The following is a 72089-nucleotide window of genomic DNA, read 5'->3' on the forward strand; positions in this document are numbered from 1 at the left end:
ATCCTCCATCAAGCACCCGAGGTTGTCAGGCCTCACCACCCCCTGCTGGATAGAGACAGAGAACAGTGGCCTGGCTGAGCAGATACAGATACAAACTTCCTTGTGATTCAGGCAGGTTCAAACACCTGGAGTATCTGCTCATTGGAGGGAACTGGGCCACAGCCCTGTGGGACTATCAGTGACTGGGTGTGAAAGAGGTGCAAGGTGGGAAGGAGGGATCAACCTTCCCAGACTAATCTATTTGCTGGGTGGGTCCTCATGACTTCATGAAGCACTGGAGCAAGTCATATTTGAGTTGTCAGCAGACACCTGCGATCCAGTTGCCTGAGACCTTTTAAACTCTCCCACCTGAGACAGGTGCTGAATGAAACAATTCATTTGGACCTTTTGAACTGAGCCAATTGCCTGAGGACTATCCAAGTGGTGCCCTGGGTGTGAGGTTGTAGGAAGGTTTGATTTTCCTTTTCCAATTGTTGTCTGTAGGGGGTGGGGTGACTTAATTGCTGGTATTTCTCCACAGCTGAGACTTCAACCCAGAGTACTAGTTTCACTAGGGTCCGACCGAGACCAGCTGAAAACCAGACAGAATCACTTAGCCCCACCACACAAAACAGGTCCCCAGTTTCACAGGCTATAGCACTGTATGGGTCCTTGACAAAGCTCCAAGGGAAAAGTCAAATGGTGTAAAATAATCATGGGGCAGAATCAGTGGAAAAACTCTGGTAACATGAATAACCAGAATAGATCAACCCCCACAAGGAAAGATATGGCAGATGTAACTGAAGATGACATTCATAAACGGCTGTCCAAGATGTCAGAAATCGAATTCAGAGTTTGGATCGCAAAACAAGATTATTAGAATGGAGGAAAATTTGGAATTAGAAATTCGAGGAGCAATTCAAAAGTCGGAATTAGAAATTCAAGGAGAAATTCAAAAGTTGTCTCAAGAATTTAATGAATTTAAAGACTAAACCACCAAAGATTTTGACGCACTGAAGCAAGAATTTCCAGCCCTCAAGAATCTGAAAAATACAGTAGAACCCCTCACTAACAGAGTGGAGCAGGCAGAAGAAAGGATTTCTGACATTGAAGACAAAGCCTTTGAATGCTCCCAAACTCCTAAAGAGGAAGAGAAATGGAGAGCAAAAACAGATCATTCTCTCAGAGGGCTCTGGGATAATTCGAAGAAGGCTAATATCTGCCTCATTGGAATCCCTGAAAGTGATGAAGTGGGTCGCAAGGCAGTGAGGCCCTTCTCCATGAAATTATGAAAGATAATTTTCCAGACATGCCAAGAGATTCTGAAATTCAGATAGCAGACAGTTTCAGAATCCCAGCACGACTCAATCTGAATAAGACATCCCCCAGGCACATCATAATTAACTTCACTAAAGTTAATATGAAGGAGAAAATTCTGAAAGCAGCCAGACATAAGAAATCCATTACCTACAAAGAGAAGAATATTAGAATGACTGCAGATCTCTCTGCTGAAACTTTTCAAGCCAGAAGACGGTGGTCATTGACTTTTAATCCCCTAAAACAAAATAACTTTCAACCCAGGATCCTGTATCAAGCTAAACTGAGTTTCATTTATGATGGAGAAATTAAATACTTTAATGACATTCATATGTTGAAGAAATTTGCCATAACCAAACCAGCTTTTCAGAATATTCTCAGACCTATCCACCATAATGACCAGCCCAATCTTCTACCACAAAAGTCAACTCACTCAGAACCTCCAACTTCCTCAGTGGTGAAAGGATTAAAAATGTCCACTTGACTTTCAAAAACCTCAATACCCAAAATTTTACCAGACTTATCAATATTACCCATTAGTGTGAACAGCTTAAACTGTCCTCTAAAGAGGCACAGGTTAGCTGACTGGATACAAAAACTCAGGCCGGATATTTGCTACATACAAGAGTCACATCTTACCTTAAAAGATAAATAAAGACTCAGGGTGAAAGGATGGTCATCCATATTTCAAGCAAATGGTAATCAGAAAAAAGCAGGTGTTGCAATTCTATTTGCAGATACAATAGGCTTTAAACCAACAAAAGTAAGGAAGGATAAGAATGGTCACTTCATATTTGTTAGGGGTAATACTCAATATGATGATATTTCAATTATTAATATTTATGCACCCAACCAGAATGTGTCTCAATTTATGAGAGAAACTCTAACAGACATGAGCAACTTGATTTCCTCCAGCTCCATAATAGTCAGAGATTTCAACACTCCTTTGGCAGTGTTGGATAGATCCTCCAAGAAGAAGCTGAGCAAAGAAATTTAAACCTAACCATCCAACATTTGGATTTAGCAGACATCAACAGAAAATTTCATCCCCAAAAAGCTGAATACATCAGCCCACGGAACATACTCCAAAATTGATCACATCTTTGGTCACAAGTCTAAACTCAGTAAATTTAAAGTAATAGAAATGATTCCTTGCGTCTTCTCAGACCACCATGGAATAAAAGTTGAACTCAGTAACAACAGGAATCTGCATACTCATACAAAAACATGTCAAATAACCTTATGCTGAATGATAGCTGGGTCATAGATGAGATTAAGAAGGGAATTGCCAAATTTTTGGAAAAAAATGACAATGAAGACACAAATGGTCAGAACCTCTGGGATACCACAAAGGCAGTCCTAAGAGGGAAATTTATAGCACTGCAAGCCTTCTTCAAGAGAATGAAAAGAGAGGAAATTAACAACTTAATGGGACATCTCAAGCAACTGAAAAAGGAAGAACATTCCAACCCCAAACGCAATAGAAGAAAAGAAATAACTAAAATTAGAGCAGAATTAAATGAAATTGAAAACAAAAGAATTATACAACAGATCAATAAATCAAAAAGTTGGTTTTTTGAAAAGGTCAACAAAATAGATAAACCATTGGCTAACATAACCAGGAAAAAAAGACTAAAATCTCTAATGTAATCAATCAGAAACGACAAAGACGAAATAACAACAGACTCCTCAGAAATTCAAAAAATCCTTAATGAGTATTAAAAGAAACTTTATTCTGAGAAATATGAAAATCTGAAGGAAATTGACCAATACTTGGAAGCACGTCACCTTCCAAGACTTAGCCAGAATCAAGTGGAAATGTTGAACAGGCCCATATCAAGTTCTGAAATAGCATCAACCATACGAAAGCTCCCTAAAAATAAAAGCCCGGGACCAAATGGCTTCACATCAGAATTCTACCAAACCTTTAAAGAAGAATCAGTACCTATATTATTCAACCTGTTCCAAAATATAGAAAAAGAAGGAAGACTACCCAACACGTTCTATGAAGTAAACATCACCCTGATCCCCAAACCAGGAAAAGACCCAACAAGAAAAGAAAATGATAGACCAATATTAGTAATGAATATATATGCAAAAATATTCAAGAAGATCTTAATAAACAGAATCCGGCAACACGTCAAACAAATTATACATTATGACCAAGTGGGTTTTATCCCAGGGTCTCAAGGCTGGTTCAATATATGTAAATCTACAAGTATAATTCAGCACATAAACAAGTTAAAAAACAAAGACCATATGATTCTCTCAATTGATGCAGAAAAAGCTTTTGATAATATCCAGCATCCCTTCATGATCAGAACACTTAAGAAAATTGGTATAGAAGGGACATTTCTTAAACTGATAGAGGCCATCTATAGCAAACCCACAGCCAATATCATATTGAATGGAGTTAAATTGAAATAATTTCCACTCAGATCAGGAACTAGACAAGGCTGCCCATTGTCTCCACTGCTCTTTAACATTGTAATGGAAGTTTTAGCCATCGTGATTCGAGAAGAAAACCCGATCAAGGGTATCCATATAGAGTCAGAAGAAATCAAACTTTCGCTCTTTGCAGATGATATGATTGTATGTCTGGAAAACACCAGGGACTCTACTACGAAACTCTTAGAAGTGATCAAGGAATGCAGCACTGTTTCAGGTTACAAAATCAACATTCAGAAATAGGTAGCATTTATATATACCAACAATAGTCAATCTGAAAAAACAGTTAAGGACTCTATTCCATTCACAGTAGTGCCAAAGAAGACAAAATATTTGGGAGTTTATCTAACAAAGGATGTGAAAGATCTCTATAAAGAGAACTATGAAACTCTAAGAAAAGAAATAGCTGAAAATGTTAACAAATGGAAAAACATACCATACTCATGGCTGGGAAGAATCAATATTTTTAAAATGTCCAACTACCCAAAGCAACATACAATTTTAATTGAATCCCTAAAGCTCCACTGTCATCTTTTAAAGATCTTGAAAAAATAATACTTCGTTTTATATGGAATCAGAAAAAACCTCGAATAGCCAAGACATTACTCAGAAATAAAAACAAAGCAGGAGGAATCACGCTACTGAACCTCAGACTGTACTATAAATCGATAGTGATCAAAACAGCATGGTACTGGCACAAAAACAGAGAGGTAGATGTATGGAATAGAATAGAGAACCAGGAGATTAACCCATCTACTTACCATTATTTGATCTTTGACAAGCCAATTAAAAACATCCAGTGGGGAAAAGATTTTGATTGGTGAACTGGCTGGCAACCTGTAGAAGTCTGAAACTGGACCCACACGTTTTGCCATTAACTAAGATAGACTCTCACTGGATTAAAGATTTAAACTTAAGACATGAAACTATAAAAATACTAGAAGAGAGTGCAGGGAAAACCCTTGAAGAAATCGGTCTGGGCGAGTATTTTATGAGGAGGACCCCTCAGGCAATTGAAGCAGCTTCAAAAATATACTTCTGGGACCTGATCAAACCAGAAAGCTTCTGCACAGCCAAGAACACAGTAGGTAAAGCAAGCAAACAGCCCTCAGAATGGGAGAAGGTATTTGCAGGTTATGTCTCCGACAAAGGTTTAATAACCAGAATCCACAGAGAACTCAAACGTATAAGCAAGAAAAGAACAAGTGATCCCATTGCAGGCTGGGCAAGGGACTTAAAGAGAAACTTCTCTGAAGAAGACAGGCGCATGGCCTACAGACATATGAAAAAATGCTCATCATCCTTAATCATCAGAGAAATGCAAATCAAAACTATTTGAGATGTCACCTAACCCCAGTAAACGTAGCACACATAACAAAATCCCAAAACCGGAGATGTTGGCACGGATGTGGAGGAAAGGGCACACTTCTACACTGTTTGTGGGAATGCACACTAATATGTTCCTTCTGGAAGGATGTTTGGAGAATACTTAGAGACCTACAAATAGACCTGCCATTCCATCCTATAATTCCTTTACTAGGTTTATACCCAGAAGACTAAAAATTACAATATAACAAAGACATCTGTACCAGAATGTTTTTTGCAGCCCAATTCATAATTACTAAGTCATGGAAGAAGCCCAAGTGCCCATTGACCCACGAATGGACTAGCAAATTGTGGTACATATATACCATGGAATATTATGCAGCCTTAAAGAAAGATGGAGACTTTACCTCTTTCATGTTTACGTGGATGGAGCTGGAACATATTCTTCTTAGTAAAGTATCTCAGGAATGGAAGAAAAAGTATCCAATGCACTCAGCCCTACTATGAAGTTAATTATAGCTTTCACATGAAAGCTATAACCCAACTATAGCACAAGACTATGAGGAAAGGGCCAAGTAAGGGGAAGGGAGCGGGGAGGTTATGGTGGGGGAGGTTAGGGTGGAGGGAGGGGGGAGGTTATGGTGGAGGGAGGGTTATGTGGGTGGGGCCACACCTACGGTGCATCTTAGAATGGGTACAGGCAAAACTTACTAAAGGCAGAATACAAATGTCTACATACAATAACTAAGAAAATCCCATGAAGGCTATGTTGAACAGTTTGATGAGAATATTTCAGATTGTATATGAAACCAGCACATTGTACCCTTGATTGCACTAACGTACATAGCTATGATTTAACAAAAAAAAAGAAAGATGGAGACTTTACCTCTTTCATGTTTACATGGATGGAGCTGGAACATATTCTTCTTAGTAAAGTATCTCAAGAATGGAAGAAAAAGTATCCGATGTACTCAGCCCTAATATGAAACGAATTTATGGCTTTCATATGAAAGCTATAATGCAGTTATAACCTAAGAATATAGGGAAGGGGGAGAGGGAGTGGAGGGAGGGGGAGGATGGGCGGAGGAAGGGCGATTGGTGGGATTACATCTGCGGTGCATCTTACAAGTGTTCACGTGAAACTTAGTAAATGTGGAATATAAATGTCTTAACACAATAACTAAGAAAATGCCAGGAAGGCTATGTTAACCAGTGTGATGAAAATGTGTCAAACGGTCTATAAAACCAGTGTATAGTGCCCCATGATTGCATTGATGTACACAGCTATGATTTAATAAAAAAGAAAAAAAAAAGAGAGAAAGTCAATTTCCAAAGTAACAGTATTAGGAGGTGGGACCTACTGGGACATGTTTACGTCACAAAGGCTCCAGCCTCATGAATGAATTAATGCCAATTATAAAAGGGCTTGAGGCTGCAAGTTCAATGTCACGTGATGCCTTCAGTCATGTTGTGATGCAGCAAGAAGGCCCTCAACAGATGTGAGCAGGTTTTAGCATCATGCCCTTGGACCTCTCATCCTCTAGAATCATGAGCCAAATGTCTTAGTCTGGTTTGTGTTGACATAACATACCATAAATTACCACAGACCAGGTAATTTATAAAGAAAAAAGATTTATTTCCCTCAGATCTGGAAGCTCTGAAGTCCAACTTTGAGGGCCCACCTCTAATGAGGGTCTTCATATGGCATCATCCATCATGTGGCAGAAAATGAGAGGGTAAGAGAAGGGAGAGAGACATGAAAGGAGGCTAAACTCATCCCTTTACCAAGAATCCACTTGAAAGACAACTAGCCTTTTCCTGAGATAACAGTATTAATCCATTCATGAGAGGAGAGCCCTCATGACCTAATCATCTATTAAAATTCCCATCTCTCAACACAGTTGCACTGGGGATTAAGTTTCCAACACATGAACTCTAGGGAATATATTCCAACTCTAGCACTAAATAAATTTTTTTCCTTTACAAATTGTCCAAATCTATGGTATTCTGTTGTAGCTGTGCAAATGGAATAAGACATTTGGAGTGTCCAGTCCTAGAGAGAAACAGGGGGAAGGCATGTTCTGGGTCACCCCACCTCTGGCCTCCTGTCCTTCCACCTTTCATAGGGATTTGCAAACTGGCAGACCAGGGGCTGAATCTAGCTTTTGAAGAGTTTTTGCTTTGCCATAAGTGTTTTTATTTTTATTTATTTATTTATTTATTTTTGTAGAGACAGAGTCTCACTGTACCGCCCTCGGGTAGAGTGCCGTGGCGTCACACGGCTCACAGCAACGTCTTAACTCTTGGGCTTACGTGATTCTCTTGCCTCAGCCTCCCGAGCAGCTGGGACTACAGGCGCCCGCCACAACACCCGGCTATTTTTTGGTTGCAGTTTGGCCAGGGCTGGGTTTGAACCCGCCAACCTTGGCATATGGGGCTGGCGTCCTACTCACTGAGCCACAGGCGTTAAATTAAGAGGTTTTTTTACACAAAAATCTATCCATTCATATTTGCATTCCCCAGCTTGCCACAGTATCCACCAGTTCCTGAGGTCTTATTTCTGGTGGCTACATTTGTTCACATTTTGTCTCCGTTGCAAAATAACATCTTTCTCCCATTTGTCTTCTCCTATAAACCATGAGCTCCATGAGAATGCTTGCCTTCTTTCAGTCATCTGTGTCCTCCTGAGCCCAGCAGTGGGCCTGGAAAAATCCACTCAATTGCTGGTTCATGGTTATTACATGGCACATTCCTGGGTAGGATCACTGCAGAACAGTGGGCAGCAATGCCCTAGAAGGACGGCTGCTGAAGTGAGGTCAGGAGAATCTATGCTAGAACTTGAGAATCTGAGAAGGAAACTTTTGTAAAATCACTATAGTTCATAGTCATCCAAAGACAAATCCTTTCTTCAGAGTAAGCTGTTAGGAAATCCCTCTCCTCTTTGACTCAAACATTATGTAGTATTCCATGGAAATGTGCCATGTTACATCAAGTAGCTGATTTCTTAATAAGCTAATTCATCTCCTTTTCTAATGTAGCATTCTCTCACTTTCACTCACCATCTGTCCTTTGGAGTATGTATTAGTGGATCCCTTCCAAGACATTCACAGGTTCTGATGTGGGATAAATCTGGGCTAAGATTCTCTATTGCCAGGAAGACAGTTCTGTTCCCCACCCGCACTGATGCCAATAAAGAGGTTCTTCCCTGTTCTCTGCTTGTCAGAAGTGTGCGCATTTGTGACTCATCGATGCAACACTGAAATTGACTTCTTAAGGGAATATTGTGTGCTTTCTAAAAGGACACTATCAATAAAGCTGGCTGACAGTGATTGATGTTGCAAAAACCAAAGCCTCCATATTTTCCACTTGTCAATTTGATTTTGGAATACAGTTTTGACAAATAAAGATCTGACATTTTTAGTTACTAATAACTAAGTTCAAAAAACCATATCTCTATTTAATATAATGATCATTTTAGTTCACTTGAGCGAATCACGTAAGTGCATTTTATATTCTTGCAACTCTTTTATCTACCGGGAAAAAATTAGAGACAGGTTATCTGTTCTGAGATGAGAACTGATAAACCTTCTGCTTTTAAACACTCAGATCTTCCCTGAGCCTTAAACACAACTGTGAATTTTTCTCATTTCTGTCTCTCATTCTCCTTTCTGCTCTATCTCTCACTCTTTCCTTTCTCTCTTAGGTATATTTTGCTAAGCTGTAAGCTTTGTATTTGGTGACATTTGTGCCATTTAGTTCTGTTCTTTTCAAAGTCCTTCTGCTGTGACTATGCAATAATTCTAAATGCCAGTGACTTAATCACCACTGTTCCCTGCCTCCACTGGCTCCTCTCAAGAGCCTCACTCTACTGACCAGTATTTTCTTACTCTTACTCAGACTTGTTTAAATAGATATATAAAGGAATGTGTTGTCTCCATAAGTGATGAATTATGCTAATTCCTTCGAAGAGGATAGGTACTTTCGAACAATAATAATGATGTACAAGCCCTATTTTCAGTGTATCTCAGATTTGTTCTGGAGCTATGGTTTTAAATTTCATAAGCTAATTTAATAGGAACAATAATCTGAAATAAGTAAGTTTTTAACAGCACAATTCTAAGAAATCTGAATAATTTCATAATCACTTATTTTACTATTTCTTAAGGATGTGGGCTTTTTGTTTGCTATTACTCTGCCTTTCCAGTTAATCATCACTGTTGTCATCATCTTTATGATGTAGGGCTCTTTAGAGTTTCTAAGTGGCTTTATCTCACTGAATCCTCCCAAGCACCCTGTGAACAGGTGCTATTATTTCCATTTCACAAGGAAGAAAACTTTGGGCCAGTTACTTTACCTCCCTCAGCCTTAGTTGTCTCTTCTGTAAATGGAAATAATAATAGCTACATCATAGAGTCCTAAGGATAAAATCAGTGAGCACACACGAAGCAGGGAAATACCACACATTTCCTTTCCTGTGAATCCAGTAAGCCACCTCTCATGGGTACTGTCAGCAAGTACTCTGAAAGTCAGTGGCCGCACCAGAAAATCATGTGATGTTATAAGGGTGAGGGAGTGGTCCATATCTAAATGACTAAGAGAAAAAAAAAAAACAAAACTCATCAGTGATTCTGGATATCAGCTTTTTTTTGCTCCCTTCAAAATGACACCCAGGCTAGAAGTAGCAGTGGTTGAGGATTTAACATTGAAAAAGGTAAGGAGGGTATTCTGTCACTAGTTTACGGAAGTAGCTTCCAAATGGAAGAGCATCCATTACTGCGCTCTTATCACTTGCAAGGCTAAGAAGCTCTCAGCCTCACCCAGTCTCATTATTAGTCACAAATAAAAAGCAACAAGGGCTTACATTTCCACTTCAATCTTCCCCCACACAAAAAATTTCAATCTGATAAGGCAAAATGCTAACATATTTCAAAGCTCCCATTACGTAATTCAAAGAGAGTTTAGAAGATTTATTTATTTTTCATAAATGATTCATAACAGAAATATTTAAAATATTGAAACTCTTTTCTCTAGGAGTCAAAGGAGAATGGTGATAGCATGCTCTCTGTGAGTGGATGAAAGAGACAGGACCAATGCTGGGGCGAAGAGGAGTGTCCGAGGCTGGCATGGGAGTAGCCTCCCCAGGGAATCTTCAAAAGTGTGCATTCTACCTTCACTGCTTTCTAGAACTAGTAATGTTTTCTTTTTGAGATCAAGGTTTAACCAAATGGTATTTATTTTCTCAAATGTTGTTCTCCAGGAAGAGCCTTTAACGAAACACAAGCAAAGATGTGAAGAAGTGGAAATGTCCTCCTGCAGTAAATGAAAAGTCGCTCATTAGCAAAACACCACCGGGGTGCTACTATCTAGACACTAGTGCAGCTGGCACCAATTCCGAGAACAGAATGATTCATTACCATGGTTACTGATGCCAGAAATATTACCTTCTGCAATCAGCACATACTAAGATCCTTTAAAGAGACTGTAAAAATTAGACCACTATAAACAATTGGTGAAAATTGCCAACAGCATGGAAGCTGAACTTACACAATGTTGGTTTCTGGGCATAAAAACAGGGAGGCCCCATTGCTGCACTAGTAAATCTCGAAAAGCAGCACTCCTGCTCAGAGAGTAAGCTGAAGCCAACCCCCAAACATTTCTGTGAAGGTTTGTTCCTTGTCCAATGGACAATGTAGAGCAAGATCCATCTGATATTTGCATGACCAAGTTTTGATTCATTCAGTTCAAAGTCAGCTTTGCAAAAGGACTTGGAAAATGCAGTATATTATAGTAATATATTATTACAGTCCAAGGCTGTTACTTCTTTGGGAATAAGATAGGAATAAAGACGTGCTCACATGAGAGAAAAACCCAATTAAATTCAAGAAGTGGGAGGGTTGGCTGTAAATACAGATGAAGCTTCACTCACTTGACCACCACTCACCTCCTACTGTGTGACCTGGTTTCTAACAGGCCACAGACTGGCATCAGGCCATAGATCAGGACAAGTCTGCAGCCCTGGTGTTGGGGACCATGGTTTTCTTGGATTCCAAAGTGAAGAAGTCGAGAAATGCTATAGAAATTATATCAAAGAACTCTGCAGGACACGGGCTGATGGAGGTGCTGGTCTCTCCTAGGGCCTGTCCCATGTTCCACAGAGTGAGGCTGATAGGACTTGGCTGGTGTAGACTGCATAAGGACACTTATTCCTCTACCTCAACAGGCAAATATTTACTTCTGTCCAGCAAAGAGGCAGAGAAATTTGCCAGTCCTTCTGTTTTCCCAGTCGGCAGTTTGGTGGAAGAGGTAAGAGCTCTGGCTTGTAGCCCATGACAGGTGGGCTTTGATCTCTGTTCTGCTACCTACCAGCTCTTTGATCTTGGGAAAGTTGCACAACTTTCCTGAGCTTCAGGTCCTGGCACTATAAAATGGCAGAAGCAATTGTCTACCTTGTGAGTTGTCAGGGGAACTGGTTTTGGTGAGCATGGAGGACTCTGGTGACTCTGCTCTCCCTCTTCTCTTATGATCCTCAAAACAACCTGAAGAGGCCAGCTCCACTTGGGCCACCTCTGTTCACTCCCTGAGCCCACCTTGAGCTGGCCTTAGTACCCATCTCCGGTGTCTCACCCAACGCCATGATTTCATGAGGATTCCGTAGAGCAGACTCACCGCACCTGACATAACTCCTCACAACAGTAGAAATAAAACCACCCTTACAGACTAATGAAGGGTGCAAGGCAAGAACTAGAGTAAGGACTCCAGAAAACCTAGAAAGACACAGGCTTAGCTAAAAATAATGATAATAATCAGCGAATGCCCCCTTGTTCGCTTGATAATAATTAGTCACTGTCTCCTTGTTTGCTTCTCTATAGTTACTGCTCTGGAGCCACATAGCTGTTGTAAAGATTCTTAACTTTCTCCACATAATTGTTAGTTATAAAGATCCTTAACTTTTCTTCATAGATAACATTGCTGTTTGGAACCCTAAAGGTAGCTTCTAAGATGTCTTCCAGGTCCCACAGTCCAGTGGGTTAGCTGACCCACCCAGACCAGCCACCCAGACCAAGGCAACCCACCCATCTGGAATCATAGCCCCAGGAGCTGTAGCCCTGTAATGATGTCCACAAGCCTATAATTTTGCCCCAAACTTAGCCAATTAGTGAACTTGATGACTTAATCCCCTACCTGTCAAACTATCCTTAAAGACCCTCTGTCCTCAATTCTCCTGTATCCACACTTAGTGCTCTGTGGAGTGAACTCTGTCGCGCAGCCCCAACTGTCTCAGTGCTCTGTCTGGCTCTTCTCTTCTCAGAAACAACAAAATTCCCCATTAAACACTCAGGTCTGGGTGGGTGGTGCCTGTGGCTCAAAGGAGTAGGGTGCCGGCTCCATATGCCAGAGGTGGAGGGCTCAAACCCAGCCCCTGCAAAAAAAAAAAAAAGAAAAAAAACCCACTCAGTTCTTTCTTCCGAAGTTTTCCCACCTGTTATCAACTCCTTACCTCTCCTCCTCTTTCCACAATACAGAATCTGAAGATCTTGTTAGATGCCCTGAGCAGAGCAGTGCACCAACAGAACACGGGGCTGGGAACACCCATCTCACCCAGCTGCTGGGGAGACTCTGAAGCTCCACCACCATGGCCTAATTACATCGCCTCTCTCTGAGGTTCTCCTCATCCCTGTCCTCAGGAAAAGGAACATGACGAGTCGACTCCACTGTGAGAAATGACAGTTTTCATGCATTTACAGTATTTTTTGGGACTTCTCCAGTGTGCGTGGAGGGTAGGGGTTGGAGAGCTCTGACTCCAAAGACCTTACCCTGTTTAGTTCTCCACTGCACTTTCCTGGGCCTTAAGCACATAAAAGGCGTTTCTGTTCTGTTCTGCCTTGATGAAGTTTAACAAGAATATTGGACATGGCCCGATTAACTCTCTCCATCAGTCATCATATAAAGTGAACTGAAACACAAGGACCTTTCCATTCTTTGAGGAATCAGACAAAAGGTGTGGTTTTTTGGTGGAATAGACCCTCCCCCAGCACCCTTTCTTCCCAAGGGTGGGAATAGACCCTCCTCCAGCACCCTTTCTTCCCAAGGATGGATGGGCAGCATAACTTTCTTTCCCCCACTGAAGGCCTAGGGCACACATCACACCTCTCTGTGTGGTGATAAGAGGTTTGATTATCAGCTTCACCATCCTATTGCTTGGAAGTGAATCTTGGATTCCCTGGCTTACTAGTGGCCTCAGTTTCTCCATCTGTAAAACAAAGATAATCTAACCTTTCTCAGAGGATCCTGGCTAAGATCTAGGGTCTTACACAACTCACATTCCCAAAAGAGTCTTTTTGGTTCGTTTGCTTTTGATTCTGGCAGAGCTGGGTGTGGGATGCCTGTGTCCACCTGAGTGGACTCCGGCATGCCTTCTTTGCAGGAGACTTCCCTGCCACTTGGAGCCCCATTATTCCTTCCTGCCTGGACCGTGGGATTTCAGTATCATCACTTATTTTCCTTAGATAAGAAAAAATAGACCAGTGGTCCTTAAATGAGGTAATTTTGCCAAGCCTCCCACCTCCACAGGACATCTGGTAATGCCTGAAAACATTTCTGGCTGTCACAACTAGAGTAGGGGTTGCTTCTGGCACCTAGTTGGGAGAGACTAAGGATGCTGCTGACCGTCTTGCAGTGCACAGGACACCCCACAACAGAGAGTAATCCAGCCCAAGATGCTGACAAAATGTTCAGGTGGAAAACCCTGAACTAGATCAAATGGATCATTTGGTTTCATTTGTTTCCCGAATACATATTGTTCCAGGTAGAATGGACTTTGTTATTAAGTGGAGAGAAAAAGTCATTGGTGGCAACCATATAAAAAGTATATTGGTTTGGCACCTGTGGCTCAAGCGGCTAAGGTGCCAGCCACATCCACCAGGGCTGATGGGTTCGAATCCAGCCCGGGGCCTGCCAAACAACAATGACTGCTGTAACCAAAAAATAGCTGGGCGTTATGGTGGGCACCTGTAGTCCCAGCTACTTGGGAGGTGGAGGCAGGAGAATCACTTGAGCCCAGGAGTTGGAGGTTGCTGTGAGCTGTGGTGCCACAGCTCTCTATCCAGGGTGACAGCTTGAGGCTCTGTCTCAAATAAAATAAGAATAAAATAAAAAAGTATATTCATGTGCAAAATCTGTAAACAGAAAAAGCAAATTGTTATCAGGAGAGTGAAAGCTCAGATGATTTTTCTTTTTGTATTTTAAGTCTTCCCATAATGTTATTAGGGCAACAAATAAAGAAAAAGAAATGAATTGTTCTAGAATGCGGCACAAGATCCAGGTGGTCATTTTAACAAACAAGGCAGCACATGGAAACTCAGTGACCTTCAAACTCTCTCCACTCACCTAATGGCACTATTTGTCCATTCTCAGTGCCATTTTAAAGTGCATAAGATAGAATCAAACTAAGCAAAACCAACTTCTCAAGGGATAAGAAAAATCTATCCATGTGAAAATAATTTAGCGTTTGTCCATTCACCTAATTTTTACTTCATTGTTTATTAAAATGGAAAATGACAGCAATTGCCAGGACTGATTAGGTCAGTTGAGACAAAAAAAAAAAAAAATCTACTTCAACTGAGTTTTTCTTTTAAAAAAAATTATTTTTTGCCAGAAATTATTTTGATTTGCCAAGTCATTAAAAATTGCCAAAACAATCTGTGTATATAAATAGAGCCAAAGCAGAACAGTGGGGCAGAGGAGAAAAAGTAGGCACTTTAAAGACCTTCAACATTATAGAATATAGCTTCCATAATAACAAAAGGTTATTTATTTATTATGAAGGGAAGAGACCAAATAACAAAAGGTTATTTATTTATTATGAAGGGAAGAGACCAAACATCAGAAGACACAATTAAAATGAGGCAGAAAAAGATTCCAACACATAACATAAAGGTTCATCAGGGCAAATGCTTAAAAGTCCTATTCATTTGAGGCCAGAGAATGGCTTAGATCCTAAAATATTGTACTATTAAAGACCTAGTTACTCCCCACATTTCTTGTGAGCTGAGCATGTAGGATATAATAAATGCTTTTAGTCACTGTCAGCACAGTGGGGATAATTTGCATATTATTTACATATATTCTTTTCACAGGCAGATTATGTTGTTCACAAATCTGATCTTTTTTTTTTTTTTTTCCAAAGAGAAGGATCTATTAACTAATGGATTTCTTTCAGATATGTTAGAGTTTTATCAGCTTTTGTTATTCATGCCTCTAACCACTGAATATTAGCAAGCTCATAAATTGTCCTTTTGATTTATATATTAACACTCTGATCAAGATAAGGAAGCATGACAATCTAATCTTTGAAATTGTTCTCTAGTGTGGGGTTGAGCTTAGTTTTCTGTAGAAAAATGCCAAAGTTATAAAATTATAAACTACATTATTTATGAAAGAGAAATGTGTCTTAACAGAAATTAGCTTAAAGGCAAAATTCTGCAATGGATAAAGCTTATTTGATCTGCCCATATTACCCTGTCTAGATTTGCTGTAATAAGCTCCTTATTTACTCATTGATTTATTTATGCTGCAGTCCACAAATGATTCTAAGATGCACATACATACAACACACACACACAAAAGAATACACATACACACACAGAATAGCTGAGATAATAAAGCTGAAGACAAAGAATTAAGCCAGGGAGAGATTATCACACAAAATACCAGCCACACAGAGCTATAGTTTCCAGAGTGAACTACAAATTTGGTACTCTGCTTTTTAGCAGTCAAAGCAAAAAGTGCACTCTATTTATTACAAGGATCACAGAACAAAAGTTGTTTAGAAGTAGAATATTTCTCCACTGTGAAACTTGAGAGAGTTGCATCTTGTGACGAAAAATTCTCCAGGGAATTGTTAAATGACAGTAAAATTTGTGGTTTTTGTTTCATTACTTTCTGCATTTGCCTGCATTGTTTTGGGACTATATTAATAGAACACTATTTTGAAAAAACACCACCTCATACAAATTCACATATGTGCACAGGGGTGCATGCATAAAGCTTATCAATAGAAGATAAGTAATTGCTTATCAATAGAAGAATGAATAAATTCTGATATATCTATACATTAGAACATATAATTACAGCAGGTTAAAATAAATGAATTCGATTTACATAATTAACATGGATAAATCATACGAACATTAAATAAAAAGAACAAATTAGACTATGATAGATACAATATGGTTTGATTGATATAAAGTTTAAATCTCCTTGAATAATAATAATAACCAATAAAAATCAAGTCCAAGGAGGAGGTCACGGGAACCCTAATATTTAGCTGATTGTTTAGAAGCACAAATCTCAACCTGGGACTTATGATTGGCATCTGAAGTCGGGGGGAGGTCTTGTGGGACTGAGCCCTTAACCTATGGAACCCTATACTGCCACCAGGAGATAGTATCAGAATTGAATTGAATTAGAGGACACCCAGCTGGTGACTGCTGGGGAATTGCTTAGTGTGTGGGGAAAAAAACCCACACATCTGATGTCAGAAGTACAGTGTCGAGTAGTTTGGGAAATTAGGAGAAAACACTGGTTGGTTGTTTCTTGTTTTACTTTTCTCTCTTTAAAAGTATCTGTAAGACTCTTTAAACAATATGAAGCAAACAGGGCAAACCAATTAACCATCTAATCTTGGTGTGGACCCTTGGATGTCAATCATATTCTTCTCTGAACTTTTCAGCGTATTGAAATATTTAATGTAGAAACATAATAAAATAATGAAGGAGAAATATTTAATAATTCTGGGCATCTTCTGGGCATCTACCCAGAAGGAGAAATAATTTAATATTTAATAATGAAGGAGAAATATTTGATGTAGAAATATAATAAATTAAAATAATGAGGACAGATTTCGAAGGACCTAGAAGATCATAAAGATTTGAGCTTTTTTCTTTAGGCAGTCAGAGTATTTGATCAAGGTGCAGCCTTCTTAGAGTTTTGCTGTAGAAAGGTGACTCTCTCAGCCACACGGCCAGATATGAAGAAGGATCGGAGACTGTGGGAAAAGAATTTTCAGAATAACCCTGACCAGAGTGCAGCCATTTTAGAAAATCAGGTTAGAAACCAGCAATCTTCTCCCCAGATTCCTGGAGTGCCTCAAGGCCAGAGTTCCTGGAAACACCCTACTCATAATCCTGACCCTCGGGATATACCCATAATCCTGACACACTAGAGAAGAACCTGAGGTGGTACTCTGGGCCCACTTCCATATTTCAGCTAAAGGGATAAAGCTAAGAAAAGCCTTTGAAACAGTGTGGGAGCTGAACTGACACCTAATCAGTCCCCATTCACCTTTCCCTTGCTTTTACAATCTTTCCAGGCCCTTGGACTGGCCTCCTCTTTGTTCTTACAGACCCTCACCCTGGTTCTATGCCAGAACCTCTTAGGGACAAAGAAATGTGTTAGGAAGTTGTGATATGCCTACTATAAGAAATACGGTACAACATATATTAATTAGGAAAATATACATATATTTGCTTAAAATAACAAGCAAATCTTTTGCTTTGCAATTCCTGTGATACATAATCATCTCCCACTCTATATGTGAAGGTTCTATTCTCAAAAGTCATCCCATAGAGATTACTGAAGTCCACACTGTCCCATCTCACAACCAGGCTCAACCTTCCTTCTGATTCAACTTTAGATTTGTGGTAGAGAACATTCTAGTTACTGCAGAGAGTGAATGAGAGAAATTTAGGATGAGAGTGGAGAGGAGATCAGGAATCAAGAAAGATTATTGCTGCTATTAAGAATCCCCCAAGGGGAAAGACTCCCTACTCAATAAATGGTGCTGGGAGAACTGGATATCCACATGTAAACGACTGAAACTAGACCCACACCTTTCTCCGCTCACAAAAATAGATTCAAGGTGGATAAAAGACTTAAATTTAAGGCATCCTCAAAGAAAGCATAGGAAAAACACTGGAAGATATTGGCCTGGGGAAAGACTTCATGAAGAAGACTGCCACGGCAATTGCAACAACAACAAAAATAAACAAATGGGACTTCATTAAACTGAAAAGCTTCTGTACAGCTAAGGAGACAACAACCAAAGCAAATAGACAACCTACATAATGGGAAAGGATATTTGCATATTTTGAATCAGACAAAAGCTTGATAACTAGGATTTATAGAGAACTCAAATTAATCCACATGAAAAAAGCCAACAATCCCATATATCAATGGGCAAGAGACATGAATAGAACCTTCTCTAAAGAAGACAGACGAATGGCTAATAAACATATGAAAAAATGGTCATCATCCCTAATTATTAGAGAAATGCAAATCAAACCACCCTGAGATACCATGTAACCCCAGTGAGAATGGCCCACATCACAAAATCTCAAAACTGCAGATGCTGGCGTGGATGTTGAAGGGAACACTTTTACACTGCTGGTGGGACTGCAAACCAATGCAACCTTTTTGGAAGGAAATATGGAGAAATCTCAAAGAACTCAGTCTAGACCTCCCATTTGATCCTGCAATCCCATTACTGGGAATCTACCCAGAAGTAAAAAAATCCTTTTATCATAAGGACCCTTACACTACACTGTTTATTGCAGCTCAATTTACAATCGCCAAAATGTGGAAATAGCCTAAATGCCCACCAACCCAGGAATGGATTAACAAGCTGTGGTATATGTACACCATGGACTACTATTTAGCCATTAAAAAAAAAATGGAGACTTTACATCTTTTGTATTAACCTGGATGGAAGTGGAACACATTATTCTTAGAATTCTCCACAAGAATGGAGAAGCATGAATCCTATGTACTCAATTTTGATATGAGGACAATTAAGGACACTTGGGGGTGGGGGAAGGGGAGAGCAGTGAGAGAAAGAAGGAGGGAGGGGTGGGGAAAGGTAGAGCAGAAAGAGGGAAGGAGGGAGGGGTGGGGCCTTGGTGTGTGCTACAGCTTTGGGAGGCAAGACATGATTGTAAGAGGAACTTTACCTAACAAATGCAATCAGTGTAACCTGGTTTCTTGTACCCTCAATGAATCCTCAACAACAACAACAACAACAACAACAACAAAAAAAAATGGAAAAAAGAATCCCCCAACAGTAGCAACATAAAATTAAAACTGAAAGTATATTTTGTGCACATCACATGCCAATTCACTGACCCATCTATTTTAGGTACTGGCTTGGTTATATGTGATTAACACAAACACGTTAAATCCAAGAAGGCACACAACTCACAGCCCTCAGAGCACTGCATTGGGACCTATTTGGGGATTGTTCCAAAGTATGTTTGTTGCATTTCTCCTCCCCCGCCCCCCAAGAGTAAATTTGCCCGCAGGAGAAGCTGGAGATGTTGCCTTAGTTGCAAACTTGCCACAGGCTCTTTGTATTTCTCAAACAAGCGCCTTCAGGATAGTCAGGGTTTCCCACAAATCATAACACTGTGATGATACAGAACACTTTCAACTCCGGCTATAACTCCCTCTGCAGTGGGTTTATTCCTACTGACATTTTTGCTTCCTCTCCCTGCCCTCCCAGGGTTGGCTACCAAGTGCTGCTAAAAAAATTTTTTTTTAAATCTCAAAACTGTGCTGACTTGGCTATGCATTCATGCAATCTAACCTCAGTGGGCTCCCTCACTGTGTTTTATTCATAGGTAATTGCCCCTTCTCAGTCCCTGCTCTGCTGTTTCAGATTTGACACGTATCTGAAGTCCCTCCCACACTCTGTCTTCCCTTTCCACTGGCAGGACTTTCTAGCCCTCCTGTCCTGAAGCACCGCCAGTTCAATTCACACTTACACCCTTCCTTGCTCCACACCGATTTCCTTTGGCTTGGGGAGATTCAGTCTGAGTGTGGCTCACACAGTGCTAAGGAACCAGGGTTCCACCCGGGCTCTTCAGCGCTCTGCAGTGATTGGATCAGAGTTGATCACATATGCCTGGGGCTGGCCAATCAGAGTACTTGAAATCCCTGGCCATGGTGATTAGCTGAAGCTTGTGTTTACAACCCAAATCGTTATAATTCAGGTCAATGCCGAGATTTGGACACCATCTCCAGGAGGGAACCTCCCACTTTTTTGCTGACTTTGATCCTAAGGAGATTAGTCCGCTCACTGCCGGGACGGAACAGTGGCCTCTGAGAGCTCGAGGCAACAGACACCAGGAAAGAAACCCAGATCTGATGGCATTGTTTGAATTCCCAGATGGTTTAAAGTCCTAGCCCTGCCCTTGGACCTTCCACTACACAAACCAGCCACTTTGCTTCTTGTTCCAGTTGGTCTGAGCAGGGTTTTCTGTCACGTGCTGTAAGGAAGTCCTGGCTAACCTAGTGCCCAGTCCCATTCGGTAAAGTAGCCTCTGCCGTCCTTCCCCAGGCTGCACGCAGAGCCTGTCCCTGCACATGCCACGCAGGAAAAAAACCGTCAGGCACAGAAGCCCCCAGCTTCTCTCTACTGACTTGTCTACAGCACCTCCACCACGGTTGCAGTATCTTAAAAGGTGTCCTTCCTTCTGTCCAAAGACAGCCTGCCACCTCTGCTCTGGCCCCCGCCTGCTCCCCTCCTGGACTTGGTGCTGTCAATGGCTCTCTCTCTTTTTGCGCTTCAATCTCTTCATCTCCAGCATATGAACTTACATATGCCTCTAATTTAAAAAAGAAGAAAGAAAGAGAGGAAGAGAGAAAAACAACCGTTCCTTCTTCTGGAAAAACACTCTATCTGTTAAGTGTTTCTTTTCTTTGCTTCAGAACATGCTCTGTTCAGAAATACCCTGCCCTGGCTGCGCTTCCTCACTGCTGACTCTCCCTCAGCCCACTGCAATTAGGATGCGGCCCCTCCACTCTCCTGACTCAGCCAAGCGCAGTGGCCTACTTTCACCATTTCACTCCTCTTTCACAGTTGGTTCTGCTGATTTACCCTCAGTTTATCCTGGCAAGCACCCCCTGATCGATCTTATACTCTTGTCAGAGGTTCCCCATCTGCTTCCCATCCCGGAAGCCAGTGATGTGCACCCTTTTTTGGATTACAAAGCCTGCTGAAATTTTGACAAAGTCCATGGTTTGTTTCCCTAGAAACACACACTTTGCATGGTACTGGCCAAGCTTCTTGGTAACAGACTGCACAGTACGCTCCAGCTGGTTTATGCAGAAAGGGCTGTGCTAAGAGGACGGAGTTCACATACTGATGGGGAGGTGAAACTTGCAAGAGCCTAAAACCATGAGATAGAACAGTTTTGCGACTGCCTAGCGAGAAAGCTTCCAAATAAAAAGCTGTCACCCGGCTGCTGGCACAAAAATGATCCACCTCTATCAGGATCTGTGCAGGCCAAGTGGGTGCCCTGCACTCTACTTCTCTCCTATTGTAACCACCCCAGATCAAATCTCCTCTGAGGTTTACTGTCCTCATGTGACCCACTTTCTAATCCAGGTCTGACAAGCTCCCCTTACTGGCAGAATCAAAATCTCATCCAGAGTCCTAGCTTCAGAGAAGCAGGATTATAGTTTCCACCTTTCCAATTTCTGTACTCTAGAAAGGGCTGGAATGAGTGCCATAATCAATCTCCTGTATCACCACGTGCAAGTAAACACAAAATTCAGAAATGGAAATTTAAGAACTGTATTTTAAGGTCATCTGAAGATATGATTTAATTGAAAGAAAATTTTTCTTTTTTTTTAGGTTTTTGACCGGGCTGGGTTTGAACCCGCCACCTCCGGCATATGGGACCGGCGCCCTACCACTTGAGCCACAGGCGCCGCCCATGAAAGAAAATTTTTCAAAGGAAGAGAGGAACTGCCTTTATACTCCTTACTCAAGATAATGGTAAACAACATTCTGACATGATTCACAGACTTCTGCTGAAGATAGGACTGCTCACTGTTGGATAATCCAGCTGTCAAATGCTGGACCCAGATATTATGTCAACAATATATATATATGTGTGTGTGTGTGTGTGTGTGTGTGTGTGTGTGTGTGTATACACACATATATATGAATGAACAGAACTGTAGATTTGGGGGAATCGTCAATTGTCATGACTCAATTACTCTTTCATCTAAGAACGGATCAATGGTAACACTGAATCCAAATTTTGTTAGTTCCACACAAGCATGATTTTGAGCAGTTCTGTTCATGTTGTATTTTCTCTTATTGTGGAGAAAATCCTTTGGGAAAGAGGTGAACAGGTCTAAGTGAGTGGATACCTTAAAAAACAGTTTATTAATACATATTCCTAGGATAAAGAAAAAAACAATCATGTCCAGTTGGTGTCCAGTGGTACCCTATAACATTTCTGAACACCATCTCCACAAAATGCAAAGTTACCTATCTTTAAAGGGAACTCGTACCTCAATTTCCTAACTATATTGCAGCTCAATGTACTCCAATTAATTTTCCTTCAAAAATTGCTTTTCATTCCCTATTTCCTATTTTAATTAATCAGCATCAATCCTTTACCAAATTAGAAACTTGGAAGTCATCTGTCATTTCTCTCTCTCTCTGCCCCTCTATCATACCCAGCAAGTATTACTATCTACCTTTAAAAAAATCTCTTGACTCTCTCTCTTCCCTTCCTCCTCTCCACCTGCCTGAATTATGGTATCTCACCTCAAGTTACCACATATAACAAAAGCTTGAATACATGTTTCTCCTCCCTGTTCTAGCCCTTTTTTATTCCCCCCATTACTGGAAAAAAGAAGCAGACAAGGAGTTGACTTCTAACCTGCCGCCTTATTCACCTCGTCATCTGGGGGAAAAATCATATCTCCTTTTTGAACTTGAGTTTCTTTGTAAAAGGAAGGGGTTGGAGGACACAATCTCCAAGGCCCCTTTCAGCTCAAAACTTCTGGAATTCTAGTTCCAACACTTCTGCCTTGTCCTGCCTATCTCACAGGGTCATTATGAAAATCAAGAGATAATATGTGTGATAGTGTTTGAAATTTGTTATGTTTTAAGTCCTTAGGCATGTGACTAATTACTCCCAATTTTTTGTTGTCACTTCCAATTGGCACTAAAGGTCTGATAATAACTAACATGTACAGAGCACTTACTGTATGCCAGCTATTCTGTTAAGCCTTTTGCATGTATTTTAATTCACTCATATAAAGAGGGACGTCTGTTATCACTTAGGTCTTAGAATATGGTCTACCTGATATCAGATAAGCCACATCTCCTGCACCAGATGTCCAGGTGAAACAAAATTGCCAGGAAAGCAGACTGGCAGGGACAGATGAGGTGGACAACTCTCCCTATTGTGCAGCAGCCAGAAACCAGGTCCTCAGGGGGCACAACCACAGCTCCCCACAAAAGCAAAGGACATAACGCCCCAGGCACCATCAGAGGCCTTGCCGACCCCTCATGGGCTCCAGAAATAACCAGCCCACAGTCTCTCCACAATTTGCAGGATGTGGGCCTTCCTCTCCTTTATCTGCCTGGGATAGCCTGCTTCTTTCACATTCTCATCTGCTCACATTCAGTCTCCCAGCCTTCCCACTCCCTTCCTCCTTGTCTTCTTACTACCAATGGTAGTCAGGAAATCTCAGTCTCTGGAAAAAACCCTCTTCTCCCTGTCTCAGGCTGAGTTCTCTGGCAGCAGAGCTGGGGTGGGACTCGTGGGCCAGTGCTGTATTGCAGGGCGCTCCTAGGAGCATCTTGAAGGAAGGGCCAGGCACAGGGTTGGGGGAAAGCAACAGGGAAGCTAAGTGAAGATGTAGCTTGGGGAGGTCTACCCGCAGCCTCATCACACGGGGGTTTGGGGCAGCTATGTCCCTGCAAAGTCTGTATCCCTGAAATCCATGAGGATTTCCTGTGTCCCCGTCTATGCAGGCAGCTGGACTTTGTGTCACCTGTCCAGGCACAGGGAGGGATGGAGGCAGCAGCAGGTGCATCTGGAGAGGGAGCTCCAGCAAACCAGGGGCAGAACTTCAGAGAAGGTTGCAGAGATGCGTCTACAGTGGCCTCCGCCCTCTATAAAAAACTAAAGGCAGATTGATAGGAGAAAAGACGTACAAAATGTATTCATATGTACACAGGGACCTGCACAGAGTGCTTATCCAACTCCTAATGGGGTTAAAAAGAATGGGGGCCTGGATCCTGCAAAACAGGTTATAGAAGGAGAAGGAGAGGCCTGGTTAGCAAAGGTGGTCTTGTCCTGTAGGCAAAAGCTCCCAGGCAGTACTCTTCAGACAGAAGAGATGGTAAATATGTCTTTCAGACCTTTATTTTTTTTTTTAATTTAGCATTTATTTTATTTTTTAATTGACAAATAATGATTGTACATACTCATTGGGTACACAGTGATACTTAGAAACAAATAAGGTATAGTGGTCACATCAGGGTAATTAGCATATCATCTCAAACATGTATCATTTCTTTGTGTTGGGAACATTCAAAGTTCTCCTGCTAGCTATCTGAGACCTTAAGTGTATTCCTGTTAAGGGCAGTTATCCTGCAGTGCTACAGAATGTTGGAACATATTCATCCCATGCAGCTGTCATTTCGGATCCTGTAACAAATCTGTCCCTACCCTTTCCATCCCTTCACCCTTCCCACCCTCTGGTATCCTCTGTTCTCTTTTCTCCTTCTATGAGATCAACTTTTTTAGTTTTCACACATATGTGAGGATATGCAGGGTTCAACTGTCAGATTCTCAGTGAATCTTTCCTGGATCCAGACTAGGGAGGACCTGGGAGAAAGCCGGGCTGCATCAATGAGGATTTCCTCAGCAGATGCAAATCTCCCCCACAAAAGACAGCTTTGCAGGGCTGCATCTGTCTGCAGGCCCTCTAAACGGCCATTGCAAAATATGTCAAAGAATGTATTTGGGGGATGAAATATTCTGATCTAGCAGCAGCACCTGAGTGGCGTGTCAAGCTTCCCTGGAGACCTGGGTAGGCTCCATTGGCATCTGCAGGGCCATCTTCCTTTGCTCCATTCCATTTGTCTTGATGTTTTCTTTTGTTTAATTACTTAGGCAGCAAAAATGGAGAATATGTTTTAAAAGCTGGCATCAGATTTTCTATGAGGGAAACACCTGGATTGGCCTGTTATCTGGCCAGGTTGAGAGCAGGAGCTTTAGGAAGATAAGGAAACAAAGGGAAACTGTGAGTAGGCAGTGCCCAGGAAAAGAAATCCTAGTGGCCAATACGTATAAAAAAGGGACTCAGCCTTACAGCCAATGGCTCTTGGTGTGGAGAACCCAAAGCCTGCTCATCCGCCTCAAGGTGGCACAGAGTTTGTGTGGAACACATTCCAGAGCTCCCCTGAAAACACATTTTTCCTGAGCTGGATTGCCTGCTGCTATGGTTTGAATATTTGTCCTCCAAAACTCATGCTGAAACTTAACACCCAGTGTGTCATATTGAGAGGCGACTGGCAGAGCCCTTATGAATTAATTAATCCACTCAAGGATTAATGGACTGGCAGGTTAATGGATTAATGGGTTATGAGGGAGGGGAACTAGTGGCTTTATAAGAACAAGAGAGAATTGAACTGGCCTATGAACACACCCTGCATCCCCACCACGTGATGCCCTGCACTGCCTTGGGACTCTGCAGAAAGTCCCCACCAGCAAGAAGAACCTCATCAGATGTGGCCCCTCCACCCTGGGCTCATCAGCCTCCAGAAATGTAAGAAATCAATGCCTTTTCTTTATAAATCACTTAGTTTTCAGGTATTCTGTTATCAAGAACAGAAAATGAACCGAGACACCTACCATTTGAAGGACAGCATTTAAACTCAGGGGACCATGTCACCACTTATTACATCAGAAATACAATGGCATTGCTTTCTGACTTTTTAAAATAAAAATGTATTAAACCTGTGTATTTACCTGTGTTTTCTGTTGAATTTCACACTAAAATCCATTGAAATTTATTATGTCAGTGCTATTCCTGTTACTATTTAATAGTTACTGGGAGAAGGAACAATATAAAGTTTTTTTCCCTGATATAAAACAGTAGAACAGAGAGAATAAAATTCCTGAAATATGGAATTTCTCTTAAATAGGAGTGACTCTCACCTGAATCTGTAGACCTCATGACTGTGAGAAGAGCAGGACCCTCCCAAGCTTTTCCTCTCCTGGTGTCACAGAAAATGACCTTTTGTACACAGCACTGTGGTGTGAAGTCAAAGGACTCTGGGACAGCCATGTGAGACTTGGTAAACAGCATTACCTTTTCATCATAATACATTATAATTACATCAAGAAAAATGGCATACAAAGTATCAGGGGAAACATTCAATAGTGACTTTCTATAAAACTCCCCAACAATATCTCTTCAGGAACTTTACTGAGAAACTTGAGCTTGCTATCCTGGGCACAGCTTGTCTCTTGGGGTTTGTGCTATAAATGGATCCACATTCTTTTTCTAACTCTTCATAGTCACTATCCAGGAGAAAATGTGTTCACGCAAATAGGTGATAAAAAATTGAGAACAATTTTGTAAACCTTTCAAACATTTTTAAAACTTGAAATTAGGTTTAAAGAGCCTAACAGCCATTCCTTTCCTTTCATGATGAAAGTTCTCAGAATGAGACAAATGGATTTTGACTCCGATTGGACTTTTTGGCACCAAAGATTTTGTAATGACAGAGCTCTCCTTTGTCTGTCTTGCACATATTAGAGCAGGCGCTTGACAGTGACGCCACTCAAAGTGCCCACCAGCCAGAAATAAACAAGCACACTAAATGAGAAGGCAGAAACTGGAGGCCCAGACCCCTGGGTACCCCACCTCACATAGGGCTGTACCTCAGGCTATGGGGACTTGCTGCTTGGCCATTTCCAGCACAAACTCCACCAGCTGCTCCACACCCTTGTCTGCCCAATGGGCAGTGGGAAGCTGAAATCCATTACCAGGTTCTGGTCACCTTGCTTGTGATGCCTAGTGCTATGGGGAGTCCCAGTTGGTCCTCATCTGTACTAAGGCCTATTGGCAGCATGGAATGGTGTTGGGTCCCCCATTTCCTGCCCAAGCCCATCTCTGAGGATCCCCAAATCAGCAAGCTGGCAAGCGGCTTCTGGACCTGCCAAGCTGTGCTACCTTAACAGCCGAAGAGGGTTAAAAGCACACCGCTGAGGGACAGCCAGTTAAAGCCAAAAGCAGAGAGTAAAAAAGTAACTCTTCAGAGAGACAAAGCCTTATAAAATAACTGGAAAACCAGTGTAGTTTGTAGAGCCATTGAGCATATAAATTATGAGAAAATATTATCAATTTGTATTTCTTTGTTTATAGATAATAAAAATAATTTTTAATGTGTTATATGGACCTGATAAAATCAGGCCTTTTTCTCTGTAACACCACACTTTACTTCTGATGCTAACCTTTTAAAGAACTTTGGCATCCCCAAAGATTTAGAGGTTATTGCCCAGGAAGCAAGAACAAAGATTAAACAAGTTTTTTTGTTTTTTGTTTTTTATTTTTTTACAACCATCCTTAATAAATACTAGTTTCAGGACAAGTCTTCCAGAAAAACAAGTACTGCATGGATTTTATTACTAAGGGAAAATAAATGAATTAATGAGAAGATAATTTTGAGCTAAAGGTCAGTAGGAAGAAAAGCGGTTATGAGAAGAAAAAAATAAAGATGGCAAGAAGAAGAAAAGATTAAAACAAAAGTCTGGAAAAAAAATGATCAGTGAAAAGATTCAAGTCCTTGGACTGGTGTCACTGCAGACCATCTGAAAGGGTGGAAAACAGGACAGTTTCACCTTTTATTGCTATATAAAGACCTCCAGGTTGAAGGATACCACTATTGGAAGACCATCACTCAAACAGATGTTGAGCTTGGACTTGCCAGTGCATTGGCATTCCACTTAGAACAGAAGAAATCTACCTAACACTCACCAGGAAGCCAAACATTGTTAGATGCTGTCATGCATGAGGCCTGGTGTATTTCTGCAAGACTGGGAAAACAAGATGTGACTTGAGTCTCTTGAAATGCAGTCTTGTGGGCAAAAGAAAGAAGCACATTTCCATCTGGAAAGAAATAAGAGACAAAGATTTGTGAGAAATTGGTGTCTTCTTGGAAACACTGACATACTAGCGGCTGACGGGAAAAGATAAAACGGTGATCACTGATGATGGCTGTGTTCTTAGCTGCCGACTTGGGAGGCCCGCTCCCAGGAAAGAGAGAAGGCAAAGACATCAAGCACGCAAGCCTTCACTTTCTTCAAAGGGAGAAGCTTGTAAAATAACCCCGAGTTCCTGCGAGTTTTTTCCATGTTCATTTCATGAAAATTGTATAATTCTATACAAAAAGCAGTATACAAGTTTTCCTAAAGTTTGAGACCTTGTTTGGGTCTGTATGACTATGTTCTTCACTGAATGTTAATTGCTTCCAAATACATGGACATTTGGTATCTGTAGGTATCTTTTTCACAAAAACTTTTACTTCTCTCATAAGTGAAGAGGAAGAATATTATTGTTAAGATTTTAACAAATACATCAATATTTCCTCCATTCTGAGATGCATATTTTCACAATTTTGTATCTCTGAAGTTGGGTGCATTGTTCAATCAATTTTTTTATAGTTGTTTCTTACAATTTTAATTGGCAACATTTTTTCTTTCTTTGTGATACACAAAAGAAGGGTGCATCTATAGCACCTTAGATTGAATAAAACATGGACGACTGCTTAAAGTATTGTTGCTAGAGAAAATGTTTAAAATTACATGGGCAGTCCCCAGAACGAGATAGGTTCTATAGATTTGTTCTTAAGTTGAATTTGTATGTAAGTCGGGACAGGTGCATTTATCTATTACCTGTAATAGCCTCGGTTCCTAAGTACAAGTCGAATGTAAGTTGGATGTTTGTAACTTGAGGATTGCCCATAGTGTAAAGAAACCCATTGTTTTGAGGAGCTTGAGTGCCTCAGGAATAGGACAGGAATTAGGTGTCCAAGTTCTAGAATTGTTAAAGGACCCTAAGAACTGTTACAGGCACATGAGTCTATCTCTTTGAGATACACAGAGTGTGCCAAAATAATGTACACACATTTTAAGAAAGGAATAAACTACATTAAAGTTGTAATACTCAAATCACAGTTGACTTCTGCAATTACAAGAGATGTAAGGATACAATACCTATCTCTTAAAGTGGTAATCATAATTATAGGGTTTTTAAATGGTGAGCCATATTTGCATGCCTGGAATAAGCCTGACTTGAATATGATGTGCAGTTGGTTTTACAGACTACTAGAGTCAGTTTTTTCTAATAACTTGTGTAGAAATGTTGAAGTCCCTGAGAGAGATGCACGTGTAATTTTCTTTCCTTGCTAACCTCAGACAATGAATTGTGTTTTCTGTTCTCTTAACATTTTCTCTTTTCCGTTCTCTTACAGAGATTGTTAGAGGGAGTTGCCTGTTCATTAGATGTTTGGTGAAACATCAGTTCTGCCACCTGGTTTTACTGCTTTATTTTGTTTTGTTTGAAGGGGGAAGAGTTTTAACTATCAATTCAATGTCTCTAATAATTTTAGGACTCTTTAGGTTATCCATTTCTTCTCAAGTCACTTTTGCTAAATTATACCTATATATTACAGGTATAATAGGTATTATTTGGTATTTGTATGATTTGTCTTAACATTTATTTTGCAAATAAATTTCAAATTTGCAACAGTTTTTCATTATCTGTTCATTTTTTTTGAAACAGAGTCACACTTTATCACCCTCAGTAGAATGCTGTGCCATCTCACAACAACCTCAAACTCCTGGGCTCAAGCAATTCTCTTGCCTGGAACTACAGGCACCCGCCACAACACCCCACTATTTTTAGAGACGGGGGTCTCACTCTGGCTCAGGCTGGTCTCGATCTTGTGAGCTCAGGCAATCCACTTACGCTGGCCTCCCAGAGTACTAGGATTACAGGTGTGAGCAACCACATCTGGCTCACTATACTTTTATTTCTACTGATACTACAGTTATGCCCATCTAATTTTGAACCTTACTTATATCTTTTCTATTGTTTCTTAATAAATATTGTTAGTTGTGTTCAAAAGAATGAATTTTCATCTTTGTTGATCCTCTTTGGGTATTTTTTATTTTCTATTTTATTAATTTATTTTCTTATTCATATTAGTTTTTACTCATACTTTCTCTGAGTTTGTTGTTTTTCTAAATCCCTACATTTGATTAAAATGGATCTTCCACTCATTAATCCTCAGCTTTTTTTTTTTTTTTTTATTGTTGGGGATTCATTGAGGGTACAATAAGCCAGGCTACACTGATTGCAATTGTTAGGTAAAGTCCCTCTTCCAATCATGTCGTTGCCCCCATAAAGTGTGACACACACCAAGGCCCCACCCCCCCTCCCTCCTTCCCTCTTTCTGTTTCCCCCCCCAATAACCATAATTGTCATCAATTGTCCTCATATCAAAATTGGGTACATAGGATTCATGCTTCTCCATTCTTGTGATGCTTTACTAAGAATAATGTCTTCCACGTCCATCCAGGTTAATACAAAGGATGTAAAGTCTCCATTTTTTTTAATGGCTGAATAGTATTCCATGGTATACATTTACCACAGCTTGTTAATCCATTCCTGGGTTGGTGGGCATTTAGGCTGTTTCCACATTTTGGCGATTGTAAATTGAGCTGCAATAAACAGTCTAGTACAAGTGTCCTTATGATAAAAGGATTTCTTTCCTTCTGGGTAGATGCCCAGTAATGGGATTGCAGAATCAAATGGGAGGTCTAGGTTGAGTGCTTTGAGGTTTCTCCATACTTCCTTCCAGAAAGGTTGTACTAGTTTGCAGTCCCACCAGCAGTGTAAAAGTGTTCCCTTCTCTCCACATCCACGCCAGCATCTGCAGTTTTGAGATTTTGTGATGTGGGCCATTCTCACTGGGGTTAGATGATATCTCAGGGTTGTTTTGATTTGCATTTCTCTAATATATAGAGATGATAAACATTTTTTCATGTCTTTGTTAGCCATTCGTCTGTCGTCTTTAGAGAAAGTTCTACTCATGTCTCTTGCCCATTGATATAAGGGATTATTGGCTTTTTTCATGTGGATTAATTTGAGTTCTCTATAGATCCTAGTTATCAAGCTTTTGTCTGATTGAAAATATGCAAATATCCTTTCCCATTGTGTAGGTTGTCTCTTTGCTTTGGTTATTGTCTCCTTAGCTGTACAGAAGCTTTTCAGTTTAATGAAGTCCCATTGGTTTATTTTTGTTGTTGTTGCAATAGCCACGGCAGTCTTCTTCATGAAGTCTTTCCCCAGGCCAATATCTTCCAGTGTTTTTCCTATGCTTTCTTGGAGGATTTTTATTGTTTCATGCCTTAAGTTTAAGTCCTTTATCCATCTTGAATCAATTTTTGTGAGTGGGGAAAGGTGTGGGTCCAGTTTCAGTCTTTTACATGTAGACATCCAGTTCTCCCAACACCATTTATTGAATAGGGAGTCTTTCCCCCAAGGTATGCTCTTCTTTGGTTTATCAAAGATTAGGTGGTTGTAAAATGTTAGTTTCATTTCTTGGTTTTCAATTCGATTCCAAGTGTCTATGTCTCTGTTTTTGTGCCAGTACCATGCTGTCTTGAGCACTATGGCTTTGTAGTACAGACTAAAATCTTGTATGCTGATGCCCCCAGCTTTATTTTTGTTACAGAGAACTGCCTTAGCTATACGGGTTTTTTTCCGGTTCCATACAAAACGCAGAATCATTTTTTCCAAATTTTGAAAGTACGATGTTGGCATTTTGATAGGAATGGCATTGAATAGGTACATTGCTTTGGGAAACATGTTGATGTAACAATGTTGATTCTTACCATCCATGAGCATGGTATGTTCTTCCATTTGTTAATATCATCTGCTATTTCCTTTCTGAGGATTTCATAGTTTTCTTTATAGAGGTCCTTCACCTCCTTCGTTAGGTATACTCCTAGGTATTTCATTTTCTTTGAAACTATGGTGAAGGGAGTTGTGACCTTAATTAGCTTCTCATCTTGACTGTTATTGGTGTACACAAAGGCTACTGACTTGTGGACATTGATTTTATGTCCTGAAACATTACTGTATTTTTTGATGACTTCTAGGAGTCTTGTGGTTGAGTCTTTGGGGTTCTCTAAGTATAAGAACATGTCGTCAGCAAAGAGGGAGAGTTTGACCTCCTCTGCTCCCATTTGGATTCCCTTTATTTCCTTGTCTTGCCTAATTGTATTGGCCAGAACTTCCAGCACTACGTTGAATAGTAAAGGTGACAGAGGACAACCTTGTCTGGTTCCAGTTCTGAGAGGAAAAGCTTTCAGTTTTACTCCATTCAGTAAAATATTGGCTGTGGGTTTGTCATAGATAGCTTCAATCAGTTTTAGAAATGTGCCACCTATGCCTATACTCTTCAGTGTTCTAATTAGAAAAGGATGCTGGATTTTATCAAATGCTTTTTCTGCATCTATTGAGAGGATCATGTGATCTTTATTTTTGCCTCTGTTAATATGGTGGATAACGTTTATAGACTTGCGTATGTTAAACCAGCCTTGCATCCCTGGGATGAAGCCTACTTGATCATGATGAATGACTTTTTTGATGATAAGCTGTAATCTATTGGCTAGGATTTTGTTGAGAATTTTTGCGTCTATGTTCATGAGTGAGATTGGTCTGAAATTCTCCTTTTTGTTTGGGTCTTTTCCTGGTTTTGGTATCAGGGTGATGTTTGCTTCATAGAATGTGTTGGGGAAGATTCCTTCTTCCTCAATTTTTTGGAATAATTTCTGCAGTACAGGAATAAGCTCTTCCTTGAAGGTTTGATGGAATTCTGGAGTGAAGCCATTTGCACCAGGGCATTTTTTGGTTGGAAGATTTTTATTGTTTCTTTGATCTCAGTGCTTGAAATTGGTCTGTTCAGGAGCTCTATTTCTTACTGGCTGAGTCTAGGGAGAGGGTGTGATTCCAAATATTCATCCATTTCTTTCACATTGTCAAATTTCTGGGCATAGAGTTTCTGGTAGTATTCAGAGATGATCTCTTGTATCTCTGTGGGATCAGTTGTTCTTTCCCCTTTATCATTTCTGATTGAGGTTACTAGAGATTTTACTTTTCTATTCCTCGTTAGTCTGGCCAATGGTTTATCTATTTTATTTATTTTTTTCAAAGAACCAACTCCTTGTTTCATTAATTTTCTGAATGATTCTTTTGTTTTCAATTTCATTGATCTCTGATTTCATTTTGGATATTTCTTTTCTTCTACTGAGTTTAGGCTTAGATTGTTCTTCTTTTTCCAATTCCATAAGCTCTCTTGTGAGATTGTTGATGCGTTCTTTTTCTGTTTTTCGAATGTAGGCATCTAAAGCGATGAATTTTCCTCTAAAAACTGCTTTTGCAGTATCCCACAGGTTTTTGTAGCTTGTGTCTTCATTGTTGTTATGCTCAAGGAAGTTAATGATTTCCTGTTTTATTTCTTCCTGCACCCATCTGTTATTCAACAGAAGATTGTTTAATTTCCATGCCTTTGGGTGGGGTCGAGCATTTTTGTTAGAGTTGAATTCCACCTTTAGTGCATTATGGTCTGAGAAGATACAAGGTAAGATTTCAATTCTTTTGATTCTGTTGATATTTGTTTTGTGTCCCAGGATATGATCAATTTTGGAGAATGTTCCATGGGGTGATGAGAAGAATGTATATGCTTTATCTTTGGGATGGGATGTTCTATATGCGTCTATCAAGCACAGTTGTTCTAGGGTCTCATTTAAATCTCTTATATCCTTGTTTAATTTCTGTTTAGAGGATCTGTCCAGCTCTGTAAGAGGAGTGTTAAGGTCTCCTGTTATTATGGTATTATGAGATGTCATATGGCTCAGACTGAGTAAGGTCTGTTTCAAGAATCTGGGAGCATTTAAATTGGGTGCATAGATATTTAGAATTGAAATGTCTTCTTGTATTTTTCCCTTGACCAATATAAAGTGACCATCTTTGTCTTTTTTGACTTTAGTTGCTTTAAATCCACATGTATCTGAAAATAAGATTGTAACTCCTCTTTTCTTCTGAATTCCATTTGCCTGAAAAATTGTCTTCCAACCCTTGACTGGAGCTTTAATTTGTCTTTTGAAGCCAGGTGTGTTTCTTGCAGACAGCAAATGGATGGCTTGTGTTTTTTAATCCAGTCAACCAATCTATGACTCTTCAGTGGGGAATTCAAGCCATTAACATTTATTGAGATAATTGATAAGTGTGGTAGTATTCTATTCATCTTATTTTGTGATAGTCCATTGCTTAGTTTTATCTTTTGCATTAGTGTGGAGGTTAGTTTCTGTCCTTTAATTTCTGAGTTCTTACTTTGCTGCTGATCCATTGTGGTGGTCAGTGTGCAGAACAGGTTGAAGTATTTCCTGTAGAGCTGGTCTTGTTGTGGCGAATTTCCTCAGTGTTTGTATATCCGTAAATGATTTGATTTCTCTGTCAATTTTAAAGCTTAGCTTAGCAGGGTACAGAATTCTGGGCTGGAAATTGTTCTGTTTAAGTAGATTAAAGGTAGATGACCATTGTCTCCTTGCTTGGAAAGTTTCATTAGAGAAGTCTGCGGTCACTCTGATGGATTTGCCCCTGTAGGTCAACTGGCGCTTACTCCTGTCAGCTTGCAGAATCTTTTCTTTTGTCTTGACTTTGGACAGGTTCATCACAATGTGCCTTGGAGAAGCTCGGTTATAGTTGAGGCGACCTGGGGTCCGATATCCCTCTGAAAGCAGTGTGTCAGAATCTTTGGTGATATTTGGGAAATTTTCTTTTATAATACTCTCTAGTATGGCTTCCATTCCTCTGGGGCATTCTTCTTCCCCTTCTGGGATTCCTATAACTCATATGTTGGAACGCTTCATAAAGTCCCATAATTCTGACAGTGAACGTTCTGCTTTCTCTCTCTTCTTTTCAGCCTCTTTTACTATCTGAGTTATTTCAAAAACTTTGTCTTCTACCTCTGAAATTCTTTCTTCTGCATGGTCTAACCTGTTGCTGATACTTTCCATTGCATCTTTAAGTTCCCTGATTGACTGTTTCGTTTCCTTCAGCTCTGCTATGTCCTTTTTATATTCTTCATATCGTTCATCTCTGATTTGATTCTGTTTTTGAATTTCCTTTTGGTTATTTTCCACTTTATTAGCAGTTTCCTTCATTGTTTCCATCATTTCTTTCATTGTTTTCAACATGTGTATTCTAAATTCCCTTTCTGTCATTCCTAACATTTCTGTATAGGTGGAATCCTCTGCAGTAGCTACCTCATGGTCCCTTGGCGGGGTTGTTCTGGACTGGTTCTTCATGTTGCCTGGAGTTTTCTGCTGATTCTTCCTCATGAGTGATTTCTTTTATCTGTTTCCTTGCCCTAATTTTCCTTTCACTTCCTCTTGCTCTTTAAGTTCTCGTGCCTGTGGACTAAGGGTTACAGGACCAGAAAGGTGAGAAGGTTGAAGAGCAAAAAAGGGATGAAAGAAAGGAGGACCGAGTGATAAGAAAAAAAAAAAAAAAGAAAAATAGAGAAAGGAGAGGGGGTGGGTAAAAGGACTATTGACAAAAAGAAGAGAGGCACAGAAATAGGGAGATAGAACAATATAGGTGTACAGTAGGGTACTTTGATACAACCTTAAAAAACAAACCACCTTCTGGGGGTGCCCAGTTGGGTGGTTCCCTTGAGGTCAGCAGCTCTTTGCTAAACCTGATCAGACATAGTACCCCACCTCCACCAAGTAGAGAGGAAAGACAAAAATGCTATCAATCAAACCAAAGGAAGCAAACAGAAAACTTTACGGGATAAAATTGGCTAGAACAACCAAATAATAGCGGTAGAAACACTAACAAAAATGAAGTTCTAATTATTGAAATAGGCAGCAATGGGAAATTATAATTAAACTAGAAAAATTGAGAAAGAAAAAGGATCTGTATGGAAAAGGTTGAACTTAAAAAACAAAACAACAATCAACAAGATCAAAATAAACAAAAAAAAAAACCAAACCAAAAAAAAAAAAAAAAACACAACCAAAAACAAAGCAGTATGTATATGTTATTGAATATTGTCTGGGCAGCACGTGGTCTTCTGGGGTATGAGATGTTAATCACAGTTCTGATACGACTGGAGGCTGCTAGTTTCTCAAACCCCAGCAGGTAGACACCCTAAATCTCTCTTCAGCCCACTTAAAGGCACTTTGAGCTTGTTCACTTGATGAGCAGAAGCTTTCCCAGGGAATTGCTTGTCGCTGGAATCACTGCTGAAGTGGCTATCCACTTACCCTGTGTGCCAAAACTGGTCTCCCTCTGCCCCCGAGGGTTAGGGCTGCAAGGTGGCTCAGACTCCACCCTGAGGCTACTTGGTTGCTGGGTTACCAGCTCCCACCCAATTCCAGCTCTGCGACCCTGAAGGCGGACCGGGGCAGATCGCTCACAATGGCTGCCTGTGACCCAGAGCCAAACACTATTAGCTCCGTCTGGCTCAGCGGCTCAGACTGGGGCCCTAGACAAAGGCCAAAGTTCTCCGCACTCCCGCTCAGACTCTCCCCCAGGCAGTTCAGCTGAGTGCCAAGTCCAAAGACACCAAAACAGTTCACAGGTAAGGCCTTTCTGGTTTGCAGTCTCGCTGCTACTGAACTTACAGTTGCGGGCGGGTTTAAACGGATTGAACACACGCGACCACTTGCCGGTTTTCCACTGTTTTAGTCCTCCTCTTGGGGTCCAGAAGTCTCTCGCTGACTCCCTGTATCCTCTTAGGGGTGATGATAGGCAGATCCCACCAGCCAGAGATGCCTGGAGTCCTATCTCCCCAGACTCACGGTGCCCAGATGCAAGGAAGCTGTTACTCGGCTGCCATCTTGCTCCGCCTGCACTGATAAAAATTCTTCCTAGGAAGAAAATGGCTTTCAGTTCCCAGCGCGCTTCTCGACTTTCCCGAGATCCGGGGCTGATTGGGGACTAGCGCGGTGGCTGCGGGCTGACCCGGGACTAGCGATCTGCGTCCACCTAATCCTCAGCTTTTTATCTTTCATAATCTAAGCATTAGAAGCCATAAAATTCCTTTTATGATCAGTGATAGCTGTCTTTCATGTCTTAATATATACTGTTTTCATAATTATGCATATATAATTATATTCTAATATCCATAAAGGTTTATTTTTTAATACATGACTTATTAAAATGTGCATTTAAAAATCTCCAAATGTATGGAGTTATATTCTAGTGATCTTTTTATTACTAATTTCTAGTGTAGTTGTGTTGTGGTAAGAAAATACGTTCTGGGTGGAACAGATTTTTTGAAATGTGTCAAGACTTCATGGTCTAGGACAGTGATCAAGACTTCATGGTCTAGGACAGTGATTTTCTTTTTTTTTTTCTTACAAGAGCACAAATCCACTTTTACTTACTTTTCATCAGTTTAAATCCTTGAGGGGTATAGCATTACAGAGATTCTTTGTCCAAAGGTCTTAGCAGGAAGTTGCTTCGGAATTTGGCACAAACCATGCCACTGTTTCCGTGGGCTTGAGTTACCTTTTGCCAGATTACTCTGGCTTTGTTCAGTTTGCCGCCAGGAGTCACTGGATTAGTCTTTGCTTTGTATACATAAGAGTATGTCTTGCTCAAATAGAATTCAGTTTTATCTAGGGCATAAATGCCTTCACTTTTAAGAAGAGCTGTATGCTGTCTTTGGTTCCAGAGACCCTGCTTATAGCCAGCAAAAATGGCTTGAGACCATAGCCTTCCAGAATACATTTGCCTTTTAGAAGTCCTGTTCCCAGCAGGCTCCAAGATGGCGGAAAGATGTCACTGCTAGGACAGTGCAGTGATTTTCAACAGATGTGCCTCGGCACTAGGTATGTTGTGAACAATTTTAAAGATCATTAATGAAATTATTTTTGAAAGAAGTTCAAAGTACAGTAAGTATGTTCTTCTTTTACTCTTTTTTTTTTTATCAACATAATTTAAGTGTGCCACGGAGGCTTAACTATAGTTTCCAGTGTGCTGTGAAATAAAAATCCTTGAAAAACACTGGTTTAGGATATAGCCAATTTTCATAAATGTTTTATTTATTTATTCATTTTTTGAGACAGAGTCTCACTTTGTTGCCCTAAGTAGAGTGCCTTGTCATGATAGCTCACAGCAACCTCAAACTTGGGCTAAAGCAATCCTCCTCCTCAGCTCCCAAGTAGCTGGGACTATAGGCACCTGCCACAACGCCCAGATAATTTTTCTATTTTTAGTAGAGAGGGGCTCTCACTCTTGCTCAGGTGGTCTTGAACTCCTGAGCTCAAGTGATCTACCCACCTCGGCCTCCAAAGTGCTACTATTACAAGTGTGAGCCACTGTACCGGCACTTTCATAAATATTTGTACTTGAAAAGAATATGGAGTCTCTAGTTGTTTGGTCCAGGGTTATGAATATGTCCAAAAGTATTGTTCAAATCTCCTTTATTCTTACTTATTTTGTGCCTTTTTAACCTATTGGTTACCACAAAAAGATGTACAAAATAGTCTTTCCCTCTGGCTGTGGGTCTTTTTTTTTTTTTTTTTGTAGAGACAGAGTCTCACCTTATCACCCTCGGTAGAGTGCCATGGCGTCACACAGCTCACAGCAACCTCCAAATCCTTGGGCTTAGGTGATTCTCTTGACTCAGCCTCCCAAGTAGCTGGGACTACAGGCGCCTGCCACAACGCCTGGCTATTTTTTTTTTGTTGTTGCAGTTTGGTCGGGGCTGGGTTTGAACCCACCACCCTCGGCATATGGGGCCGGCGCCCTATCCGCTGAGCCACAGGCGCCGCTCCTGGTTGTGGGTCTTTATCCACCACCCCCCACTTGTGTTTCTGAATCTACTCTCCCAGCACATGATCGAAAGCTAGAGAGCCCTCCAGGAATCAGTAGTTACATCCAGAGCTTTCTGGCTTTTCTTCCTTGATACCTCAATTATACATCTACAGAAGTAAAAATGGATTCTGTCTGGTATTTTTAAATGTTTTGAACAAAAAAATTGTTTAACTTTCTCTTTCTGTATTGCCCAAACCACTTAAGCTCTCTGAGCCTTACTTTTTCACTAGAAAATATCTTAAGTAATGTCTTAGGTTGGGTTCCCTAGGAAATGACATCAAGGCAGAGATTTGCACGCAGGAAGTTCATGGGGAAGCTTCAGTGATCTTGGCAGGGAGGCTAGTGGCTTCCCACACTTCCCCCGCCACAGAGCTTCACACTCTAAGAACTCCCAACCAAATGGCACAACCCATTTACTGTCACATATATGGATATGACATTTTTTGTCAGATGTAAAACTGCAACAAGAATGTGACATTGAGCCTGGGACCGCTCCAGTACTTGTTAAGTAAGAGTTGCTCCTGAGCTGCCCAAGGGAACCAGAGTCCTCTAAAAAGTGCCCATATCCACTAAACAACAAAGATGAATCAGAGGCAGATTATCGCAGAAAAATACTCTTGTGGAGAACCATATACAGGACCCTCAGTGACCCCCCAAAAGCAACTTTCACCCATGGCATGGGTGTATAAAGATCTCAGGAGTTGGGAAGGAAACTGACCTCTCAAAGTCATAAACCCAGAGCCGGAGAAACATAAAAGGGCTGATCTTAAGTGGAGACACCCAACCCACTATTTGATGGACCATAAATACACATTTTGCTGCTTCCATCCAAAAATGCAGGCAGAAAGTGGTCTACCTTCAGCACTGGGCTGCTGCTCATTGCCAGTGTGATTTGTTTCCTGGGACTTTTCCCTTCCCCATCCCATTACCTGTCACCTAATACTCCTGCTGTTCATGAGCACCTAACGTATATGAGATGTGCATAAGTCTGAAAGCACAAGGCCTTGTGTGGTTGGGGACAATCCAAGAGGCGGTGTTTCATTGTTTTTTTTCCTCTTGTTAGGTTTTTTTTTTAGACAGATTCTCATTCTGTTGTCCCAGGCTATACTGCTGTGGGGTCCTAGCTCACAGCAACCTCAAACTTTTGAGTTCAAGTGATCCTCTTGCCTCAGCCTCCCAAGTAACTGGGACTACAGGCATGCACCACCATGCCTGGATAATTTTTCTATTTTTAGTAGAGATAGGCTCTTACTCAGTCTGGTCTTGAACTCCATTGAGCTCAAGCAATCCACATGCCTCAGCCTCCTAGAATGCTAGGATTACAGGTGTGTGCCACCATGCCCAGCCTCTTGGTTTAGATTTTGATGTTAAATTCTTGTTCCTCAGGACTCTAAACTTCATGGTTAAAATTCTTCACACAGTAAAAATAGCATAAAACATGGGCAGTGCCTGTGGCTCAAAGGAGTAGGGCGCTGGCCCCATATGCCAGAGGTGGCGGGTTCAAACCCAGCCCTAGCTAAAACTGCCAAAAAAAAAAAATTGCATAAAACATTAAAATTGTGCACACCTCTAAGACTTCCTTGGGAAGACTCACATTGGAAACTGACTTGTGTCTAGCAGTGAGCCCAGCATAAAAAACTCCCTCAGTGCCTTGGTGTGTGCCACACCTTCTGGGGGCAAGACATGATTGCAAGAGGGACTTTACCTAACAAATGCAATCAGTGTAACCTGGCTTATTGTACCCTCAATGAGTCCCCAACAATAAAAAAAAAAAAAAAAAAAACTCCCTCAGTTTCAGAATAGGTGATATTTTTCTGACAGAGCACTAGGTGAGGTTGCCTTAAGTTTGGGCGCCATGTAGTATACAAATGGCGTTATAATTAAGTTGCACAAACCACATCCCACTCAGGGTAGACTGTGAGTTGTGTTCAGGAACTAAGTCAACCAAGGGCATGATAGATTCACAGAACACAGACCTTGCTAATGCATTGCTTGAAATAGCAGAAGAAATTGCTATCTCTCTCTAAAATTATCTTTGGTCTCCCATGTCTGCGTAGCTACATTTTTTTTCAGGCTATAGACACCAGTGATTTATCTCTTCACTATACTAAACTACCTTGCTGCCTGCCTTCACTTGTGGCTGTGCTGCCTCTTAGAGCCCATCTTTTGGTGTCTGGGCTGTAAGCTCCATTCTGAGTTAACTGCCATTGTACTGGCCATTGCTCTGTTAGCTCCTTGACCAACCCAGACACTATCCTGGACTTCTTCCACAAAGACTGGACCTTCTCCTCTTTCTCTCCGAATCGCAGGTAGCCTTTTAAATTCAGAATAATGTCCCATAATAATACACACTTAAGACCAGTTTCACTCCTGTTTGTCTCTCTGTTTTTTATGCAAGCATACTTTGTCTGTCTATAACTCTAGCTCAATCAGAGAAGACCCGATTTATCTCTACCCTATATCAAAGAAAGTTTTCTGTTGAAGAATATTTTAGCCCCAACCCATGAAGTTTTATTTTTTATAAATACCTTTTTTGAACAAAAGGAGCCAAGCTAACATATATGAGAAACATACTCTGTTTTAGACACCGATGGGCATGTTTTTGGTTTTGTTTATTTTTGGAGAAGGAAAGAAAAGTTTACTAATTTGCCAGCAAACATTAAACATCTATGTTTCTACAAGCTATAATTGGTACAACTAGCCTATAAAATCAATCTCATTATCTTCATTTCATAGAGTTGAAAACCGTGGCTCACAGAAGTTAAGGAATTTGCCTTGGTTCACAGAGCCACTAAGTGTTCAAAGCAGAATTCAAACCCAGACTCTATTTGTTTTCCAAACTTGGGCTCTTATTACCACATCTTACTACTTCAAAGATTTTAAGTAAGTCTCTTAGCCTCTCTGAGCTCTGGTTTCCTCACATCCTCATTGAAGGGAGAGTGGGTTAAATTACGTTGAGGTTCCTTCCATGTTAATTTTAGGAAAAGAAAAGGGAAGAGAAGAATGGGCAGAGAGAAAGTGGGGAGGGGTGATGGAGAGGGAGTAGAGGTTTTGTGAACTTCTCACCTCACTCTTTTTGATTCTACTAATATATATTTACCATGATTGTTTACTGTGACCAATTAGATCCCCCTATGAAAGTTTATCTTCATCATGCTTTATAGAGACATATGAATTTTTCTTGGTACTTAAGAGAAATGTAAGACATTGTGGTGTGAACAAGCCCATTTTAAGGGAAGTATATTTCAAAATAATTTATACAGCCTTTAATTCTTATTTTTCAATTAAAAAAGGTACAACCTCATTATTTTTTACATTGAGGATTTCAAGAGACTATGAATTTGAACCTGTTAGAGCTAGAAAGTGAGAACATATCACCAACACCAAAACAAAGTCTCTAGAAAGACTCCAGTGACCTAACTGCTACATAAAAGTCACAAAAGATGAGCCGGTCTCATGAGGGATTACAAGGGATGGAGATTTTCTGAGCAAAGAGTTCAGAAATCAGATCAAAGTCAGAATAACAACCCAGTTTTCCAAAAGGCAGCTGCCCAAACCAAATAATGATTTTTCACTTGTTTACAAAGTGTGAAAACAATGGGCCTTCCATTGTTCCTCCCACTGACCACACACACACACACACTGCATGGGTATTACCACGATCATTAGTATTAATTTCTAAAAATTGAAAAGGCTGGAAATAAAACTGATTCTGGAGAAATAACAACCAAGAGAATTCACTTTAAATGCAAAGAAGCAACAAAATTTATTGACTGAATTAAACACAATGGTTAAAATGGCAGTGTTGTATTTTCATTTTAAGATGTTTGAATGAAACAAGAAAAGTGCTATTAGTCCAAGCCTCTTACATTCATTAAAAGAGTGACTATCAAAAACAGCAACATGCACAATGGTACATATGCACAAAAAATGGAATTATATCAACAAATATACAAAATACCCAAAATAAAATATTTACAGGTTTAAAAATATAAACATTGATTCATCTATCCCATTAAACCATTGGAATGAAGAAAGAAGAAAAGACCCTATTGCTATTTAGAATCTGTTTTTAAAACACAGTTTCAGGAGACAATTTTTGATGTTTTTTGGGGGGTTAAAATTCTATTATAAAAATAATATCTATAAACCTACTAATAATTTTCCTCTTGCACACAAAAATAATACAGCCAAAAGCCTATTCTCAAAGACATGCCCAACTTTCAGGAAAACTATAGACATGGAGTTTCTCATTTGGGTTTTCTTTGTTATTATTTTCAAATAACCTGTAACTCCCTATAGTACACTGAGATACTTCATAAAAACAACTTGGGCAAAACCTGAAGTTGACAATGAGCCTGCTAGGTAGCTGGTGTTAAGTAAAAATGACAGGAATTTACTTTGCCTATAACATCAAAATCATTTTCACTGATTTTTTTTGATAAATCTACCACTATCAGATCCTCCTTGTTCAGTTAAATTTATCCTGGAAGCAACGAAAATGTTAAAATTACTTTGTTAGCATTTTTCCTCCTTTATTTAAAACTTGTGTGCGAGGAGATCAGCGATTGTGTTGTAGATATCTGAGGAGGTTCATTAATTCCTGCAGGTCACCTGGGTCCACCTCATGACACATTAACAAGTATTTTCTGTGTGTCTACCCCAAGCCCCTATGCAATTATGCCAGTTGTTTTTAGTATTTTTGCTTTAGTTTATTAAATGATCCAGGTGTGAGAATGTCTGATCAAGTTTAATATGTATCAAATAACCAGGAGCCTAAGCTATATTTTATTTAAATGTATCTCCTTACACAGAACAGAAGGTTACTCTACCCAATTATTGAATTATTTCCAAAAATTATCCCAGTGTACCTACCTTACGTGGTTTTTGCGAATAAAGAAAACAATGTAAAATAAAGCACAGAGCTGGTCCCTGGCACCATAGTAAACTACAGAACATGTTACTAGGATTAAACATAAAATACTCATATTTATAGTGACTGACTTATTGAATGAACTAATGAATCAGAAAATATAGCCTGGATTCAACAGCTATAGGCAGAACATAGGATAGACTGCTTTTGAAAGAGTGAAGTGCTTATTTTTAGAGTTCAGAATGGTATTAAGGCAAGGAATAAGTCATATAGCTACCATTTAAATAAACAATGCAGGTAACAAGTGTTGGTGAAGATGTGAAGCAACTGGAAACCTGTATCGTTGGTAAGAATGTAAAATTGTGCAACCATCGAGGAAAACAGTATGAAGGTTCCTCAAAGAATTAAAAATAGAATTACCATGTAACCCAGAATCCTACTTCTAGATATTTGTTCAAACGAATTGAAATCAGGATCTTGAAGAGATATTTTTACTCTCATGTTCACTATAGCATTATTCACTATAACCAAGATATGGAAACAACTTAAATGGCTGTCAACAGATGAATGGATTTTAAAAAAGGTGAGAGACACACAGGAGATTTTTAAGAAGAAGAAAATCCTACAATATGGAAGACATTGTGCTTGGTTAAATAAGCCATCCTTACAGAAGGATGAATACTGCATGATCCCGTTTATATGACGCATCTAAAATAGTCAAACTTTCTACAAAAGCAGAAAGTAGAATGATAGCTGTCAGGGGCCCAGGGTGCAGCAAATGGAGAGGTGCTTGTCAGTGGGTATAAAGTTTCAGTTATGCATGTGAAATAAGCCTGGGAGATCTGCTGTACATTGTGCCTGTAGTTAACAATACTGTATTGCACACTTAAAATTTTGTTACCAGGGTAGATCTTTCAATTTGTTAAGAACATATTAAATGTTCTTACTACAATTTAAAGAACACATACACACATAGACAACACTCACAACATGCCAAGACTGGGCTTAAAGTAGGAAAACAACAAATGAAACAAACGTGCTTGAAATGACTGAAATCCTATCAGGGAAGAAGTATTGCCATGACAACAAAAGGGATTTCTGTACTTTCCGTGTTAATCCTGGGAAGGAGAAAATACTTCTGAAGGAAAGCCAATTGTTTGTCTGCTAACTATAGAATAGTGGCAGGTTTCCCTGTAAGTGACTGTGAGCACCATCATCTCAGATACAAAATTAATTCTCAGCTACATGGACATGGGTTAGCGGTTCCTACTGAAAGCGAGTTGGTAGATGACAGTAAGCAGTTCTTAGCTCTTGTATCACTAAAGTCACTGAAGAGTTAATATCCCTGTCCCAATGACTAGGGTAAAAAAGAGAGAGAGACAGAGATGGAGACGTATAAAAAAAAATGAAAAAGATAAAGATGTCATACTAGGCAGATAATATTACCTACTCCAAATGGCTGTTACGAGGACTAAGCAATTATTTGTAAAGCTCCCAGCAGCACCTGGCACACAGTAAGTATTCAACAAATGTTAGCATTGTTATAATTATTATTTTTTTAGAGGCATGTATGTGGTTTAATTTTTATGGTCCTTCTTCAATCTCACACCACTCTGTCCCCACCCCCCACAAACTATAAGCAACAAATACAAAAAAAAGGTATAATAAAATAAAGGTACTTTTAATGAACATCAAGAAAACCCAATTACAGCACAGCTCATGTGGGCTCTAAACTGAATATTAATATTAAATGTTAGCTACAGCGTATGCCCCGTAAATGTGTTGCATTGAAGTAAAGTAAATATCAGTCATAAACAGTGGCCAATTTCAGTTGTACAGGCTTCCCAACTATTTTAATCTTTCCTTTTGTAGTTGAAGGAGGACCTTCTTTCCATAATAATCAAAGTATTGTTCTGAATCACCTCTTAAAAACATCTGCAGTGAGATAACATTTCTTATAAGTGGCTATTGTTGCAACAAACTGTCTCCTTTAAACCATCATCACAGTGAAAGGCTTTTTGAGAAGCAATCCATGACAGCCATCGGAATGTCTGCAGAGCAAGGCACGGCGGCCCAGTGACTGCCTTCGAGGAGGACCCACACTCCCATGTTACGCTGACAATGCCACAGCTTGCTTCTTTTTAGGGAGCACGTGCCCATCTCTGCTTTCCCAGTCAGGCTATCTAAGATTCTGGTCTGCCATAGTAACCCTTTGGCTCCAAACTCATAAATGTTTCTGTGTTATAAATTGGAAATTGCTAAGGCTGAGTTTACGAAAACAAGAACTGTGTTGTTCATTTAAGGTCTGCATGGAGAAGGGATGAAGGAAACTGGGTTAGGTGAGGTATTTGACTTTCACCTTATTTCATCCAGAAGCTTTTAACTGGCTATATCTTCAGTGGCAAGAAGAGGCAACTGTGATGCTTTCTCCTTGTGTTTAATAGCATAAAATACTTGAACTAATGTCTTAACAGTGATAAGAGGAACCAAGCACACATGAATGTACTGGAATATCTCTCAGCAGAAGCCAAGCAGAATGGCCAAGTCCATAGAGTTGTAATTTAGGAGAGAAATTCAGAATAACTAAAAGCAGAGAGCAACTTGTACCATGCGGATGGTCCACACACGCTAACATCATGTGATGTGTCCCTTCCTGCTGTCTGAGGACATGTAGCTAATAGGATGAGCTACATGAACCAACCCCTTTATACACAAAGTTACCATTAAAGAGTCACCTTTGAAAATTAATCTGACTGAGATGTAAATAATGAAGACTCTTAGATCAAAGAAATGTTGACACCTGATAGTCTTTTTACTTTGACAATTGTGTAAGCAAAGGGCTATTTGCATATTCGTTTAAATGCAAAGACATGAATACTACTTCTGAGCTTAATAAATTAACCCTTTAAACTCAGTTAAGCCATACTTTACAGTTAGTATAGATGCTAAAGACTTTATTTAAATAGGCAGATCATTTGTGGGAAACATATTTAAAGGAAGTCCTTAATGTTCCATATTCCATTGTTGTTATCAGGTAAAATAGTTAAAAAAAACTATGTCATCTTGTGATTATTTAAGATGCTGTAGTAAAATTTCTCCCAGTTGGTGCTAATGGGAGAATAAAGCCATCGAGCACCGTGAATACTCAAGCAGAAGGGTTCAAGTATTAGGAATGTAGATATTAAAGTCAGGCTGTCTTTGTGCAAAGCTATTAAACTGACTGATAAATTCTGGTTTGAGAATTGATTTGGCTTTTGCCTTTCTAATTTGGGCAGCTCTTTAACCAAAGAAAGTCCATCAAGCAACTATCTTAGAATCACACATATACAGGAAAGATGTCATTAACCCCCATCCAATCCTTCCTCTAAAAAGCCAGCAAAGCCGGGCATGGTGGCTCATGCCTGTAATCCTAACACTCTGGGAGGCCGAGAGGGTGGATGCCTGAACTCACAGACCAGCCTGAGCCAGAGCAAGACCTCATCTCTTAAAAAAAAAAAAAAGTGGAGGGCACCTGTAGTCCCAGCTACTTGGGGGGCTGAGGCAAGAGAATCACTTAAGCCCAAGAGTTTGAGGTCGCTGTGAGCTGTGATGCCGTAGCACTCCACAAAGGGTGACAAAATGACACTCTATCTAAAAAAAAATAGTCAGCAAATACAGGCTTATATAACCCTCACAAGGGTTAATGCATTAATGAAATGTAGAATGTAAATTAATGCATTAATAAATTGTAGAATGTAAATCTAGCAAAATTCAGAAAAACAATCTTCATGAACACAGATGAGAAAAAAGCCGTTGGCACAAGAAAGCAACTAAGATCCCTTTTCTATGGCTGAGAAGGGTTGATAATCCGCTCTTATTCCTGCCAGTGATTTCCCATTAAGAGACTGAGGTCATTTATTTCACTGTCCAACCTGTCATTTGACTAGTGTGTGTGCAATTCTTAAAGATACAGGGTTTTAAAAATGAAAAATATGGAAAAGAGTTTTAGAAATATTTTAAATCTTTTATAATTTGTTGATTGACAGACCAGGGGAAATTAAGCTAAACTTTGCTAACATTGTCCTTTCCTTTCCTTTCCTTTCCATTACACACAGCATAATGGTGTAAGTGCAGAAATAAAAATCTGAAAATTGTGAAACCAAAAATAGTTTCTTCTAGTCCTTAAGAAATAGATTGCCTTTCTTTTACAAATTAGTCTCACTCATTATTCAGCTACTCTTGACTTTCCTGTACAATTGAACAAATGAACAAAACATAACTTTGCCGTGGATTCATGCAAAGGAGAATATAACCCTTGCGGGAAAATGCACAAGAAGGAAATAAAGATCCTTTGTTTTACAGCTAGGAACAAAATTTATACTCTCTACATTTGCTAAAGGAAATGAATGTATTTTGAGTCTACATAGGACTATCAGTGTGTAATCGAATTTAAATGTTTTGCTCAAGACAAATAATTTCTAAAATATTCCAAATCTACAGTAGCTGTCTTTTGTCTGTTTCTACACAATTGAGTGCATAAGCACACGCGAGTGTGCGGTGCTCGTATGAATTCTTGATGGTGTGCTCTGAATGCTTAAGGCTATGCCTGCATATAGGGCCTCATCTATACAAATAGGAACATTAAATATTAAAACATTACTTTGAAATGACATTAAGGTCTGAGACACTGCAATAAAAGCCAGTCATTTGACCAAAAAAGAAATTCAGCAAACCTCTACCACCTCTTCTAATTGAAAATTTAAAATGGGGAATGACCTGCTTTCTGTTACTGGCTCTAATTTGTTTTCTTCTAATGCCCATTTATTTTGTTACTTTCTTCATATTATTAAAATAGGTTTTCATATATTTAGCTTGCCTTCTTCTTTCCTTTACAAAACAGAAAACAAACTCAAACTGCACGAAATAACAGTTCATTACTTAGGCGATCTCTCAGGAAAATGAGAGTTATACAGAAGTGTTCATGTCATTTACATATGTGTAGTTCCACTTGAATATGTATAACCTTCTTGATACAATGAATCAGCTCCTAGAAGAAGCTCTGGTCTTTTGATTAAATACACCAAAGTGCATTTCAAAAGGATATTAATTTAATCAGTAGACACTAATAGCATTCTAGGAACGGCTTCAGTTTCTCCTTCCAACTATTCAGGCATATAATAACCCTTTCTGAAATAATGTTTCATCTGAAATATTAGAAAACATACATATAAGCAAGCCACTTTTCAAAATAAATCCTGGCATAAAGTGTTCACAACACAGAAGCTTGCCAAGGTCATACTCTGAATATACTTGTCTCAGTCGTAAGTCTGTAAAGCAAAAGTCAAATTGTATGAAAAAGTATTATCTCTGTATTGTTTTTCTTTATGTGTTCCTCATTTTGGACTCAGCATATCGAGGAATTGTTGGATCCAAAATTTTATAACTAAGGGAAAAAAATCTCTGAAAAACAGGGTTTGCAGTGAAAAACAGACTCACAAGGCAGAGCCATTCCTCTGGGACATCAAAACAATGTTTTTGTTTTTGTTTTTTCTTTTTGAGAACTGAACACCCATATAAAACAAAACCAGAATTGCTTCCCATTACAGTACATAAAAGAATACCAATGGTTTGGGGACAGTCACCATATCTAGTTATAAGACCAGATTTTATATACTAGGTTATTGACAGAGTATAAAATGTTAACAGCTGGATAAACTGTAAAATATGCCTTATCTTCACATTAGAAGGTTTCAGTTTATAAAAGACTATCTATTGGCATTTAGTGGAATCTTTCCCTGATCCTGATTTCTGTACTGGGTGTGGGGCAGGGAGGGAAGCAAAAACCTGCTTTGCTGAGCCTTTTATTTCGTCCTAAAACAAATGGCTTAAACCAATCAAACAAAAATTTTCCTTTATTTTCCTAATAGTAGCTAGTTACCTATTTGCATACCTAGCAACTGAACGTAGGGAAGTTTTTCTGCCAATCAAGGATCCCCTCTGCTCATCAGGTAAATAACTGGCTCTTTCAGCTTTGTAGGTGTTTTCCACACAGTGATATAGCAAAGGGTCTTTTTTATTTCCTGGAAAGGAAAGAAGGAAATGCGTCCTGGAAGAGGGGAGGTCCTCTGGTTGGGCAGTGGTTCCTCTGGACGCTCGCACAGCCTGATATCCCGGCATGACTTTTAGTTTGGTTATGTCCTGTTTTCTGCAAAGGCAAGTGAAGGTGACTTCCAAGTGTTCAGTGCATTAAAGGAAAAACATTTTTTTAAAAAGAAAGAAAAAATATTTTTAAAGGGTAAAAAAGAAAAAAAGTGCTTGGAAATAATTTTCAGGGATTGAGAGAAGCATCCTCTCCTTTATAAACCCTGCTCCTGCTCCCAGCACAAAGACCTCGCGGTGCAGGCTCTGAAGCAGTGGCAGGCCTAAAAGACTTCTTTTTAGGGGAAGCAAATACTTTAGTGGTTTCCAGGGGAAAGTTGTATTCCTTGACATGTGGCCCATCCACCTCGGCCTGGGATACCTCACAACTTTTTGGCACTGTCGTGGCACGCTGCTGCCCTGATGGTGGTTCCAGCCAAGCCCCGGTTGCTGACTCTGCGGACCAGCACTTTGGAAACCGGGATTTTTGTTCTGGGCATCTCACTCCTGGCTGGTTGCTGGTGCACAACAGGATGGCTGGATGGAAGGTTTGCCAGATGCTTGATGCTAATAGGTATTTTAGAGTCCTTCAGCAAACTGCCTGGTGTTCGCAGTGGACAGGTGATGGTGCCTGGGGACACTGGCTTTAACCGGGACAAGCAGGGCGTCTCCTCGTTGGCAGGAGGGCCTGCCGGGCTTCCATCCGGGTCCGCGTAGAGATCATAGAGCACATCTCCACTGTAGCTGTCCCGGGGGATGCCTGACTTTTTACCTCCGCTCGTGCTGTCTTCCTCTGGGCCTGGAGTGGTCGAATCCCAGTATCCCTCGTCACTGTTGGGGATGCCTTCCTGCTGCTCCTTCTCCACCGGCTTGGGCTCCTCCTTCGGATGGGCTTCAATGGGAATCCTGTTGAGCCTTCTGCGCTTGGCGGCTTCCACACCCCTGGCGTCTTTGGAGGTCTCGGGCACCCCCTTGGTTTCCAGCGCAGTGGCCGCCTTAGCCGCTACCTCCTGGGGCGCTTGCCCTTGATCCTCAGTCTGGGAAAGCATGTCCCAGAACTCCTGGAGATAGGTGTCGTCCACCTCGTCCGGGCTGGCCATCTCCTCACCTCCTCCTTGGTAGGCCACCACGCTGGGGTTCTTTTTAGAGAGAACTGGCTTGCCTGGCCCAGGGGCATGCTTGTCACAGCTGGGACCTGCCTCTTCCTCCTGGTCTGCAATAATATCTCCACAGCCTGTAAGAGAGTCAAAGCTTTTCAGTGAAGTCACGTCAGAAAACATCAAACAAATACGATCCGCCGATGGGTCTGAGGGCGGATCAACAGAGGAAGAAGGGTCAGGGAGGGCGGGCGCCCGGCCGCTGCTACATTCGGAGTCGACAAGGGGGACAGTCTTTATCAGAATGTCACCTGTCCTGGAAGCATCCTCGGCTGTGCCGACCTCGCCGGCCCCCGGCTCAGGGGCTGCCCGGGGCTTCTCCACGCGCAGATGCCCCGCGGCGTCCTCTCCCCCGGCGCCTTTGTCGCTCGGGCCCCCGGGGCTCTCGGCCTCTCGGCAGCTCCGCGCTGGGGCGCGCTCGGCGGCGGCGGCGGGCACCTCCTCTCCCCCTCCGAGCTCACCTGCTGGGTGTCGCGGGGCGTCCTCGCTGGGGCGCTCCGGCTCGCGCGCGGCTCTGGGCGTTTCCTCCTTGACGCACTCGAGGCTGGCGGTGAGCGAGCCGGGCAGGATGAGGCTGCCCGGGCCGGCCGCGCGCCCCCCGGGCTCCTCCTCGCGGCCCCGCTTGTCTTTCTTGTGCCAGCGCATGCTGCTGAAGATCCCCTTCAGCCCCCTCTTTTGTTTGCCGCCGGCCTTGCTGGCTTCCGCGGGGTCTCCTTTGCCATTTTCCGACCTCCCGTTCTTTTTTAACAGGGAGAAGAAGCTGTGCGACTTGGCCACGGAGCTGTTGGCGAGGGAGCCCACGGCGGTGCCGGGGGCTCGTGGGGGCCCGGGGTTCGGCCGCCCTCCGCCGCTGTCGCCCCCGCCGCGCGGCTCCTCTTTCCGGCTGCTCTCCAGCACCACCACCTCGGCTAAGCCGTCGTGGGTCCTGCTCCTCACCATCCCCGTCAGACCCGAGCTCTTCCCGTCCCCTTTGTTTCTGACCCCGAAAATGCTGGGCATGGTGCCACCCGATTTCCTCTTCTTGAATAATTTGAAAGCGGCCTTATTAATCTTCCCCGACGGCTGCTCGGCCGGCGTGTCGGCGGCCCAGTCACAATGCAAGTCCATGTCTGCCGCGAGGGTCCCAGCCCCGGCCTCCTCCTTCCTCCTGCAGACCCCCGCGGACGCGCGGTCTCCGCCGAGCTCGCTGACAGCCTGGCCGCCGCCGCCGCTGCGCCTGCTGGTCTCCATGGAAACCGAGCGGGCTAAGCGGCTTTCGTCAGCTGCGGCTCGCGCCAGGCCACTGTCATCCGTATTCTAAATCAACCTGAGCCGCTGTCGCTGCGCCGCCGCCGCTGCAGCTGCACAAAAAACAGGCATAAAAGACCATCTCCCCTCCCGCGAAGGGCTTATATAATACCCTAACCCACTTCCATCAGACTCGGCTTGGCGCTGCGTAGTATTTGTGTGTGTGTGTGTGTGTGTGTGTGTGTGTGTGTGTGTGTGTGTGTTACCAAGAGCAGGCGACACAGCCTCGAGCTGATTGCACAAAACAGAGTCACAATTACGGAGTTCGAATTCCGTCAAATCTCACCCACTTTCAGATGCCTACTCCTCTAGACGTGTTCTTTCCGGGAGCCCAATCATGGATCGTGAAATGCCTCCAAAAAGGATAAAGCAATTCAACCCAACACATTTTTCCCTCCCTATCATCTATCCTAGACTTCATCTTCATGCCTTTCCCACACCTTTTATGTCGTCCTTAACATTTGGGTGCTAAGCCCAGTAGGGGTGTCGGCCTACATCCGTGTCTTGTCCAGCACTGAACACAATCATTAGGTCAATGTTGCATCTTTATTATTGTTGTTACGATTTTTGTTACACAAGTACTCGCAGTCAGTCAATTATCAATTCTCAGCCATGAAAGCACAACAGTTCATGGGGAGGCAGTTGACTAGTCCTTGGACAGCCATGTCCAGCAACCAGGAGTTGAAGTCACAGAAGCCACTCTCCAAACAACATGTGGTCACAAGAGACCAGCTGACAGAGAACATAGCCTGGGAGTCTCAGGCCCACTCCACGGGTGGGCCTGGGAGTCCCCAGGGCTGCCCTCCCCTCTTCTACTCAGCAGGTCATTGGCCTTATTCCTGACATCTCCCAATACCCCCAGGGCCAAGCTGTAGCTCTCTTTATGTATAGGACGGGGAAAGACTGGCAGGGGTCCCTGAGTGTCCAGGAATCTCTGTAGCTTCTCTGGCCCACCTGTCTTGGGAAAAAGGAAAACCTTGTCTCAAGGAAGAGCCCAGACTTGGGATCTTTCCTGGGGAATCCCATCCTTAAAAGATGACTGATAATATTTTAACCTTGACTTCTAATTTCATGATCCCCTTTGAAGGTTTATTAGCCAAAGAGAGAGAGAGAAAGAGAGAGAGAGAGAGAGAGAAAGAAGAAGAAGGAGGAGGAGGAGGAGGAGGAGGAGAAATTTGGAGAAACATATACATATATGATTTAATACTTTTATTTACTATTTATTAAAAATTATTTAGTAACATGTAATATTTACATATTTATACACAAATATCAGTCTTTTCCCTACTCATTTTTTTATGTGCTGCTTGCATTATGCCAAGAAATCCCAATCCCCTTGCATGTAGACTGGAGCTTTATTGCTAACATGTTGGCCACTGTAGCTTCAATACTCATGAAATACAGTCTAAGTTTAGAGCTTGGGGTTATTGGATGCAGTATTATTCTCTATCATTTATTTGTATCAAGAACACTGTTTTGTAAAACCAAGAAATCAGTGATTTCAGGTGCAGGAAATGTTTTCATTCCCCAAATTTGAACCCATCAGCTCTCTCATGCCACTAGCATGCACCTCTCCCTGGACAGGGGGTAAAGCTGTGCCAGGGAGAGGCTCTTCCTTATTCCAACCAACCACATGACGTGATGAATCAGAGTCCTCAGTCTTCCTAGAGAAACCAAGTGTGAAGAACTATGAAGAGAAACCTGTTATTTCTTTACAACCTTAAATTGAAGGTTGTAAAGGACAATTGAAAGTGTCTCCCAGAAGACCAAAAATCACATTATAACAAAGATATTTGCACCAGAATGTTTATTGCAGCCCAATTCACAATTGCTAAGTCATGGAAAAAGCCCAAGTGCCCATCGATCCACGAATGGATTAATAAATTGTGGTATATGTACACCATGGAATATTATGCAGCCTTAAAGAAAGATGGAGACTTTACCTCTTTCATGTTTACATGGATGGAGCTGGAACATATTCTTCTTAGTAAAGTATTTCAAAAATGAAGAAAAAGTAACCAATGTACTCAGCCCTACTATGAAACGAATTTATGGCTTTCATATGAAAGCTATAATGCAGTTATAACCTAAGAATATGGGGAAGGGAGAGAGGGAGGGGAGGGAGGGGGAGGATGGGCAGAGGGAGGATGATTGGTGGGATTACACCTGCGGTGCTTCTTATAAGGGTATATGTGAAACTTAGTAAATGTAGAATATAAATGTCTTAACACAATAACTAAGAAAATGCCAGGAAGGCTATGTTAACCAGTGTGATGAAAATGTGTCAAACTGTTTATAAAACCAGTGTATGGTGCCCCATGATCGCATTAATGTACAAAGCTATGATTTAATATTAATAAAAAAATACAAAAAAAGAGACAGTGTCTCAATTCTTATTTTTTCTCTCTCTCTCTCTCACACACACACTCCATACAGTTCTCAGATTTGTGAGTTATTATATAACTGTCGGTCTAAAAGAGCCTGTGAGCTGGGATCAGGGAAAAATGAAGTCATCTATAAAAATTCTCCCTTCATCCATCCCTGAGCCTGAGAGTTGGGAGAAGGTGAACTGCTTATTCACCTACAGGGACAGGCCAAATAGGACTCAAATTTACATAAGAATCCTTGAGCCACCTGGGAGAAATCTGGCAGAAGACTTTGAGATGGATGTCTTTCTCTTAGGACACTGACACTCAGAGAGAAAGGGACAAAGCTGTCTTCAGTCCAGGAAGGTATCCAGGTGGCAGGTCTTTGGCTCTGAGATAGGTAAGGTCATCCAGAGCCATCCAAAGGCATCAGGTGGGCAAACTTTAGAAGCTGTGGAGTGGGCAAGGACCCTCCAACATCCTCCTACTCAAGGTCCTTGTTATGAAGACTGTCAGAAAAAGGAGAGTGAAGGCCAGCTGACAGGAACTCCCCAGAAGAACCAGACAAGTAAGGAGGGAGCCTGCAAGGGTGGGGGTGGTATCACAGGACGCTGTGATGGTTGGTATCCCAGTCAGTGGCAGATTGAAGTCAAAGACCATTGTCATGAACCATCCCAAAGCTTGATGATTGATACCTTAAGTTGCTCTTCGCAGTCAAGACTGCATTCAAACAAAATGGTGAGTTTTGGTTTGTTTTTTTTCCCTGAAAAGACAGATTAGATTATGACTGTGCTCCTGGTTTTGTTTATAATTTCTTTTTTCATTATTTTTCTCCACTGTGCCCCAATTTAGGAAGTGAACAAAAATTGCAATAGAGGCTTGGAGTCCATAGCTCAGGGCACTACACAGGGGCTGTTAGGTTGAAACCCAGCCCAAACCTGCAAAACAACTACAACTGCAACAACAATAACAAAAAAATATCCGGGCGTGTGGTAGGTGCCTATAGTCCCAGCTACTTGAGAGGCTGAGGCAACAGAATCATTTAAGCCCAAGCACTTGAGGTTGCTGTGAACTGTGACGGCACAGCACTCTACGGAGGGCGATATAGTAAGACTCTGTCTCAGAAAAAAAAAAATGCAATAGAAAGGAATAGAGAATAGGACTGAGGGGAATGTCTCATGAAAAAGCTCTTCCAAAACAATAGGATGCTTCACACATGTAAACAGCAAGTGGATTCTGCAGGAAGTCATGTGTGAGCATTACTTTTTGGACAGCAGGGAGTGTTTATCATTTTGTCAGAACTTTTCTCTCTGGGTATTGAGCTGCTCTGGAGGAGGATACTCAAAACAAGAATGAAAGGGAAGAGAAACACAAGGACTCACTTAAGAGTAACATTATCAGCAGCAGCAGCATTGTTTTCTGTTCTGAGGGTGTCATCACACCAGCCTGGCCTTAGTCTTTGCCCTGAGCTTACCACGTGGACTCTTCTCTCTTACGGGAACCTCCCAGTACCCACTGCTGAGACGGCTGGCTGCAGAGCTGCCCTTTGAACTATTGTATGGCTATGGTTGGGGGATTCCCTGTGTGTCAAACACAGCCTTCCCATTTAAGGAGGCTGCTGGCTTTACTTCATATTTGCCTTGGGTCTTTAAGGAGTAGTGTTTAATCAGTGGGGTCTGAAATGATACCTGAGCTGAGAACAGCAGCTCCCATCTACAGACCACTTGGCCTACTCTGGACCCATTCCAGGCTGAGGTGTCTAGCTCCCTGATCTGGCCCATTCTCACCTGTGATTACCCTCCCAGGTGGGCTTTAGAAGCTGTGATGCAGTGGGGACCCCCAAATGTTGAACCCATGGTCCTTATTATGATAAAACCACAAAAAGCTCCACTGGTTTTGACCCTCTGTTTTATCCACTCTCTTCAGGTACCTAAGCCCTGTCCTTGCCCTCTGGAGGCCTCTCATATAGGCTGAGACCCCGTGTGACATGCCCAAGTGCCAGGGGAGAAGCATGCGGATGCTTCTTGCAGGGAGTCTGGCTCAGGGGTACAATGCTGCTGGTGTCTCCCTGGGCCCCCCACCCTGGGAAGATAAGGCTCCAGGCCAGGTAGGTAGCATGAGGACCAGAGAGGTCTGACTGCAGTAAGCTTCAAGCTAGATTGAAGTCCTTACATTTTCTTTAGGATATTTTGAGTGCTTACTTTCCTGAACATCAGCTTTCACTGTGGGTTAATAGCTATTCTGGGTATATGTTTATTGAGAGGAGAAATTAATTTCTAATTAGTCATAGGCAAGTATAAACGCCCAGCACAACTCCTAATTTTCCACATTAACCCTGGTGCTCAGTGGAAGCTCTGGGAAAAAGAACTCATCTCGAGAGAGAATTCCATGTTGGCCCAAGAATGACAGAAAAACTCAGGGAGTGAAGTGTTCTGGGCCCATAAGATGTCACCTCAGCCCAGGCCTGGTGGTGGATTCTAAGGCAAGAAGACACAAGTAAAAGCAAAATGAGCACTTCCCAGTAATGCTGGTGGGACTTAAATTGGCACAGGCTGTGCCACAGCAGACAGTGGTGGCCCTGGGGCCATCTCCATTCTGGTCACTGCAGACAATCCTTGGTGTCCCCTCACTCAGGACACACCTTTCCCATCTCTGCCTCAGGCATCACATGGTGTTCTCTCTGGGTCCTTGTGTTTCTTCTCAGAATGACACTGGTCATGTTGGATTAAGGACTCACCCTATTCCAATACAACCTCCTAACTTACAAGGTCTGACAGTTTACTTTGCACTCATCCTAGAAAAAGGGCTACATACCTCATTGCTGAATAGCACTACAGTCACCGGGTGGCCAAGGAGAGTACTTCAAAGGTAACTATAGTGATATTCAGCAATGAGGTATAGAACACGTTTTGTAGGATGAGTTCACGAACTTAACTGTTTGACCTTGTACATCTTAGTTACATTTGCAAAGACCTTACTTTCAAATAAGTTCACACTCCCAGGGACTGGGGGTTAGCACTTCAACATATCTTTTGGAGGATACAATTCAACCCACAACAAGCATTCTAACCAGCAATGGTGACCTCATCTGCCTCACCTTCAGACCTGTTATGGGGTCACCAGTGTCTTTAGCACATACACTAATGTCCCTGGACTCAGGCATGGGTAGGTTTATTCTGCTCATAGGCTGCTCCAGCAGGAGCGGACCCTTGGCAGAGTTCAGGGTCATGGAGCATTTCCAGAGCCATCAGCAATTGGGACAGTACTACTGCCAGCCAGAGTCAGCAAGAAAGAAAACGGTGTTGACCAAGAAGAATAGGTGTTGGTGTACATACGTGAGCCCTTAGGGTCTCTGAGGATTATCCAAGAGGGACCTGAGAGAGGGATCAGAGTTCCTGCAAGGTGGAGAGGGTGGGACAAGAGAAACACTGTGTCTCTTGTTGTTCTCCCTGCACTGAAGCCAGAGTTTCCAGAGACCGATGTCACACCCCAACCACTGGTCTGCTCCTCCTAACAATTCCCTTTCGCCAGCTTTGCCATTTAACTAGAACCACTGTTGGAAAACATTCCACCTCAGAGTACAAAGAATGTGGGATTTCTTCAGCTACTGGCACCAAGGTGGGCACAGTGAAGCCAAAAACAGGGCAGAATGAGGTCAGATAGCAGAGGGTGCATGGACAGGATGCCAGGGCCTTGGGCAAAGAGAGATGCAGGGTTACAGAGCGGCCAAGGAAGCAGCGGGAATCACCTCTTCCTAGCAGAGACATAATTGAGAACCAGAGTCCAAGACCAGGGGCCACCATTGTTAAGAGGGGTCAAAGCCGGTGGACTGAGACTGCAAGCTGCAGAGGGCAGAAGAAACTGCACCACAGCAGAACAATCTGAAGCCCATACACCTGCCCCTTGGGTGTAGTTTTGCTCATCTCAAGGAAACTCTACTCTGTATCTGCTTCTTGCCATGAAGCCAGGGTCACAAGCAGGCCTCAGTCCAGCCCAATCAGCACACACATAGTGTACAGGAACTACCCTGTGTAGCTGAGGTAGGCCTTCTGCCTGGTTCCTCATCTCCTATCTCCAGCCACATGAGCAAGTTGCTTTTGGCCTTGGCATCCCCTCATCACAACCCTGAGATCCTTCTGAATCAGTGGCCTTTCCAAGCTGCCTCTGCTTTCATCAGAGAAACTCAGGAAAGTTCTCTTGCTTTCTCAGGCCACTATCGGGTCTGCCCCTGCCACTTGTCATAAGATCGCCTCCTCTGCCCCTGTCATGATGGCGCTGGGGACGTGCGTATGGTTACCAGACAATAGCAGGGTCCTCTCTACTCTCAGGCCTCCAAGCTTATGGAGGAGAGGTGTCTCACCCCCACTCCTTTGGAGCTAACCTAAGTGGGGGGTGCAGAGAACAGAGCCTCTTCCTGAAGACCGTTAGCACATTCTCACATTCTCACAGAAGCAAGTTCACTGTGCACGGGTACCAACCCCAGGAAGGACTCTGAACTTCTCTCCAAAGATCATGCACAAGTGTCAATCCACTTGCATGGATGCAGGGAGACAGAATTCTTACACACAGGTTAACTGAAGAAACTTTATTTCTCATTGGTAGGCAGTGAGGGACAATAGAAGCCCCTAGGCTTCATGACAAGTTGCCCAAGTCTCAGGATAGCTGCTCAGGATAGACAGAGTCTCATTTGTATGTGCCCTGCATTGCACCACGGCTGTGTGTCCCTGAAAGTGCACTCTGCCCTGGGTTTATACCCAGGAGTGACATGATTTGCTGGACTAAAGCACTGTAGACATCTTGTCCTCACAGGGATGGTAACAGAGCCAGAGCTGCTCCAGCCAGTTTCTCCTTATCTCAGAATGTGCATTCCTAGCACATTCCATGGTTATTCTGCGAAGTACAAGCAAGAAAAGGGGGAATGAGCTGGGTATACAGGTCATCCTGGAACTTGTCCTCCACTTTCTTCCTCTACAACTTCCTTTCTCCTGTTGGCCAAGGTCTTAGGGTCTTAACCCCAAGGACAGCAGAGAAAACCATATTGAGATCAATTACATATTTGTTTAAACATATTGCTTAGGTCAAAATCTTGGCTCTTGAAGTCCAAATGAACCTAGCTTTTGCAAGCAAACCTCACCCCCCCCCCCCACCGTCCCCACCAAAGATACTGTCCTGGGCTTTAGAAGTATATTTTGGACTTCAAAGACTAACATGTATTTTTTTTCCTGCATTTTTGACCACCTACTCTAGCCTAATTTCCTAGCCCTGCTCTCTCCCTGCCGCCCCTCCCCCGCCCCAACACACAGACTTGCTTTCATGGTCTGTGCTCCAACAATTCTGAATATAGTCCCTGAATATGTCATTGTCCTGCTTTTATGAGCAGCTGTCACCCGAGATGCCACTGCCCCATCTGTGCAGCTAATAAATTCCTATGCATTCCCCATGTAACGGAGGGGACCTCAGATCTGTGCTTCTCAGAGCCCCCGTGCATTTCCATGATATGTCACCAATGGTCAGGCCATTTCCTATACAGTATCAATCACCAGGATGTCCCAGTGCCTGCTTCCCACAAGTTGGCTCTGACTTTTGAAATGAGGGTTGTGAGGAGAGTGAGCAGGAGACTGGCTCAGTAATCTCAATCACAGGCTGACCATTCATTTTCTGCGGCCGTGATCTCCTGTCCCCTTTTGAATCCCATGGGAGGGTGGTTACTTGCCTTGGTAGTCTAAAGTGTTACTTAGGATTGTGCTAGCTTGTGTAGATGCCCAAATATAAAGAGTCAACCCAACAGTCCACTGAGGGTGCCATAACCAAATACCACAGACTGAGTGGCTTATAAAGAATGGAAATCTGCTTCTGACAATTTTAACGGTTGACAAGACCAATGTCAAGGCATCAGCAGTTTACAGATTAGTTGTCTGGTGAGGGTTTGCTTTATGGTTCACAGATGGCACCTTCTCTTGTGTCTTCACATGGTGGAAGGGTGGAATGAGCCCCTTGGCCCTACCTTATAAGGGCACCAATCCCATTCATGAAGGCTCCACCTTCATGACTTAATTACCTCCCCACGACACCACCTCCTATTACCAGCACCTTGGAGGTGAGGACGTCAACGTATGAATTCGGTGAAGACACAAGCGTTTATATCACTAGCCCTCGCCTAGGCATGTATTGAAGTTAGAGGTAGGGGTCTTTCTCATGATCACCTGGGTCCCAGTCTTCACCCTTCTGTGTCTCCCTTGGGGTTTTGTTGCCATCTCCATCTAGTCAGTGGAAGGGAAAGAGATCCCAGCGGAAGCATGTCCATTTCTGAAAGCTTTGACTTAGACATGGTGCAAATTACTTCTTTTCACATTCTGTTGGTGACAACTTGTCATGTGGCCACATCTGGTTACAAAACAGTGGGAAATATGGCCTAGTCATGTGCCTGGCCATGCTGCTATTACTACAGGGAGAGAGAAAGATTAGAGCAGATAGCTGGAAGAATGTTTCACAGTCAACCTACTCAATAGCTACACCGGGGAAAGGAAGCATCCCACCTGCCAGAGGCTCACTTTCCTTCAGGTTTCCTCCTCCCACAAAATAGTGTAGTAGATCTCGAGACCTCTGTGTACCAATCTCTGTCATCCACTCCCAGCTCTCTTCACACCCTTTAGCATTCTCCTTAGGAGGGAATATTTTTGATTTAAGGCAAATATTACTAATAAGTGTTTGAAATAGACTAAATGAATACCTGTGGTTATTGCTACCTCCAGAGTACCTTAGGAAGGGCCTCCATGTCATCCAATCAATTTGACAAGTATTTATGGAGTGTGGATGGTGTGCTGGGCGCTGCCATGGAGAAACCATGATTCCTGCCCTTTGACATGAGACTTGGTTCAATGTGAAACTCTCTAGGTTGTTAGGCTGCCAAGACCTTTGTTCCATTTACAGATTCTAGCCAGCAGGATCAAGCCTCAGCAGCTTGGGTGTTAGTTTTTTCTCCTTCGATTAAAAAAAAAAAATTATATTTTCTGCCATGATAGGTTAATCCCCAAATAGTTGGGCTTTTCTTTTGTCACAGATCCTAGCCACCTACCGGGTTTTCTTCATGGGCTTTAGGTTAAGTCCCTGATCCGGTTTCATGCAGCTTTCATTTATGTTTCGTTTGCCATCCACCACAGCAAGGTTACTTTTTTCAAAAGACAGAAATCTCAGTGGATGCTTTCATTCTGGGATGTTTTCCTGGACTCACACCAGTGAGCTCATTAGCCCAAGTTAACTACCAGGCTTCCCTCCCCCCTTTCTTTCTTTCTTTTTAGTTTGTAGCAAAGAGCAGGATCATGTGATCTGCTCCTAGCAGCTCTCATTCCTGTATGTTCAGTGAGCAATGACTGAAATTACCCCCAAGAAACAAGGCTGTGCTTTCTAAATATGCATACTTCTTAGGAGTGTCTGCTTTTGTTTAGCGGAAGACTGAAGTGCAAACAGGAAATTTCTAGGTCAGCTCTATCTTGCTCTAATAAAAGAAAAGTCTAGCCAAAAAGAACAGCAAAACGATAGCCTGGGCTTTTTGGAGTGTCTTGTCTGATTATCTAATTATTGCAGCTCAGATTAGGACGGGATTAACCCCCAAGGTTGGACAGATGGAGAACACTATTAAAATACCCCATGTGGGGTTTCAGAGTGAGTAGCAAAGTGACCACCTGTCCCTGTTTCTTGGGTCAGTCTGTCCTCATTTAGAGCCTGAAGATCAGTGTCTTTGATGCCCATGTGTGGAGAAACTGAATAGCACAGGGAGCCGGCTGGTCCTCATCTCACAAATTTCCTCTTAGTCTTCTATTCCTTGATCATTATGAGCTGCCAGTATAGAAGGTCAGGGGATTCCAGGCTCCTCTGGCCCAGAAGCTCTACCCTCCTGAATCTCTGTTCCTATCCTGAGCTCTGCCCTGGATTGTCCCAGTAAGAAATGTTCTGCTGAATTACAAATGACTTTAGGGTTGTTATCTCCCAGGGCCCTTGGGAATAGGTCTGGGGACATTTTATGAGACTATCATAGAGAGGAAAGTTTCAATTCCAGACTTTCTTTTTCTTTGTTAACTATTGAAGAAATAGGCACCTCCCCCTCTCCTGAACCTCTCCAATTCAGGGGCTGCAATTGGTGTGGCTTCTTTCTAAGTGTTCTCAGAGGCTGCAGAGGAGGGAGTGAGACCTGTGTTTTCATACCTTTTCATCCTGCGTTGGGAGAGTTTGGGACAGTCTTAGTGTCACCTTGCTGGTCAAGCTTCGCCTCATGTTCCAGCCTTGACTTCCCAGGCAGAAAAGTGCTATAAGCAGTCTGTTCAATAATTAATAAGCAACTTGGTTCTACCTCAAGTCTTTTATCAGATAAAAGACTTGTTCAGGACTTCATAAGGATGTGTTCTGGAACATTAATGGTTGATGAGAAAACATTATGCCAAATAAAATATGTTGGGTAATTTTGAAATTGTAATGATTTAGCTGGGTATTTCTTTCTTATGTCAATTACATAAAAGCATATTGACCACATGAGCACCTACTCCATGAATGATATGGCACCAGAGCCATGGAAACATAGAATCTTAAAGTTAGCAGGGTCATCAGTCCCCAAATTCTACAAGCAGCCCCCCATTCTCAATCGGAATGCTTCCAGGAAAGTGCCCTTACTTCATCCAGAGACAGCTTACTCCATGTGTGGACACTTATACCCCTGGAGATTTTTTTTCTTTTCTTTTCTTTCTTTCTTTTCTTTTGAGACAGAGTCTCATTATGTTGCCCTCAGTAGAGTACCATGGCATCACAGCTCACAGTAACCTCAAACTCTGAGCTTAAGTGATTCTCTTGCCTCAGGCACCTAAGCAGCTAGGACTACAGGTGCCTACCATGACGCCGGCTGTTTTTTTGTTGAGTTATCCTTGTTTAGCAGACCCGGGCTGGGTTCAAACCCACCAGCCCCGGTGTATGTGGCTGGTGCCCTACCCACTGAGCTACAGGTGCCAAACTGAGATTTTTTTTCAATAGAGCTAATTTTTTAAAAAATATATCTTCGGGCATCGCCTGTGGCTCAAGGAGTAGGGCGCTGGTCCCATATGCCAGAGGTGGCGGGTTCAAACCCAGCCCCGGCCAAAAAAAAATCACAAAAAAAAAAAAAAAAAACATATCTTCACAGCTTCTCCCTCTTAGTCCTAGTTCTATCCCTGTATTGATGAGTTTTTATGGGCCAAGAGTGGTTCCAGGTGCTTTTCATGAATGCAGTCATTTAATTCCACATTGCTCACGTGAATTTTGCAGATCAAGAAACCATCATAAAGAAGTGAAATGATTTGCTTGAGACCAAGTAGCTAGTAAATAGCAAAGCAGTCTGGCTCCACAGACCTTCTTAGTTGCTAGTTTGACTATTGTTAACATACTACTCTGAAACTTGGTGACTTAAAACCATAACCACTATATTGCTCATAATCTTGAGAGTCAGATATTTTGGCAGGGCTCAGGTGAGCAGATTTTCTGTTGCACACAGTATCAAGTAAAGGCTCTTGTGGATTGACTGCAGGGAAATAGCAGCTAAAGATAGGACAGCAAGGATGGCTTCAGTCACATACCTGAACCATGACAAGGACAGCTGGGATGCTTTGTGTGGCTCTGGGCAAAGGACTAGTTTGATTTTTTTTTTTTTTTTTGAGACCATCTTACTTTGTTGCCCTTAGTAGAGTGCCGGGGCATCCTAGCATACCAACCTCAAACTCTTGGGTTCAAGCGATTCTCTTGCCTCAGCCTTCCAAGTAGCTGGGACTACAGGTGCATCACAACACCCAGCTAGTTTTTCTATTTTTAGTAGAGACAAGGTCTCACTCCATCTTAGGCTAGTCTCGAACTCCTGAGCTCAGGCAATCCATTCACCTCAGCCTCTCAGAGAGTTAGGATTACAGGCATGAGGCACCATGCCTGGCTTTTTTTAGTGACAGCTGGACCCCAAAAGCAAGCTTTCTAATAGCAAAGGGGAATGCTGTGTATCTGTTAAGATCCAGCCTCAGAAGTTATACAATATCACACCCACCAAATCCTATTGGTCAAAATAAGTCACTGGGTCTGCCTAGATTCAGAGGAGAATAACTAAACTTTACCTCTTGAGTAGAGAAAACAGTATGTGAGATGTGAGACACTATTATAGCCACACATAGAAACTTCATTTACCAGAAACTACAACAACATGCTGCCTCTCGAGAAAATAAATTCATGCACATTTCCAATTCAAACCTCTCCAGATATTTGAAACTCTGTCTTAAGTATCTCTGAGCATTCTGTTTTTCATAAGTCTTTTGTCCCTCTCCTCTGATCTACCCCAGAACTGAATGTCAAACGACAGGGAGTACCCGAGATGGTGCAGAACGGAAGGCCCACCATTGCCTGTCTTCTAGATACAGATATTGAATCAAAAGGAATTTTTGACGATCACATAGAAATTCCATCACCTGAAACTCTGAAACTCCCGGTGCCTTACTTATGTCTTGAGGGACCCAAGTCAAATTCTACTTTATGAAATTTAGCTTAGCACATTTTCCCTTAATTTCACCTTCCACTGCATTCATAGCCCACCCATAGTCCAGAAACTGATAGAGCATAGTTGTTCAGATAGTCTGGGTTCACTGACCTGTCTGCGACTCCAACCCACATCTTCACACCTTATCTCAGAAGCATCATAACAACCATCCCCAGCCCTCAGCTTAGGTTCTAGAGACTCCGGATCCTTGCATTTTCCTGGGTGCCACTCCAGGATCCCAGCAGCAAAAGATATTAGATTGGTCTGAATGTTCTTACTAAACCCCTGTTGACTCCTGGTGATCAAACATTTGCCCCCTGAGCCATTCGTCTGGTATTCTGTGCTGCAGTTTCACTCCTCCTCATGCACCTCCTGCCTCAATGCTGTTCACCCACAGGCTGCCTTTTGTTCTCCAAAGTTTTACAGCGATAACCTCAGTGGTGCACTCACCCAGTCACAACACCGCTTACAGCCTGATATCTTCATGAATCTGGGTCAGGAAACATAAAAACAGAGCAACCGGGGCTGCCCACTCTTTTTAAGAAACATGGGTGTCTGCTCCCCTTCCTTATTTGTTGTAGAGCAAGACTAAGAAGATGCAGAGTCTTTTCAAGCTGCTTATGGTATAGTTGAAGGAGGAGGGACACATACTAACAGTGGTAGGATAAAATAGAATTAGTACTTTGATGGGGGGAAAGTGCCACTCCACCTTCCTGGAGGCAGTGCCACATGCAGTAGTCCTAAATCAGAGGTGGGTGCTGGCGAGGATATAAGTAAATGGCTCTCACAGAAATTCAGGTCTAGAAATTCACAAACATTCTTGAAGAAGATCAACTGATAATGTAACAAATTCATTTCAAATGCTTGTGCCATTCGTCCTCAAGATTCAAGCAAATAATCCAAACACAAAGTTGTTCAAAGTGTTGTTTAACTGACACTGCTGTTTAATGAACACAGAGCAACCATCAAAAGACTGTGAGCATCAACCTGGTACCAGCTGAGGGACCCAAAGGGCCCTTCCTGTGGTCTCTCAGTGGTCTGATTAGCATGCCCTCCTTCTCCATTCCACAATTTATGAAAATGCGAATCTTTCACATAATTTTGTTGATTACCAAGAACTTCCTTCCAAGTGCTTTTTGCTGGGCTATGCCCTGCCTGGGGCTGCCTCCATTCAGTTCCTGTTTCCCTCAAGCATTTCATTACTTTGCTGATTGACTGTGGCTGGGGGATCCTCAAGGAGATGGAAGGGGCTTTCAGCTGGGGTCCCTCACTTACTCTCAACTCCCTGGAGCAACTGGTAAATTATTCCCCTTGCTTCTCTCCACAGCTTTGTTCTCAAAAAAGGCAAGATTTTCCCTAAAAGGAATTCTTGTATCAGTTGCTAATAATATACATTCTCCCCTCACATTATTGTATGAAGAATTTCTCATGACATGGGAAAATGCTTATGATAACATGAGCTAAGCAGAAAAAAAAAGCAAGACACAATCTTAAAACCTATACTCAACATTGTCTCAATTATGTAAAACAATACATAACAATAGAAATTTTATCAAGTAGTGGCAGTGGCCTGATCTGGTAATAGATGGTTTTTGTTCTCCTGTATGTACATGACTATATTCACCAGGGATCAGAGATGAGGCAAATACTGGGAACCCAGGTACCTCAGATGATATTACTATTTAGAAAAGTTTAAAAAAGAAAAAAAAGCAGCAGGGAGCAGCCAGCCTGGGAAAGTGAAAAGCAGGTTTCCTCCTTTTTCAATGTGCAGACAGCATTTCTACTTGAAAATAATCACCTACCTCAAAGTGGAAACTGGACGGTTCAAATGTTCTTAAAAGCCAGCTCTTGTTTTCTGACTTCTCATCCTGTTGCTAGACTGTCTCTGTGACATACCAGTGGGATTTCTAGAAGGATGCCAGAGAGTGGGTGAGAGCCCTCTGGCTTGCACATGCGCACATAGGCGTACCTGCATGTTTTGGGATGGTTATCTGCCTGCAGCTCCCCTTGAGTGTGGCTTGTGCCGCAAAGTGTGATTTCTAATATAAGTGGGTTCACTTCTTTTTTCAGCCTAGAAAAACTAAGGGAGCTAACTAGGAAAAGCCTTCATCTTAGTACCTCTGTTAAATATTTAGCTACTGACTAATCCAAAAGCAATTCCCCGGATGTAAACAACATGCCTTTCTGTAGCTGACAGGCCCAAGTTCATGAGGCTGAGGTCTAGGGGTGCTAATATTTCAGGGAAATCCTGAAGCGATTTCCCTGAATTTTTACAGACATACCTTCGCGTCATGCACAATGTCACAGTTCTGGATGCCTCAGAAGCACAGCAGCTATTCACAGCTTTTCTAAGGACAGAGAGCGTGGAGCGTCTTTCTTCCCTGCCTCCGACAACATGAAGTGCTAGAATGCCCTGTTAATATTGTGCCAGAAATTTCTGGTAGTTGGTGTGCACACACACTGTCATCTCATCTCTTTAAATCATTATAAGAAGTTGGTTCTCTGTGTGCTAAGAAGAATTTCTTCCTGCACCAGGGAAAATGACATTGTTCTCAAATTCCAACTGAATGGAATTGCTCTCATTCATGTGCGAAGCCACACTGAGTATAACCCCTCTAATCCCCTCATTTTATTTATTATTATTATTATTTTATTATTAAAATAATTATTAAATTAAGCTGTGTACCTTAACGCGATCATGGGGCACCATACACTAGTTTTATAGATCATTTGACACATTTTCATCACACTGGTTAACATAGCCTTCCTGTCATTTTCTTAGTTATTGTGCTAAGACATTTATATTATACATTTACTACCCTGTTTCCCCGAAAATAAGACATCCTCCGAAAATAAGACCTACTTACAGGAAAGATAAGACGTCCCCTAAAAATAAGACCTAGCGCATCTTTGGGAGCACACCTTATTTTCGGGGAAACAGGGTAAGTTTCACATGTACCCTTGTAAGATGCACTGCAGGTGTAATCCCACCAATCACCCTCCCTCTGCCCATCCTCCCTGCTCCCTCTCCTCCCTCTCCCCCTTCCCCATATTCTTTTTTTTTTTTTTGAGGAGATCAATATTTTTATTGAAGATTTTATTTTTTTAAAAGCAGTTTTAGAGTCACAGCAAAATTGAGAAGAAGGTACAGAGATTGCCCATATAATGTATCCCCATGCACAGTTTGCCTTATTATCAAAATCTCCCCTACCCCCACGGTGTGGTACAGTTTTTACAACTGATAAGTCCACATTGACACAACATAATCACTCAAAGTACATAGTCTGCATGAGGGTTCACTCCTGGTGTTCCACATTCTGTGAGTTTGGAGAAATGTATAATGACATGAGTCTACCACTATGGTGTCATACAAAGTATTTTCACTGCCATAAAAATCCTCTGTGCTCTTCCTGTTCCTCCCTCCATCACTTCTAACTGCTGTCAACCACTGACCTTTTTCACTGTTTTTATATGTATATAAACAGTGAAAAATATATATATATATATTTTTAGAAACATATCACTTTGTCACCCTAGGTAGAGTGCAGTGGCGTCACAGCTCACAGCAACCTCCAGCTCTTGGGCTTAGGCGATTCTCTTGCCTCATGTTTTCATATTTTTACCTGTTCCAGAATCTTACATAGTTGGAATCACACAGTAGCCAGCCTTTTCAGACTGGCTTCTTTCACTTAGTAATATGCATGTAAGTTTCCTCCATGTCTTTTCACAGCTTGTTAGCACTGTTTTTTCTTTTTTTTTCTTTCTTTTTTTTAAGCACTGGGTAATATCCATTGTCTGGATGTAGCACTCATTTACTTACCCACCTACCAACCGAAGGGCATATTGGTTAGTTTTACATTTACACTTTGGCAATTACTATAAGGCTGCTATAAACATCTGTGTTTGGGTTTCAATGTGTACATAAATTTTCAACTCCTTTGGGTAAATTCTAAGAAGTGTGATTACTAGATCACATGCTAAGAGAGCTTAGTTTTGTAAGAAACTTCCAAATTGTCTTCCATCCTTCCCCATATTCTTAGGTTATAATTGAGTTATAGCTTTCATATGAAAGCCATAAATTAGTTTCATAGTAGGGCTGAGTACATTGGATACTTTTTCTTCCATTCTTGACAAACTTTACTAAGAAGAATATGTTCCAGCTCCATCCGTGTAAACATGAAAGAGGTAAAGCCTCCATCTTTCTTTAAGGCTGCATAATATTCCATGGTGTACATATACCACAATTCATTAATCCATTCGTGGATCGATGGGCACTTGGGCTTTTTCCATGACTTAGCAATTAAGAATTGGGCTGCAATAAACATTCTGGTACAAATATCTTTGTTATAATGTGATTTTTGGTCTTCTGGGTATGTACCTAGTAGAGGAATTATAGGATTGAATGGCAGATCTATTTTTAGATCTCTAAGTGTTCTCCAAACATCTTTCCAAAAGGAATGTATTAATTTGCATTCCCACCAGCAGTGTAGAAGTGTTCCCTTTTCTCCGCATCCACACCAACATCTCTGGTCTTGGGATTTTGTGATATGGGCTAATCTTACTTAGATGGTATCTCAAAGTAGTTTTGATTTGCATTTCTCTGATGATTAAGGATGATGAGCATTTTTTCATATGTCTGTAGGCCGTGCGTCTGTCTTCTTCAGAGAAGTTTCTTTTCAAGTCCCTTGCCCAGCCTGCGATGAGATCGCTTGTTCTTTTCTTGCTTATACATTTGAGTTCTCTGTGGATTCTGATTGTTAAACCTTTGTCAAAGACATAACCTGCAAATATCTTCTCCCATTCTGAGGGCTGTTTGCTTGTTTACGTACTGTGTTCTTGGCTGTGCAGAAGCTTTTTAGTTTGATCAGGTCCAGTAGTGTATTTTTGAAGCTGTTTCAATTGCCCAGGGTGGGGGGAGGGGGTCCTCCTTATAAAATACTCGCCCAGACCGATTTCTTCAAGGGTTTTCCCTATACTCTCTTCTAGTATTTTTATAGTTTCATGTCTTAAGTTTAAATTTAATCCAGTGAGAGTCTAACTTAGTTAATGGTGAAAGGTGTGGGTCCAGTTTCAGTCTTCTACAGGTTGCCAGCCAGTTCACCCAGCACCATTTGTTAAATAGAAAATAGAGAATCTTTTCCCCACTGAATGTTTTTAATTGGCTTGTCAAAGATCAAATAACGGTAAGTATCTGAATTCATCTCTTGGTTCTCTATTCTGTTCCAGAGTCCCCTCATTTTATACATAGATGGCTGGGGACAATAGACACTCAGTGCAGGCTTCTGTTTCCCCCGATTCTCTGCTCTCAGGCAGGAAAAAAGCTCAAAGAAGCTGAGCGAAAATGCTCTGTCCTTAGAGAAGCTGAGGAAAGTTCTTCTGAAAGAAAGGGGCCAAGGTTCCACCTAGACCCCCGGCCCTTAGGGAGAAAGCCCCAGGGACCAGAGGATCTGAGGCTTTGCTTGGGACTAATGCCAAGGAAGGAGAGGGAGGAATTGAAGGAAAGAACCCACTGTCTGGTAGATTCCAAACTAAGACAGGACCCAGATATGCAGAGGTCTCCACCTTCTTTCTGATTTCTCCCACATAAACACACCCCAGTCTGGAGCTGAGTATCAGCAGCCAGGGTGGTTGGGGAATACTTCAGCTTCTTCCTCAGAATCTCAAAGCAACACTAGCTTTTTATAGAGTCCAAAAAAGCAGTGTTCTGGGTGTGCAAATATAGCATCAAAACAATTTTTCTAGTCTTCCTTTCCTACCAGAGTATGACTATGGAAATTCTAGAAGGTTCTAAACAGGGCTGATGAGAACTGACTTGAACTTTAAGAATGTCACATGGCTGTCTTGTGGAGATTGGATTTGGGGAACAAGGTGGATATGGGGGGCTAGTTAGGAGGCTATTTTGGTGATCCAAGGAGGGCTAGTGGCATTTTGGACTAAGGTGGTGGCAGTAGAGATGGTGAGGAGTGGTGACATGTACAACTGGACTAAATTATCAGACCTTGTCACTAGTGATGATCCTGCCTAAGTTAACATTAAACATGAAGTTGATAGAGCCACTAGTAAAGCTGGGTGTGACATCTATGATAGCTACTTCTGCATCTAGTATTAAATACTCAAGGTTATCTACTGAGCTCGGTAAAGCAAAATAAGACACCTGTCCTATCCTTAAGTAGCTTACAGAATCTAGAATGGAAAATGTTGTCTATGACTGGAAGGACAAGTGCCATTTGAAAGGCAGGACACTAAGAGATTCAGACCCTCCTAGGAAACAATGATCACTGGCTGGGTGACCTGAGGGTACTTCCCTGAGGCACATATGCTGCATTGAACATTGAACCATGAAGGATGAGTAGTGTCTTGGTGAGCAAGTGTGGACAGGAGGAGTTCCTAGCACCACAGAGGCCCAGAGGACAGGACAGGAATACCATGGGGATAAGAGAGGACAGAGTGTGCTCCACAGGTGTGAGTGGCGATTGGCCTGGAGGGTAAGAGTCACACTAAGGGGTCTTTACTGGGGGACCATGTGAAAGTAGATTAGGATTAGTTTAAACAAGGCTATATATGATAAAGTATAGAGTGTATTCTGCAGGCAATATTGGCAATTTGGGAGTAGGAGAGTATTAGAGTTGGAGAGAGATGACCATTGTCTGTATGCAGATGGATGGAAGGGGCTGAACTGGGACATGGACATGGAGATCAGTCATCTGTCTGGCCCTAGATAAGAAGATTTTGGAGGCTCAACGCCTATAGCATAGTGGTTACAGTGCCAGCCACATACACCAAGGCTGGCAGGTTCAAACCTGGCCTAGGTCAGCTAAACAATGACAACAAAAAAATAGGCAGACATTATGGCAGGTGACTGTAATCCCAGCTACTTGGGAAGCTGAGGCAAGAGAATTGCTTAA

The 72089-nt window shown here is 41.8% G+C and overlaps 1 protein-coding gene and 1 pseudogene across 2 annotated transcripts; both read right to left on the minus strand.

Moving 5' to 3' along the window:
- Positions 1–37426: 37426 nt before the first annotated feature.
- Positions 37427–37761, minus strand: LOC128566479 (60S ribosomal protein L35a-like; annotated as a pseudogene).
- A 4830-nt stretch (positions 37762–42591) lies between these two features.
- AMER2 (APC membrane recruitment protein 2) lies at positions 42592–52227 on the minus strand. 2 transcript variants are annotated; one of them, XM_053563604.1, is made up of 2 exons: positions 51459–52227; positions 42592–51074 (listed from the first exon to the last, which is right to left on the minus strand). In XM_053563604.1, exons 1-2 carry the CDS (start codon positions 52225–52227, stop codon positions 50224–50226), a joined length of 1620 nt encoding a protein of 539 aa, XP_053419579.1. In that variant the 3' UTR covers positions 42592–50223. The 2 variants fall into 2 exon arrangements, with proteins under 2 accessions (XP_053419579.1, XP_053419578.1); XM_053563603.1 differs by having other exon boundaries at positions 42592–52227.
- Positions 52228–72089: the final 19862 nt, after the last annotated feature.

This window comes from Nycticebus coucang, chromosome 15 (assembly GCF_027406575.1).
Source record: "Nycticebus coucang isolate mNycCou1 chromosome 15, mNycCou1.pri, whole genome shotgun sequence".
Lineage (NCBI taxonomy): Eukaryota > Metazoa > Chordata > Mammalia > Primates > Lorisidae > Nycticebus > Nycticebus coucang.

What these genes read in the sequence shown, in the direction of transcription:
- AMER2 (XM_053563603.1), bottom strand. Translation starts at nt 52,227, where the DNA reads ATGGAGACCAGCAGGCGCAGCGGCGGCGGCGGCCAGGCTGTCAGCGAG.